This window comes from Arachis ipaensis, chromosome B9, assembly GCF_059453495.1.
Source record: "Arachis ipaensis isolate K30076 ecotype BB chromosome B9, ASM5945349v1, whole genome shotgun sequence".
NCBI lineage: Eukaryota > Viridiplantae > Streptophyta > Magnoliopsida > Fabales > Fabaceae > Arachis > Arachis ipaensis.
The window spans coordinates 52,185,505-52,257,593 of record NC_142444.1 but is presented as its reverse complement, the minus strand read 5'-3'; the positions used below and the strand labels follow the sequence as shown (position 1 = coordinate 52,257,593).

The 72,089-nt window shown below is 39.1% G+C and overlaps 3 protein-coding genes and 2 non-coding genes across 5 annotated transcripts; 1 reads left to right on the top strand and 4 right to left on the bottom strand.

Annotated features, from left to right (window-relative positions):
• Positions 1–8,090: 8,090 nt before the first annotated feature.
• On the bottom strand, positions 8,091–13,533 carry LOC107618529 (uncharacterized). The gene is made up of 6 exons (XM_021110309.2): positions 12,853–13,533; positions 10,444–10,529; positions 10,249–10,353; positions 10,015–10,153; positions 9,628–9,730; positions 8,091–9,445 (listed from the first exon to the last, which is right to left on the bottom strand). Exons 1-4 carry the CDS (start codon positions 13,251–13,253, stop codon positions 10,095–10,097), a joined length of 651 nt encoding a protein of 216 aa, XP_020965968.1. The 5' UTR covers positions 13,254–13,533; the 3' UTR covers positions 8,091–9,445; positions 9,628–9,730; positions 10,015–10,094.
• A 1,322-nt stretch (positions 13,534–14,855) lies between these two features.
• On the bottom strand, positions 14,856–15,927 carry LOC107615469 (fatty acyl-CoA reductase 3-like). The gene is made up of 4 exons (XM_088498972.1): positions 15,512–15,927; positions 15,366–15,431; positions 15,218–15,265; positions 14,856–15,119 (listed from the first exon to the last, which is right to left on the bottom strand). Exons 1-4 carry the CDS (start codon positions 15,925–15,927, stop codon positions 15,065–15,067), a joined length of 585 nt encoding a protein of 194 aa, XP_088355098.1. The 3' UTR covers positions 14,856–15,064.
• Positions 15,928–20,010: 4,083 nt separating this feature from the next.
• LOC148544649 (small nucleolar RNA R71) lies at positions 20,011–20,118 on the bottom strand. Its single transcript, XR_015901166.1, has one exon. It is a non-coding gene; the product is annotated as a small nucleolar RNA R71 (small nucleolar RNA).
• Positions 20,119–59,510: 39,392 nt separating this feature from the next.
• On the top strand, positions 59,511–61,091 carry LOC148544648 (uncharacterized). Its single transcript, XM_088498971.1, has 3 exons — positions 59,511–59,604; positions 59,674–60,261; positions 60,670–61,091. Exons 1-3 carry the CDS (start codon positions 59,511–59,513, stop codon positions 61,089–61,091), a joined length of 1,104 nt encoding a protein of 367 aa, XP_088355097.1.
• Positions 61,092–65,278: 4,187 nt separating this feature from the next.
• On the bottom strand, positions 65,279–65,386 carry LOC148544647 (small nucleolar RNA R71). Its single transcript, XR_015902040.1, has one exon. It is a non-coding gene; the product is annotated as a small nucleolar RNA R71 (small nucleolar RNA).
• Positions 65,387–72,089: the final 6,703 nt, after the last annotated feature.

Genomic DNA, 72,089 nt, shown 5'->3' with positions numbered 1-72,089 from the left:
GGCGTTGAGACAGGAAAGTAACTAACCCATGGAGATCGGTATCGACCTCCCCACACTTAAAGATTACACTGTCCTCGGTGCATGATAAGATGTGCAAGTGGACGAGTTGCTCCAACTGATGCTTTTCTCCAAAGACTGTGCAAATGGACTTGTCAGTTGCCCCATGTAAAAGTCTTCCGTTTCCCTTCTTGATGGCCATTCTGAAAGAAGAGAAAAAGGAAGGAAGTTAACCAGAAACAAAGATAGAAAACAAATAAAATATGGGTGGGTAAATGCCAAATAATGAGGGTCTCAACTACATGGTAGCTACAACATGCAAGTGAGAAAATAATAGAAGCAAATGGCATATCAATAGTGCAAAAATTGCAACAATGGGGGAGAGAGTCTGGGTAATGCAAGATAGTATAAGTGCATGTCAATGCAAAGGGAATACAAGTGTCATAAAATTAGCATTAATGTATAATTAATAATACCCAACAATTTAAAACAAGTTACGAAGCACCAAAATAATTCAAAAAAAGATGTAACAGTTGAATAAGAAAATTTAACACCAATAGAAAAATAATAAACTGAGAAAAGAAAATAAAAGTATGCACAAGATTAAAATGTAGTCAATGAAAGTATGCAAATAAATTAAGTAAAATAGAATGAAAGGGAATAAGGATGAGAAGGGAGGAGAAGAAAGTGAGAAAGGAAGAAGAAAGAAGGAGAAAGGAGAGAAGAAAGAAGTAAAAAATTAAAAGAAGAACGTGACGCGCGCGCGCAGGCCACGCATGCGCGTGAAAACAGAAATGGCCATGTGACGCGTAAGTGTCACCCACGCGTACATGTGGATGGCCAAAAATGCATTCTGACGCGTGAGCGTCGGTCACGCGTACGCGTGACTACTCACACGCTTCCAGCACAGTGGCTGCACAACTTTCTGTCCAACTCGCTCATTTACGCCGATTTTCATGTCCACGCGTATGCATGAGGCACGCGTATGCGTGGGGTGGCTTGTGTGCCACGCACCCCTCCCGCGCGTCTCCATCGTAACTCTCTGTTCAATTTATTCTGTGAACTTGCATGTGACGCGTGCGCGTCATCGACGCTTACGCGTCATCGACGCTTACGCGTCAATTGCAGATTTTTTTAGACAACTAAACCATGAATTAAACAAAATAAACATATCTAAAAACAAAAATAAAAATCTAACTTATTACTAATATGAAAAAAGGGAAATTAGAAAGAATTTACCATGGTGGGGTGTCTCCCACCTAGCACTTTTAGTTAAAGTCCTTAAGTTGGAAATTTGGTGAGCTTCTTGTCATGGTGGCTTGTGCATAAACTCATCCTGAAACCCCTACCAGTGCTTGGACATCCTGTAAGCTTTAACATCTCCAAATAAATTTACCAAGCCGTGATGAAGTTCTCCACAAGTTTTGAGCTCCCAAAGTTGATCCTCTTGTATGTCCGGATCCCAAATCTTGTTTCTACACCCGTCTGTAAGTTGATCATCATGATTCCATCCGGGTGGATTTGCCTTAGAATTCTCATGTAAGCACCCAAACATCCTCCTAGACCTAATCAATTGAGAATTATACCAACCCTTGCAATTAGGCCTTGAGCTTCCAACCATAACGAACCTAGGATGGTGTTGCCAATCGCTAACCATCTCCCTTTTACTCTTAAAACCGCAGATAGCTCTAAGTTGTCCATCCATTTCAAGCAGACCATATTCAAGTGGGAAGGTAGAGTTTAAGGATAAGATTTTTACCCACTGGAATGTTGTGTTGGATGGTAATGGCTTGGGGGCAGGTATCTCCAGTGGCGGCCTTGCCAATGTATGCTTCAATCTCTTGGGCTCCTCTTTGATGATCTCCACCTTTTGACAAGCTTTTGCAACTTTAACCTCTTCTTCTAGTTCAATGGGAGAGGATTCAATTGTAGGTAAAAACTCATTAATTATTGAACCCATCTCATGATCAACCTCCTCAAAATCTTCAACCATGATATGTCTTGGAGGTTGTACACCCTCCTCAACATCAAATTCAAACGTCTTGGAAGGAGGCTCTATGACTTGAGTTTCCCATAGAGGTTCCGCATCTACTAAGTCCTCAACCACTTTCTCTTCTTTGATAATTTTGGTTTTCTCTACTTGCTCTAGTACAAAATCTAACTCCTCCTTGATAACTTCCACTTCTTGACAACTTTCTTCAATTCTCCCTAATTCTTCAACTACTCCTTCATCTTCAAGGGTCTCTCCTACCTCCACTTTTTGGGCCTCCTCTTGCTTCTCTTGAAGTATGGATACGTGACCCCGATCCATTACGTCCCTAAGACGATCCCTTCTCTTTTGTTCCATGTTAATAGCATAATTGGGATCATGTTGCTCTTGGATTGATGGATATGGGTGAAAAGTAAGTGCACCAGAGCTTGAGGGTTGAGTTTTGGGGGTAAAGGATGGATCTACACGGGATATAAGAGCTTGGAGAGTAGAGGTGAGACCGGTGAGAGTAGAGGTGAGTATGGCTTGAAGCTCTCTTTGCCCTTGGCGAATAGCACTAAAGGTATCATCTATGGGGGCTTGGGGTGGATAGGAGGGTTCATTTGTTGGGAGAAAAGGTTCATAATACAGAGGTGGTTCTTCTTGATAAGGGTATGGAGATGGTGTATATTGAGGTGGTGGTTCTGGGTATGGTTCATATGGTTCGTATGGTGGTTGGTGTCGTGAATAAGGGTTAGGGTCATATAGAGGTGAATGGTGGAAAGGGGCTTGTGAGTATGGTGGTTCAAATGTATGTTGAGGAGGGGGTTCATAGGCATATGGTGGGGCTTGTTGGTAACTACAAGGGGGTCCACCATATCCATTGTCTTGGTATGCACCTTGGAATGACTCTTTCTCATAGTAAGTTGGAGGAGGTTGTTGCCAAGAGGGTTGATCAAATCCTCATGGCTCCTCCCATCTCTAATTATTCCAACCTTGATGCATGTTCTCATTATAGCTTCCATTCCCTACAACATAATTTGAACCAAACTCATAGCCAAAGGGGTGAGAATTCATAGTAGCAAATAAAAATAAAAGCTAATAGAAAATACGCAATAAAATCCTAAAACTAATAGAAAACTAACAAATAAGTAAAAGGCAAATATGTACAATAACCAATAATAAGGCACACGTTTGCAATTCCCTGGCAACGGCGCCAAAAATTGACAGGTGGAAAATTGCCGATTAAGAATTTATAATAAGAACAGCATTGCAAGTACAGTTCTTAACTGACGAAAATTCCGCTTATCAATTTAAAAAGAGTTGTCACAATTTAAGAACAAAATACTAGGAGTAGAATTCCCAGGTTATCTCCCAACGAGTTGACAAAAGAGTGCAATTTATTGGTCAGGAATTTGCTGAGAATTTTTAAAGTTGGAGAACGGAAAAATAAAATAATTATTAATAAAAGCAATAAAAACTAACAAGAGGTTTTATATATTTGAAATAGAAAGCCTTGACTGGGAGAAGATTAATCGGAATTTCTATCCTTGTTGAAATTCTTCAAGTATAATAGTAAGAGGTTGTTATTCTACTTAGTTATCCTTTACTTAATAAAGGAAAGTCAAGTAACTAACCAACTCTATTTCACAAGTCCTAATCCTCTCCTAGGGAAGGATTAGAGTAAGTGATGACAAGTCATCTTAGCCTAGTTTTACTAGTCTTTTTCTTTGTTTTTATTAGGTTTTATGCACTTTCTTGCATTGTAAGTAAGTAATTTGGAATGGAATTGTATGGTTTCTTTGAATCAATCAACCACCATTTAATTGATACTAAATCATGAGGTTTAAGCTAAATTTAATTGATATTTAAATGATTTATAAACCTTGTGAATTTGGTGATACTTTGATTGGTTGTTTTGATTATTTACAGGTGAAGAAAAGAAGAAAACAAGAAAGCGTAGCCTAAGAAGCGTGGCCCAAGGAAGAGAAAAGTGCAACAATGAACCAAGGAAGCAAGGTTTGGATGCTACGCTCCCCTTGAGAGCATAGCACAATTTTGAACCAAGGGAGAAAGGGGAGAAGAATGATGCTCCGCTCTTGTCAAGAGCATTATCGGGCTTCACTCAAAAATAAATTCAAGGAAATAGCTCACCAATTCTTGCCACAAGGTTTGAACTCATGAGCAAGGGGGAGTGGGGGAGCGCTACTCACAACGGAAATAAGCCAAAAATGGCTAAAATGCTATCCCCAAGGATCGAACGAAGCACCTTAAGGAAGCAAGGAGCAAGGTGCCACTTTGTGCACAAAAGAAATTGGCCAGTGCATGCCTTCCCAGGGTTTGGAACTTGGGACCTCACCCAAGCAAAAGGAGTGCTACGCTCTTGCCAAGAGTAGAGTGCTACTCTCCTCATTCCTTGCACAATTGTGACACGGCCAAGGGTGCTTGAGGCACAACTTGACACGGCCAAGAGGATGTGATGCGCACAAGACATGCCAACACAAGCCATGATGCTACACTCTCCACAAGAGCGGAGCGCTATCCTGAGGCACCCAACCTTGGCACGTAACAAAGAGGCCAAAGACAAGCATTGATGCTCCGCTCCCCACAAGAGCAGAGCACTCCACTGGGAGCAAGCAACATATGGGCTGAAAATTTAATTAAAAATCCAATTTAATTCAATTCTTCACCAAATTAAAAAGTCCATCCAAATTCTAAAATCCAAGAATAGAAAGTGTATAAATAGAAGCTAGTTTGATTTAGAGAGGACCTTTTTGCTTCTTTGAGAATTTTCATCTTTTAATTTTGAGAGTTTTACTTTGAATTTGGATCTTGGAGAATTTGGAAGGAGAATTGATCTCTCTTCTTCCTTGTTCTTGCTTGAGAACTCTTTATTTCTTGTCTTGGATCTTGGGTGAAGAATTGAAGAAATTCTGTTTCAATCTCACCTTGGGATCTCTTGTTTATCTTTCTACAAAATTTTAGAAACTGTGATTTGATTGCAAATTCTGTTTACTACTTTCATTATTCTCTTTTCTTCTGCAATTTACTTTTCCATTTCTTTTGCAATTGTTCTTGTTGGATCAAGGAAGGATTTGAGATCTAGACTTATTTTCTAGTCTCTTCCACTCCTGAGATCTTCAATTTCCCTTTTAACTTCTGCAATTAAGCTACATTTACTTTCTGTTTTAATTCTTCAAGCATTTTTACTTTTCTGTTTGAGATCTACTTTAATTCAATTCATCTTTTGCTCTTCTGCTTGTTGCAATTCACTTGTGATTGTTAAATTTCTGCAATCCCAGCTCCCTGAACCCTTTTACAATTCAAGCAATTTATATTTCTTGCACTTTAAGATTCAGTCATTTCCATTTCTTGCAATCTAAGCTTCTGAAATTTAATTTACTTGTTCTTTAAGATTCAACATTTTTACTTTCTGTTCTCTTTAATTTACTGCAATTCTTCCCTCTCCCTTTACATTCCATGTAATTTAGCTTCTGTCAATTACAAACCACTCAAACCAATACTTGATTCGCTTGACTAAATCAACCACTAAACTAAAATTGCTCAATTCTTCAATCCCTGTGGGATCGACCTCACTCATGTGAGTTATTATTACTTGATGCGACCCGGTATATTTGTCGGTTAGATTTGTGTGCTTGGAATTTGTTTTCCAAAAATACACATCAGTAAGTAACTAGAGAGTCAGCCAACAACTTCTAATTACAAATTAATACTTGAGTATTCCAACTCAAGGGTCTCCTATTAATCAACTCCCAAGTCAAGTTGGGAGTCTACTTCATTGACATGAATGCCATTTTCATAAACATATAAAGGGAACGCAAAGAAGACATGGTAATTCAAATAAAGTAATAACAGAAAATTAATTAAAGGTAAAAATAATTCTTTACATTAATAAATTCCAAAATCGAAGATATCCATATGTAACTCTGAACAAACTGAATGGAAAGAAAAAGAGTAAGGAAAGAAGAAAGCAAACTGTAATGGCAAAGACTTCAAACGGAGGTAGTAACTCTTCTCAATATCCAAATCAAAAGAATAAAACTAGAAATCTATGAATGTGAAGAACACTAAAGGAAGTAGTAATTTTCTCTCCAAGATTCAAAACTAAAACTAAAATTGTGTCAAAGTGAATGTGTCTTGAGTCTCTGCTTGTCCCCTGGCTCTAGTCTGTGTCTCTAGACCGAAAACTGGGTCCAAAACTAGCCCATAATTGCCTCCAGCGTCTTCTGCAATTTTTGCACGTGGCGCACGTCATGCGTACGCCTAAGTCACACGTACGCGTCGATTGTCTTCTGCGCGTGTCAAGCGTTCGCGTCAGTCACGCATGCGCGTCGATATTCGACTTCGCTAGTCACGCATACGCGTCAGTCACACGTACGCGTCGCTGTGAAAAGCTCCAAGTCACGCGTACGCGTGAGCCATGCATGTGCGTCGATCCTCGCTGGTCATCTCCTTCGTTTCTTGTGTTCCTTCCATTTTTGCAAGCTTCTTCTCCATCCTTTAAGCCATTCCTGCCCTACACAGCCTGAAAACACTTAACGCACGGATCACTGCATCAAATGGTATAAAGGGGAATTAAAAATACACACTTTAAAGGATTAGGAAGCAAGTTTTCAATCATAGAACAAAATTGGGAAGGATTTGTAAAACCATGTAAATTATATGAATAAGTGTGCAAAGAATTGATAAAAACCACTCAATTTAGCACAAGATAAACCATAAAATAGTGGTTTATCAATAATATAAAATTGTCGTTGATTTCAATTGAATTGGTTTTGGCTATCAATTTTTGTTTTCTGTAGTTAAGACTTGAGTATCATTACAAATACTTTTGGGTAATGCTAGAGAATCAATATTATATCAGTTATTTTTAGTTAACATTATAACAGGTTACCTAACAAGTCTAGTATGAAGGCCACTAAAATTTAGTTTTTACTGAGTTTAGATTTTGAATGCTTCTTTTAATTGAATTTTGGATTTTCCTGTTTAAGAATTTCTAAATATTTTGTTTTCTTACGTTAATATTTACTACAATATTGACTATACAATGTTGATTTCCAAAACTTTCTCTATTCTTTTACTTATTTTTATCACTTTTTATTGCATTTTGAAAATATTTTTCTGGTTATAAAAAAATGAAAGATATTTTTGTCAATATCTCTATAAATTTGGGACGATTTTTAGTAGTTTTTCCGCTGAACAAACTTATTTCTTCCAAAATCAAAACCTTCACTCCTTCTCTCTCCTTATAAGATGATGAATTTTTTATTTTTTATTTTCTTAATAGAGAAAAGAGTAACTCTGCTCTAAAATAAGTGGTTGTTTTAGGAAAAAACACATACAGCTCTATAATCTTTTAAATCGAGGACAAATTCATCCCTTGTGATTGAAAAATACAAAAACATCTGTCATCATTTCATACGCACTACAAGAAACATCGTTAAAATCGACGGCTAAGCCATTGATAATATTAAAAATAGATGGCAAAATGGACGGTGGAGGTGGTCGCTATTAAACTTGTCGATTTTTCAAAATTCGAATAAAATCGACGGCTTACCTAGCCGTCGATAATAATTTAATAAAAATCGATACCATTTTCGTCTATAATATGAGTTTGATAACTTTACCTTCTTACTAAAATCGAGCCGTCGATATTATTATGTAAAATCGACACTTTTTTTGTCGATATTTGATTCAATAAAATTGACAACGTTGCCGTCGATATTATTATATAAAATCGACGCTATTTCTGTCGATATTTGATTCAATAAAATCGACACAATTACCGTCGATTTAATTATTGAGATACCAACAAATTCTTTGTCTATATTTTATTTTTTTTGTCTATTTTAAATTTAAAAAGCGACAACGTTACCATCGATTTTATTAGCTATATTTTTTAATTATTTTTTTATTTGAAAAAATAGTAAACAATTAATGCAAATAAACTCTTAAATATAGAAATAAAATTTATATAGAATATTAAATAACAAGACAAATAAACTTTTAAATATAAAAATAAAATTTATACTAAATATTAGATAATGAGTTTACAAACTTATTAAAATAATAAATAATCCTCTAACATAAAGACTTAAGACAAGATAAATTTTCATAGTAATCCTGTTTTTAGTCAACTTAATTCTTAACAAAAGCACTAATATATTAAACTACAAAACTTTAAAAGAATCATTATTACAAAAATTAACTATTATAGTTGAAGGATCAAATTCCAACCATGAAAAACTACCATTCCATTGCAAGAAAATTGGTACAAACTAGAAACTGTTACCCTCCATAAAAATGATCTTATCAAACCATGTTGGGCCTCTGTGGTAGAAGGAGATTATAAAAGTTATCATGCAAGAAGAAATTCTTTCCCTTGCTATCAACAGCTTTCTTCCAGCCACACCATCCACCATTAACGATCTTTTTCAGATCATCTGTGCCTGTATAGTGTGGATCGAGTATTAGATTGAATCAAATGCAAAAGCCTCACCTTCCTCCATATATAAGGAACCCTAATGCAGCCATAAATGACACAGGTGCACAGAAGAAAAATAATCTCATAAGAGAAAAGGCCACACATTTAGCAAGATATTGTATTCTGGTGGCAAAAACACATTCTTAATGTGGGTATGAAATACAAATTGATATTTGCTTTAAAAACTAACCTACAATGAATATATTTCCAACGAGCTCAATAACACTATTGTGATCTATCCAGAGGTACAGCCAAATACAAACCTGAATCCAAATCACGCTTTAATCATTGCGATAATCGATATCATCTATCAAAGGAGAAATTTGTTTTCTTCTATTTAGCTCTGGGAGAAACTTATGCCATCTTGAAATGCTTCTTGTGGCAACTAAATACAAGTATAACTCAAATAGTAGAAATCTATAATTGGATTTTTGCAAAGCAATTAAAATTCTTAACTAGTCTAGTAGCTTGTGATTGAAGTAAAGGTAGCAGGAAAGCACACTACCTGGATGAAATAGACGGCAGCATTGATAGAGATATAAACAAGCCTGAAATTATAAGTGGACAAACTCCTTGCCTGCTCAGTGAGTCAGTTAGAATGGATTGTAAGAGTAATTGTAAAAGAGAGCGCAGTGAAGAAATGGGGGAGGCATACCTGACGATAAATTTCAGCCCAGAAAAGGACTAGAAGTGTACAAGTAGAGAAAAACAGGATGCCAGGAAGGTCCAAGAGCACCAAAATCAACACCTTGGGATGGAGGAGGAAGACTTGGGAGTGAAATCCAAAGACGAGGGCGCGTAGAGTGTTGACGAGGAAGTTCATGAGATAGAAGATCTTCTGGGTGGTCCAACCATATTGGGGGACTCTCAGCTCGATTCTAATCAATTGAATCTTAAGAAATCAAAGATGGTGAGGGAATTTATTTCGAAATAGTAATCCACTCCCAAGAGTGTATATGCAAGTACACCACCACCTGCATTTGGATGCTAGAGGGTTAAGAGCAACTCATTCTGAAAATATCACAGAGCAAAAGACAAAATCATTGAAGCAAATATGCAACTGAAAAAATATATACTTTTGAATTTAAGCCCATCATTTTGGAAAATGTTGTAGATGAATGACAGATGGAAGTATAAAAGTATATCATTGACTAACCAATCATAATAGGTGTTCCTTGGGTCTCAAAGTGCAATGCTAGCTCTCGACATTTTTCCGGAAGCTCAGCTCCGGATCTAACATTGATCACTTTGCATGTGACCTATTTCAGAAAGAAAACAACCGAGTCAAGTCAAATCATTTATCTAGAACCCAAATAGGTGATTTAGAAAGAGGAAACAAAAAAAAAGGTTTGCACTCTGTTTAGATCAGATCAAGTATCTAAATTCCAGCCTTCTTTGCCTAGGGCTCAGCATATGTTGTCCAGTTGGAACAAAAAAAACCAAAGGTTGATGTTTAATCAATTGGCATTTAATTAACCTAAAGGTTAATGTTATCAAATACTGTAATAAGGAGAATACTTACTGTAATAAGGAGAATACTTACGCCAAGAAGTTTGTCCAAAACAAAGCTCAACTCAATAGTAATAAGAGATGAGTGTTTGCTCTTCATCGATGAGCTTATACTCAATAAATGTTGTTATGCTCAAAGGCCATGCTCATCAGATTCTTATGAGTAGCAGCATCTGTGGAGTAAATTAACATAACACAAAGTAAATTCAATACAAGTATCACAAAATTGTGACAAAAAGACAATTTTTTTTAAAAGAATAAAACTTACAAACAAGAATTGTTCCCAATACAGTTGAGATTTTCCCTTGGATTGTCACCAAACCAGCTTTTTCGACATCTTGCAAGTCCTTGGATCCCATAGAATCAAATGTACCTATAGGATGGGAATATTTCACCACTTAACAAAATAATTTAATTTTATTTAACAACAAATTTAGTTTTAAAAGTCAGTGAATTGCTAAACCTAGTTTTACAGTTTGAAGGCCAGATGTTATGCATGCTACATTTGAGAAACCGGCCTGCTCTAGTTTATTTGCAGCTGCAGCAGACCTTGACAACAAAGTAGAATGAAAATTTCAAATGCTTATATTAGCATTAGCATAATAAAACTCAATGCAGGTACACCAAAAAATCAAACTATGCAAATTTATACATGTACAATGTTTCTTTTGCCAAGGCTTCTAAAAGTGTCAAGAAGTTGGCTACATAATTTATACAAGTAAACTCTTAATTCACATAGTTGGTTCAAGTGGGTGAACATTTGTTCTCTTTAAGAAAAGTCTTGGGTTTATAACAAAAATGGATTCGACTTGGTGAATGGTAAACCAAAGAACAACCCAGAGAAATTATTGTGCAGAGTCCTTTTTACAATGGTACCTACTACAACAAATAAGGGTTTTCGCAACAAATAAGGGTTTCTCACACACTATTTAAAAAAAGAAAGAAAAAAAAGGAATAGCGGGGAAGAAAAGGGGTATTTTCCTCCAGGAAGGACCAGAGAGATTGGTATACCCGAATAGAATCTAAAGGTTCTGAACCGGATATAGCAGCTTTCCTCGCCGCAGCAAGGCTTTCAACTTCATCTGCATGACCACACACTTAACCCAAAGCACATGACAAGCATATAGCATTAAGTTAAATTTTGTTCTGCCTCACCAATCAAAATAAATACTAGATTGCTTTCTTCTTTACCATTTCTTGAATCTTTTGGAAAAGTTTTGCAACCTAAACAACAAGGAAACACAATTGTGCATTCAGTGCAACAATACAACATAATAACATTTCATCTATCAATAACCTCTGAAGTGATAACAAATTATAAATTCATCAACTACAAAGCATTGGTACTTCTAATAACTATTGTACATGCATACCAACTTGCCATTTTCAGAAAACCATTTACTGAATAAAGAATGTGCATTCACTTTAATAACCTGGCACTGTGGGAATCTGAGAATGTGGAATTCACTTTAATTATATTTTTCTAGATAGAACTCATTATTGTTTGTTAAGAATCTATCCAATAATTTTACTTGCATTAGTAAAACTAGATTCAAATGAATAAAGGTAAACATGATTAGCGTAAAACACATTCAAAATGATATTATTTGTGCGAGTTCTATGCTATTAGCTTTTAGTTCAATTCTAATCCGTTGCTTCTAAATTTTGGTGAGATTACATTCAACATCCCTAAGTTTCAAAATCTACAAGTTTCAGGTTCATATCACTTCATTTGATTAATTAATTATCAATTGGAAGTGGAGCCCTGTTTTCATAAATCAGTTCAGAGTTTTCAGCAAACAACTGACCTTCCAAGTGACTTATCTAAGTCTAAAAAATAGATATGAACATAAAACTTGTACTCACTTAAAATAGACTGATAGATCTTTAAAATCCTTTTGAAATCAACTCAAAATTATGTTTAAATTAAAAGTTATAGCGTCTGCAAGTTGGTACTGCAGAACCAAAAAACCAGAAAAATCTACAGCAACCACTAAACTTCAAAAAATCATATCTTCCAAACCACTTGGCCAAATTCCCTGAAATTTTTATGGAATTTTCAAGACACACTAAAGTTTTACAAAAAATAATTTCATCTAAAAATTTGGTCTGGACTGCTCACAAAAAGTCATTTGTTCTGCTACAAATTATGCAGATTTCTGCAGAAATTCTGCACAAAGTATTTCTAACAACCTCACATACCAAATCCTATATTCAAGCCTAGGATTCATCTAAAACTACATTCTAACTTTCTTTTCACTAACCAAAGTTGTCCAAGAACTCTTAATTCAATATATCACAATTTCATATCATAGGTGCAACGTAACCATATTATCATAGCATCCATTCTTCAACATCTCATCTATAACAACATATCTCATGTTCTGATTCATCAAATGAATTTCCAGCAACCATAGCAATATTCCATACACAAAATCATCATCAACAAGTACTAGCAACAAGTATAACTTTAAAATACACAACATCGTCAATAATCACTACATTAAATCATTAAACCAATCACCAACTACAGCCATGATTCAACTCAATTCCAACAATTATTCACACAAAGCAACCATAAACCATTTGCAGTTACTCGTTTAATTTTATTGGCATTCATAACTTAAAACATTTATTTTTAAAACAAATCCCCTACCTCAATTAGTCGAGACCGCAGAATTTAAACGTGACAAACCCTCTTATTCTAAATTCACAATAGCAGCGGCTTAGACCCAGCAGTAGCAACAGCAGTAACATTATCAATAATCATAGCTATAAGGGCTAAAATAAAATAAAACGAGAATAGGGTAACCAATGAAATAGCAGCAGAGCAAGAATGGAAACAGAGCAAATTAGAGGAAGGGATCTAGACCATATTAGAGGTACTTCGACGGCATTCCCCTTTTTTTTGAAACCGCAACGGTGATCATGGCAGCAGCGGTGGCGGCTGAACAGCCCTCTGCCTCTCGGCACAAGCCTCACACGACTCCTTTCCTTGTTCTCAAGGCTCCTCTCTCCTTTCGCACATGCAACAGATGATGGCGGCCATAGAAGTAGCGGCAGCGCTAGAGCCTTCGGTGGTGACGACGGGGTCACGACGTGGTGGCGGTGACGGAACACAACAGCAGTGACGGTTTTAACGGCGACTGGTCCCTCAGCGGTGGTAGAACGCGAAGGCTCTTCTCCTCCGACGCGAGCTCCTCTCCTCCTCGCGACAACGCCAGCGATGACTCCCCATGGACGGCGACTGGGCGGTGCGATTCCTTCCTCCATCGCGGTCCCCTCTCTCGCCTCAGTTCTGATCCGTAATGAAGATGACTTCACGGACAGTAGCGGCGGCAAGGTGCGGCTTCCCCTCCTCTCCTCTTCTCCCTTCGGTTCTCACTCTCAGATCTCTTTGTCCCTCTATGTATGTTTATATGTCTGTGCATGTTTGTTTATTTGGTGTGTGGTGAGTTCTGTGAGTGAGTAGCGGTGAGAAAGGGTGAAGTGGCTCAGTGGAGAATGAACAGGTGGTAGGGGGGTACATGTGTGTGTGGGTTGGGTAGAAAGGGGTTAGGGTTAATGAATTAGAAATTAGGGTTTAGAATTGAGAATTTAGGATTTGAGTAGAGTTTTGAGTTAAAACTCAATTTAATCATTTTAATCAATATAATTAATTTTAAGAATACTATTTTATTCTTCAAATTACAAATTATTTGTAATTAAATATTTTAATTTAAAATTATAGATAAATAAATAAATTTTTTTTAGTTCATAATATTAATCAAAATTTTAAATTATTTCAATTTAATTTATATACAAAACTCTCTTTCATCTCCAATTACTAAAACTCTGAATTTTAATTAAGCAAAAATCATTAATTTTAGTAAATCAAAAATATCTAATTTATAATTAAAATTTATATAAAACCAAATTAATTTAAAACATGAAGTCTCATAACCTTTCTAAAAAAAATTATATATATAATTATAAATAATTCATTATTTATTTTCTAAAAATCTGGGACTTAGAAAAATTATCAACAAATATGATAAATTATAAATAAATTATTATTTAATTTTCCAAAAATTTGGGTTGTTACAAGTTTGGCATTGTTCGATGATGGCTCTAATGATGAGTGGTGTCGGTTATGGAGCGCTAGGGCTAATAGAGGAAGGAAAAATTAACAAGTCTCTATGTTTTATTTTGAAGAGAGGTTGTTGAAATTTTTTTGAAGTGTTAAAAAAATATTAACTTAAATTTTAGAGCGGGAATGAAACCAAAAATATATTATTGTTATAAATTTATTTTAAATTTATTTCTTCTATAAATAATATTTGTAATATATTTATAACAATAATTTTGAGTGTTCTAAAAATAATATTTATAGAGAAAATTATTTAAATTTGTATAATTATTTAAATAATATAAGAAAATTATTGTTTGATAAAAAATTGTTGTAATGGTTATAAAACCGTTCTTTAAAATAGTCAAAGAGAACGGTTTTATTTTGTTGCTATAACGTAATGAAAAATTGACCTTCAACAGTAACACTGCAAAAACCGTTGTCTAAGACCATCTAATAGAACGGTTTTAAAGTGTAGCATTTTGACAACGGTTTTTATGCGTTTCTTTTGTACAATTATTTAAACAACAACAAAAAACCGTTGCTTAAAACCAAATCATGGTAACGGTTATAAAACCGTTCTTTAAAATAGTCAAAGAGAACGGTTTTAATTTGTTGCTGTAAAATAATAAAAAATTGAATTCAATAGTAACACTATAAAAAACCGTTGTCTAAAACTATCTAAGAGAACAGTTTTAAGGCGTTGCAAAATTTGGCGTTGCTAAAACCCATATTTGTTGTAGTATACAGAAAGATGATATCATGAAGTAAGACGGCCAAAAGAAAAAAAATTCATGAATAAATTAATCTGAAAGGATGAACTCCTTAGTCCTTACTAGGATCATTGTCTTGATTTTCAACAAAGAGAGGCACATGATAGCAGGATTTTATGTGAGCTCTCTCAAACTGAATTTTGTCGCGTACATCTAAAACAGTATATCCAGCAACTGTTACAAGCTCCTTTGCTTGTTCAGCATTAACAAACTTCACTTCTGCTTTTATTGTAAGACTGCTCCTCCAGCGTAGTTTCCCTGGCACGGCCCTTGCATTGTGAGTTTTTAATACCAACCAAGATGTCCCCAAATTGAGAAAAAAATTACATTGAGACACAGAGCAAAATAGCACTTACCTCCACTGTTTGGAATCCCAATGTGTACATCCCTGAGTAAAGTTGAACCTAATATTACAAAAAGAATATTAAGTAACTGAAGGCATAAATAAAACAGAGGAAAGTATATGAGTTATTACTAAAAAATAAATAATGGTTGAAGTAATACAAATCCATATCTACTCCACCTTGCTTGGCTGCCATGTGCAATTTCTCTCTGTTGATGTCATCAAATCTGTGTGTCCAAATCAAATAAAAAATTATATTTATATATAAGAAGCAAGAAATAAATATAACAATATTGCGGGTACTTACATGCCAATGAAGAACAAGTAGGGCCTGTAAAGTTGAACCAAATGCTTAACAATAGAGATCTTCTTGTTGATATCTAAATAGGTTCCCTCAAAGTAGTGGCAAAATGCTACGTTCACTAGCTCTAACCCCTTTAATGGAACCAAGTAGCGAATGAACAAGTATCTCTGGAAGCTAGCCATGCTCTCCAATACCATAAACTTGCCAACTCTTATGGCATTTCCCTCCTTGTCTAAGCATGGTTTTGCGTTGAAATATCTGAATCCATAGTCACGCAGATCATGGTATTTCACTGGATTTGCCATCGACGACCCTACATGATATATCATCTCATCACATGCTTTATTATTGCTCACATGACCCACCATATCTGCAAGGATTGCATTCACTACCATATCTGCTGGTATCTGCTCCTCCATGCATTTTGATGAGCGGATAATTTATACCCTTTTTGGCATTGTTTTTACATAGTTTTTAGTATGTTTTAGTTGTTTTTTATTATATTTTTATTAGTTTTTACGCAAAAATCACATTTCTAAACTTTACTATGAGTTTGTGTATTTTTCTATAATTTCAGGTATTTTCTGGCTGAAATTGAGGGACCTGAGCAAAAATCTGATTCAGAGGCTGAGAAAGGACTGCAGATGCTGTTGGAGTCTGACCCTCCTGCACTCGAAGTGGATTTTCTGGAGCTACAGAAGCCCAATTGGTGCGCTCTTAATTGCGTTGGAAAGTAGACATCTTGGGATTTCCAGAAATATATAATAGTCTATTCTTTGCCCGAGATTTTATGGCCCAAACTGGCGTCTAAACACCCACCAGTGACCCTTTTCTAGAGTAAAACGCTAGAACTGGCACCAGAACTGGAGTTAAATGCCAAAACTGGCACCCAAGCTGGCATTTAACTCCAAGAATGGCCTATGCACGTGAAAGCTTCAATGCTCAGCCCAAGCACACACCAAGTGGGCCCCGGAAGTGGATGTCTGCACTATCTGCACTTAGTTACTTATTTTTGTAATCCCTAGTAACTAGTTTAGTATAAATAGCACTTTTTACTATTGTATTAGAGAGCTTATGCCATTATTCATGTTTGGAGGCTGGTCACACGGCCATGCCTAGACTATTTTCACTTATGTATTTTCTACGGTAGAGTTTCTACACCCCATATATTAAGGTGTGGAGCTCTGCTGTTCTTCATAAATTAATGCAATTACTACTGTTTTCTATTCAATCACGCTTGATTCTATTCTAAGATACTCACTCGTACTTCAATATGGAGAATATGATGATCCGTGACACTCATTATTATTCTCAAATCTATGAACGCGTGCCTGACAACCACTCCCGTTCTATCTGAGCTCAACGTAGTCATTGGGCGACAGCTTGAGTGCGTATCTCTTGGGTCTCTAATACACAGACCGAGTCCGTGAGATTAGTATCTTCGTGGTAGAGGCTAGAACCAATTGGCAGCCATTCCTGAGATCCGGAAAGTCTAAACCTTGTCTGTGGTATTTCGAGTAGGATCTGGGAAGGGATGACTATGACGAGCTTCAAACTTGCGAATGTTGGGCGCAGTGACAGTGTGCAAAAGGAAAAAGGGTCCTATTCCGACGCTAGCAGAAACTGACAGACGATTAGCCGTGCGGTAGCTGTACCTGGTATTTTTCATCCGAGACGAAAAATCTGACAGTTGATTAGTCGTGCAAAGATCATACCTGGTATTTTTTATCCGAGAGGATCATACAGCTTGCCATGGAAGGGAGCACGCATGATTGGAAGAAGACAATAGGAAAGCAGAGGTTCAGAAGCAACAAAGCATCTCCAATCGCTTATCTGAAATTCCCACCAATGAATCACATAAGTATCTCTATTTTATTTTATGTTTTATTTATCTTTTAATTATCAAAAACTCATAACCATTTGAATCCGCCTGACTGAGATTTACAAGATGACCATAGCTTGCTTCAAACCGACAATCTCCGTGGGATCAACCCTTACTTAGTAAGGTATTACTTGGACGACCCAATGCACTTGCTGGTTAGTTGTGCGGAGTTGTGAAAAGTGTGAATCACAATTTCGTGCACCAAGTTTTTGGCGCCGTTGCTGGGGATTGTTTGAGTTTGGACAACTGACGGTTCATCTTGTTGCTTATATTCGGTAATTTTATTTTATGTTTAAGATTTTTTATTTTTATTTTCAAAAAATTCAAAATAAAATAAAATAAAATAAAATTTGTTCTTCAGAGTTTTTAAGAACGAATTCTAGAGTTTCATGAGATATGTTGAATCCTGGCTGGCTGTTAAGCCATGTCTAATCTTTTGGACCGAGGTTTCCACTTATCTTTGCAAGAGCCTTTTGGTTCCCATCAATTTGGCTATTGTATATAATGCTCTGCTAAAGCTTGGCTGGCCATTTGGCCATGTCTAATTCTTTTGGACCGAAGCTTTAGACTAGCATTGCATGAATCTTGGAATTCTTATTAAAAATTTTGAATTTTTTTATTTTCTTTTACCAAAATATTTTCGAAAAAAAATACAAAAAAATTAATAAATCATAAAAACCAAAAATTTTGTGTTTCTTGTTTGAGTCTAGTGTCAAATTTTAAGTTTGGTGTCGATTGCATATTTTTCTTTTTCTTTAATTTTCAAAAATATATGCATTGTGTTCTTCATTGATCTTCAAGTTGTTCTTGATGATTTTCCTTGTTTGATCTTTGAATTTTCTTGTTTTGTGTCTTTTGTTGTTTTTCATATGCATTTTCGAAGTCATAGTGTCAAATCATTGAAAATTTCTAAGTTTAGTGTCTTGCATGTGTTTTTTTTCTTAAAAATTTTCAAAAATATGTTCTTGATGTTCATCTTGATTTTCAAAGTGTTCTTGGTATTCATCTTGACATTCAAAGTGTTCTTGCATGCATTATTTGTTTTGATCTTAAATTTTTATGCTTTGTTTCATTTTATTATTTTTCTCTCTCGTCATTAAAAATTCAAAAATAAAAAATAATATCTTTCCCTTATCTTACTCATAAATTTCGAAATTTTGGATTGATTTAGTCAAAACTTTTAAAATTTAGTTCTTTCTTGTGAGTCAAGTCAAAATTTTAATTTAAAAATTCTATCTTTTCAAATCCTTTTCAAAATCAAATCTTTTTCATTTTTCTGTCATGCTTTTCGAAAATTCTTCAAAATTGATTTTCAAAATCTTTTTCTTAATTTTATTTCATAGTTTTCGAAATCTTTGCTAACAATTAATGTTTTGATTCAAAAATTTCAAGTTTGTTACTTTCCTGTGAAGAAAGGTTCAATCTTTAAATTCTAAAATCATATCTTTTAGTTTCTTGTTAGTCAAGTAATCAACTTTAATTTCAAAAATTAAATCTTTTTAATTTCCTTTTCAAATCTTTTTCAAAATAGATTTCAATCATATCTTTTTCAAAATTTAATTTCAAAATCTTTTTCTAACCTCTTATCTTTTCAAAATTTGTTTTCAAATATTTTTCAATTAACTACTTGATTTTTTTGTTTGATTTAAAAAAGTTTACTATTTCTTATCTTTTTCAAAACCACCTAATTACTTTTCTCTCTAATTTTCGAAAACCACTAACTACTTTTTCAAAATTCTTTTTAATTAACTAATTATTTTAAATTCTAATTTTATTTTATTTTCCTTCTTAATTTTCAAATTTTAACTAATAATTAAAATAAAAACAAAAATATTTTTCTTTTCTTTTAATTAAAAATTCGAATACTCTCTCCCTTTCATCTCTTTCTATTTATTTATTTAATTACTAACACTTCTCTTCTTCTTAAAATTTGAACTCTCTCCCTCTCTCTGTGTTCGAATTCCCTTTATTTTCTCTCTACCTCATTCTTCTATTCTTCTCTTCGTCTACTCATATAAAGGAATCCCTATACTATGACATAGAGGATTCCTCTTCTTTTCCGTTCTCTTCTTTTTCATATGAGTAGGAACAAGGATAAGAACATTCTTGTTGAAGCTGATCCTGAACCTGAAAGGACTCTGAAGAGGAAGCTAAGAGAAGCTAAAGCACAAAACTCTGGAGAGGACCTAACATAAATTTTTGAAAAAGAAGAAGATATGGCAGCCGAAAATAACAACAATGGTGGAGATGCAAGGAAGATGCTTGGTGACTTTACTGCACCAACTTCTGACTTATATGAAAGAAGCATCTCAATCCCTGCAAATGGAGCAAACAACTTTGAGCTTAAGCCTCAATTAGTTTCTCTAATGCAGCAGAATTGCAAGTTTCATGGACTTCCATTGGAAGATCCTCATCAGTTCTTAGCTGAATTCTTGCAAATCTGTGACACTGTTAAGACCAATAGGGTTAATCTTGAGGTCTACAGACTTATGCTTTTCCCTTTGCTGTAAGAGACAAAGCTAGGATATGGTTGGACTCACAACCTAAAGAAAGCCTGAACTCTTGGGAAAAGTTAGTCAATGCTTTCTTGGCCAAATTCTTTCCACCTCAAAAGTTGAGGAAGCTTAAAGTAGAAGTCCAAACCTTCAAACAGAAAGAAGGTGAATCCCTCTATGAAGCTTGGGAAAGATACAAGCAATTGATCAGAAGGTGTCCTTCTGACATGCTTTCAGAATGGAGCATCTTATGTATATTCTATGATGGTCTGTCTGAATTATCCAAGATATCTTTGGATCACTCTGCTGGTGGATCTTTTCATCTGAAGAAGACGCCTGCAGAAGCCCAGGAACTCATTGAAATGGTTGCAAATAACCAGTTCATGTATACTTCTAAAAGAAATCCTGTGAATAATGGGATGACTCAGAAGAAAGAAGTTCTTGAGATTGATACTCTGAATGCAATATTGGCTCAAAGTAAAATATTAACTCAGCAAGTCAATATGATTTCTCAGAATCTGACTGGAATGCAAGCTGCATCCGGCAGTACTAAAGAAGCTTCTTCTGAAGAAGAAGCTTATGACCTTGAGAATCCTGCAATGGAAGAGGTGAATTACATGGGAGAATCCTATGGAAACACCTATAATCCTTCATGAAAAAATCATCCTAATTTTTCATGGAAGGATCAGCAGAAGCCTAATCAAGGCTTTAATAATAATAATGGTGGAAGAAATAGGTTTGGCAATAGCAAGCCTTTTCCATCATCTTTTGAGCAACAGACAGAGAATAGCCTCTCTGACTTAGCAACCATAGTCTCTGATCTATCTAAGACCACTTTCAGTTTCACAACTGAAACAAGGTCCTCCATCAAAAATTTGGAGGCACAAGTGGGTCAACTGAGTAAAAGAGTGACTAAAACTCCTCCTAGTACTCTCCCAAGCAATACAGAAGAGAATCCAAAAAGAGAGTGCAAGGCCATCAATATACCCAACAAGGCCGAACCTAGAGAGATTCAAAAGGCAGTGATTTCCAATGAGGAAGACCTCAATAGATGTCCACTAGCCAATAAGGAGCTCCCCATTGAGGAACCAAAGGAATCTGAGGCTCATATAGAGACCATAGAGATTCTACTGAACTTACTGTTGCCATTCATGAGCTCTGATGAGTATTCTTCCTCTGAAGAGGATGAAGATATTATTGAAGAGTAAGTTGCTCAGTATTTAGGAGCAATCATGAAGCTGAATTCCAAGTTATTTGGTAATGAGACTTGGGAGGATGAACCTCCATTGCTCATCAATGAACTGAATGCTTTGGTTCAACTGAAATTACCTCCGAAGAAATCGGATCCTGAAAAGTTCTTAATACCCTGTATCATAGGCACCATGACCTTTGAGAAGGCTTTGTGTGACCTGGGGTCAGGTATAAACCTTATGCCACTCTCTGTAATGGAGAAACTAGGGATCTTTGAGGTACAAGCTGCAAGAAGCTCACTAGAGATGGCAGACAAATCAATGAAACAGGCTTATAGACTTGTAGAGGATGTCTTAGTGAAGGTTGAAGGCATGTACATCCCTGCTGACTTCATAATCCTAGACACTGGGAAGGATGAAGATGAATCCATTATCCTTGGAAGACCCTTCCTAGCCACAGCAAGAGCTGTGATTGATGTGGACATAGGAGAGTTAGTCCTTCAATTGACTGAGGACTACCTTGTGTTTAAGGCTCAAGGATCTTCTTCTGTAACCATGGAGAGGAAGCATGAAAGGTTTCTCTCAATACAGAGTCAAACAGAGCCCCCACACTCAACTTCTAAGTTCGGTGTTGGGAGGCCATCATCAAGCTCTAAGTCTCTGTGAAGCTTGATGAGAGGACTTTTGTGTGGTTTAGAATTCACAAATGGATTCTCGTTGCAATATAGTTTCTAAACCAACAATAGTCCTTTCATACAAAAATTTGTTTGTCACTAAAATAAACCCCTAAATTTATAAACTGAAGTGTTGAACCTCGGGTCGTTCTCCCTAGGAATTACAATAAGGTGTTCTTGTTATTGGTTGAGGTATGTTTTGGGGTTTTGGGAATAAGGAACAAGAAATATAAATGGCAATGAAAATAAACTAACAACTAAAAAGGCCTTGGCAAGGGTTGGTGGTCAAGGATCTCTATCCTAATCACTAACCACAACATGAGAATTGGCAAGGATCAACCCCATTAAGTCATCCTTTAACTAATAAAGGAAAGTCAAATGAGCTATGTCAATCCAAGTCCATAAGTCCTAGTTCTCCACCAAATCAATTAGTGAGATCTAGAGTTAATGGCTCCCAATCATCAATCACTTGGACATTAGTAACTCAAGAGTTCCTAAGTTACGTTCCCAAGCCAACAGGAACAAAATCTACTCTAAAATCCAACCAAGCATTTCATCAAACACTTGGAAGGCAAAAAAGAAAAGCATAGTAAATTGCAAGAATTAAAGGAATCTACAACTACAAAAGTAAGAGATTAACAATAGAAAGGCAAAACAATAGAAAAATAAACTCATAACTAAAAGAAGCATTTTAACAAACACATAGAAGGCAACAAAAGCAAACAACATGAATTGTAAGAATTAAAGAGAGATCTAACTAGAATAGCAAGAGATCAATAATAGAAAAGGAAAACAATCATGAAACAACAAAGAACTTACCAATTACATTGAAGAAGAAATGTAGATCTACAAAAGAAAGTTCATAAACTACAACTAACAATACAAAGGACTTACAAGAGAAGAAGAATTCTACAACTACAAGAGAACAATTAGGGAAGAAAAAGGAAAATTAGAAGAGAGAAGAAGAGCTAGATCTAGATCTAAACCTAATCTTAATTCTAGAGAGAAGTGAGAGCTTCTCTCTCTAAAACTAACTAAAACTAATCCTAAAACTTAAACTAATGATCAAAAGTATGTAAAGTATGTAAATTATGTCAATTCCTCTTCAATCTTTGGCTTAAATAGTATCAGAAATGAGTTGGATTGGGCCTACAAGGCTTTAGAATTCGTTGGCCACGAATTTGCATTTAATGAATCACATGCAAATCGGCACGTACGTGTATCATGTGCGGGCGCACCTCTATCCGCGATGCAACTATGGGAAATCTTATATCATTTCGAAGCCCCGGATGTTAGCTTTTCAACGCAACTGGAACCGCATCATTTGGACCTCTGTAGCTCAAGTTATGGTCAATTGAGTACAAAGAGGTCGGCTTGACAGCGTTTGCGTTTCCTTCATTTCTTCATGAGTTCTCCATTGTTACATGCTTTTCCTTCATTCCCTTGATCCAATCTTTGCCTCCTAAATCTGAAATCACTTAACAAATATATCAAGGCACCTAATGGAATCAAGGTAAATTAAATTTAGCTATTGTAAGACCTAAAAAGCATGTTTTCACTCTTAAGCACAATTAAAGGAGAAGTTATAAAACCATGCTATTCCTTTAAATAAATGTGGAAAAAGGCGATAAAATCCTCTAAATTCAATACAAGATAAACCCTCCAAATGGGGTTTATCAACCTCCCCACACTTAAACCAAGCATGTCCTCATGCTTAAACCAAGAGAAAGCAAAGGATATCAACATTTATTCAATGAAGTCTAACTAAATGCACCCTACCTATATGCAATTATCTACATGAATGCAATTGCTTGGTCAAAATAAATCAATTTCCAAGAATCATATATGCACAAGGGCTAAAGGTATTAGCAACCATGCCAAACCACAATTGAATTGAGATATTAAATATTTTTACAAACTTGCATGAAGAATGATCATCATAGGTGAAAACATGTAATTGAGCATCAAACTCTCACCGGATGTGTTTGCACTCTATTCGCTCAAATGTTTAAGGTTGATTCACTCAATTCTCCCCTAATCATGCTTTCCAAGATTTATTTTTCTTCTAACAATCAACATTTATTTCATGCATTCATACAAGTATCATGAGTTCTTTTCATAGGTTGTAATGGGGCTAGGTCAAGGTAGGATGCATATATGGTTAAGTGAGCTTAAAATTTGAATCTTTGATAAGCTTAAACTTCCTACTAACCTATGACATCCTATACAATTCAAAACTAACCTAACTATCCATTTTTCACTTTTTAACATACTCATACATTTTCTTTTCATTTCACAACTCATATGCATTGATCTTTATTGAACTTTACTTTGCTTTGGGGCATTTTGTCCCCTTTTTATTTCTTTCTTTTCTTCTTTTTTTTTTCTATATATTTTTTTCTTTTATTTTCTCATTTTTTTATTTCTTTCTTTCAAACTATATTACAAGAACATTAATACATAAGGTCTATACATTTTATCAATACATGAGCATGTACCCAATTCCCAATAATTTCAATAAAAATACAAAACTATCCTTTTATTCAACCAATGTCCCAAGATTTTCCACACTTGAATGATACACACACTCTAGCCTAAGCTAATCAAAGATCCAAATAAGGACATTTATTATTTTCCGCTTTAAGGCTTGTAATGTGCTGAATTAAGAACAAGTGGGTTAATCGTAGGCTCAAATTGGCTAACAATGGAAGATAAAAGGTAAGGCTATTTAGGTAAGTGAGCTAAATGAAATGATGGCCTCAATCATATAAATTCATGAATACACAAAATAATGGACATAAAGAATCAAACAAATCAAAGATCACAATCATAGAAAGAGAATAATGCACACAAGAAGGAAAAATAAGTGGCTATATAATATAACCACACCATTAGGCTCAAGTCTCACTTGCTTGTGTTCTTAGCTCAAAACATGTTCAACAATATATATAATTCAAGCAATTTTAATGAAAAGTTTTCACTCAAATCAATTGAGGTTCCCTATAGATAATTTTCTTGAAAAATTTCATTATTTTGACTAAGCTTATTATGTATATATATGCAAAAATAAGAAAATGAAACAAAAATCCTAAAAGACCTAAAATGAAATGCAAAAGTGTTGAGATTAGAAACTTGTCACCCAAAATCGCCAACCGGTCGGACGACCTCCCCACACTTAAAAGTTTGCACCGTCCTCGGTGCACTCAAAGATGAGCAAGGGGGTATGGAGACTCTCTGGATTGCTACCTTCAGCTGGTAGGTCAACCGGTTGCTGCGTGTTCTTTCTTCCCCTTCCATTTTTCGCTTGTGATGCATCATTCATGAAAAACAAAAATATAACATCATAAGATGAGAAATCAAAAGCAAGGAAGCAAACATTGTTGGAATGAGGTAAATCACTAGGAATAAGTGAGTGAATTAGTTTGACATTTATGACAAAGAGATGTGTAAATTCTAAATTGTGTGCGGTTTAGAACACACATTAGCATAAAAAGTTATGTCACTAAAGAAGCATGCACTTTACTCATTCTAGTATGCTTGAGATGCTTTCAGTAAGCTTGTAAGATAAAACAAGCATTAAAGAAGCATGAAGGCATTCAAGCTATAAGCATATGGATGCATATGATCATGAAATACAATGCATTAAGGTAAATGCACACCATCCAATGTCAAGAGATTGCCTAATCAAAGAATAGGGTTCAAATCACATGGTGGCCAAATCATGCAATTCAAGAAGAGTTACAAGCTCGAAGGCAATTCTCATCACTTGGTATTCTTGAAAGGTAAGCATGAAAAATTCAAAACCAAGTAGCAAAATATAACCTCAACAATAGAATCCAACAAAGACTATAAACATAATAATGTTAAGATGACATCCCATTTGTACTTAGCAGCAATTAATGGTAAACAAGATTAACAATCCAACACTTACAATGAAAAAGAGAAAAAGAAATGAAAATTAAACTAACTAACTAATCAACTAACTAACTAACTAATTAACTAACTAACTAACTAACTAAAATAAATGGTTATCAATGGTGTTTGGAAGTGTTGGATGAGGGGTAGGAGAAGGGAAGAAGAAAGGAGAAGGAAAGAAATGGAAAGAGGGGAAGAAAAGAGATGTGTTGAAGGAAGGACATCCACGCGTACGCGTACATAGCGCGTCCGCGTCGATGACTTATTTCGAGAGTGGCGCGTACGCGTCATGTGCGCGTCTGCGCGAATTGGTTTGTGCGAAAGGCACAATGTTAGCGCAGCGTTTGCACAACTCTCGGGTTTTTGGCTTGGGGTGGAATTTCTCAATCCACGTGTACGCAGACATGGCGCGTACGCGCGGATAGGCGAAAATGCTTGATACACGCGTACGCGCGGATGGTGCTCTGTTTTTTTTTTTTTTGAAAATTTTTTCTATGTTTTTGCACCAATCCAAGCATTCCAAACCTCCAAACAGCTACCAAAACACCATAAAACCTTATTTAACATACTAAACTACCAATTATACTCAACAAAATCAACAAAACATGAAATTAAACTAATTACCAATATGTACAAAAGGGAAAAATGAAAAAAATTTACCATGGTGGGGTGTCTCCCACTAGCACTTTTGTTTATTGTCCTTAAGTTGGACTTATGGGGAGCTCCATCTAGGTGGCTTGTGCTTGAAGCCATCCTTGAACATCCACCAACGCTTGCATTTCCAATGAGCTCCATTCTTCAAGTTCAATTCTCTCAAGCTTTAATGGAGTTCTTCATAGACTATGGGCTTCCAAAGTTGATCCTCGTGTATGCCGGGATTCCATATCTTGTTTCTACACCCATCTTTGAGTTGATTATCATTATTCCATTTGGGTGGCATAATCTTGGAATTCTCATTTAAGAAACCAAACAACATCCTAGACCCAAGCAATCTAGTTCTACACCAACCGTTGCAATTAAGCTTTGAACGTGTAACCATCATGAACCTAGAATGATATTTCCAACCACTAGCCATCTCTTTTTTACTCTTAAAGCCACAAATATGTCTAAGTTGACCATCCTTCTTAATCAAACCATATTCAAGGGGAATAATAAAGCTCAAGTATAAGGAATTTACCCACTTGAATGAAAGAATGGATGGTGGTGGCTTGGGGAGAGGTATTTCCAATGTCCTTGCAAGCTCTACTCCCTTATATTCTTCCTTGATTGCCTCCACCTCTTCACAAACTTCTTCACTTTCAATCCTTTGTTCATCATTTTCATCCCACTCTTCTCTATCACTCAAATCATAAATGGGAGGAAGAGAAAAATCTACCTCCACATTGCTTTCCATCTCATTGGGAGAAGGTTCTTCAAATTCAAAGGATTCACCACCAAGAAGGTTGGATGCATGATCTTTATCTCCAAGGGAACTCAATTCTTTCTTCATTTCCTCCAAGTCTTTATTCAAAATTTTTTGTGGAGGTTGTGCACTTTCCTCCTCAACATCAAATTTAATCTTCTTGGAGAGGTTCTCTTCAACTCTAGGTTCCCAAGGAGGTTCTGCATCTCCTAAGTCTTCAACCACTTCTTTCTCTTCTTCAATGATCATAGGCTCCTCCAATTGTTCTAACATAAAGTGGTCTTCCTCCTTCTCCTCCGGAGTTTCCAATCTCTCCTTCATGCTTTGCTCTTTAATTGATTCTCCACATGTGACCATGGGAGTGTTTTGAGTGCTAAAATATTGGGAGGCTAAGGTGCTTACTACCTTGGTCAAGGTAGCCACAAATTCTAGTGTCTTCCTTTGCATTTCTCCGTGCCCTTGAAGTATAAGGCTAAGGATTCCATCCATTGAGGATTGGGGTGGATAGGAGGGTTCATTGTCTTGGAGAATGGGTTCATAATAGGAAGGTGGTTCGTCTTGGTAGGGATGTGGTGGTGTGTATTGAGATGGTTCTTGGGAGTAGTAATCTTGGAATGGTGGTTCCATGTATGGCTCATATGGTTCAAAAGGTGGTTGGTATGATGAATATGGATCAAGGTTATATGGAGGTGTTTGGTGAAAATAGGCTTGTGAGTGTGGTTGAGGTTCATGTTGAGGATATGACTCATAGGCATATGGTGGTGTTTCTTGAAAGTCACAAGGATGCTCACCATAGCCATTTGATTGGTATGCATCATAGAATGGCTCTTCTTCATAGTGCATTGGTGGAGGTTGTTGCCATGAAGATTGATCTTGTGCATATGGCTCCTCCCACCTTTGATTGTCCCATCCTTGATACACATCCTCATTGTAGCTCCCATTTCCTACAACATAGTTGTAATCACACTCATAGCTAAAATGAGAATTCATAATGAAAAGAGAGAATGAAAAATAAAATCAAATAAGAAGCAAGAAAATTAAATCCTAAAACTAGCAAGAACTAACAAAAGCAAACATATTCACACTATTCACATATATACAATAACTAATAACACAACACCATTACAATTCCCCGGCAACGGTGCCATTTTGATGAGAGGACTTTTGTGTGGTTTAGAATTCACAAATGGATTCTCATTGCAATATAGTTTCTAAACCAACAATAGTCCTTTCATACAAAAATTTGTTTGTCACTAAAACAAACCCCTAAATTTATAAACCGAAGTGTTGAACCTCGGGTCATTCTCCCTAGGAATTACAATAAAGTGTTCTTGTTATTGGTTGAGGTATGTTTTGGGGTTTTGGGAATAAGGAACAAGAAATATAAATGGCAATGAAAATAAACTAACAACTAAAAAGGCCTTGGCAAGGGTTGGTGGTCAAGGATCTCTATCCTAATCACTAACCACAACATGAGAATTGGCAAGGATCAACCACATTAAGTCATCCTCTAACTAATAAAGGAAAGTCAAATGAGCTATGTCAATCCAAGTCCATAAGTCCTAGTTCTCCACCAAATCAATTAGTGAGATCTAGAGTTAATGGCTCCCAATCATCAATCACTTGGACATTAGTAACTCAAGAGTTCCTAAGTTACCTTCCCAAGCCAAGAGGAACAAAATCTACTCTAAAATCCAACCAAACATTTCATCAAACACTTGGAAGGCACAAAAGAAAAGCATAGTAAATTGCAAGAATTAAAGGAATCTACAACTACAAAAGTAAGAGATTAACAATAGAAAGGCAAAACAATAGAAAAGTAAACTCATAACTAAAAGAAGCATTTTAACAAACACATAGAAGGCAACAAAAGCAAACAACATGAATTGTAAGAATTAAAGAGAGATCTAACTAGAATAGCAAGAGATCAAGAATAGAAAAGGAAAACAATCATGAAACAACAAAGAACTTACCAATTGCATTGAAGAAGAAATGTAGATCTACAAAAAAAAGTTCATAAACTACAACTAACAATACAAAGGACTTACAAGAGAAGAAGAATTCTACAACTACAAGAGAATAATTAGGGAAGAAAAAGGAAAATTAGAAGAGAGAAGAAGAGCTAGATCTAGATCTAAACCTAATCCTAATTCTAGAGAGAAGTTAGAGCTTCTCTCTCTGAAACTAACTAAAACTAATCCTAAAACTTAAACTAATGATCAAAAGTATGTAAAGTATGTCAATTCCCCTTCAATCCTTGGCTTAAATAGTATCATAAATGAGTTGGATTGAGCCTACAAGGCTTTAGAATTCGTTGGCCACGAATTTGCATTTAATGAATCACATGCAAATCGGTGCATACGTGTATCGTGCGCGTGCGCGCCTATATCCGCGATGCAACTATGGCAAATCTTATATTATTACGAAGCTCCGGATGTTAGATTTCCAACGCAACTAGAACTGCATCATTTGGACTTTCGTAGCTCAAGTTATGGTCGATTGAGTGCGAAGAGGTCGGCTTGACATCTTTTATGCTTCCTTCATTTCTTCATGAGTTCTCCATTGTTACATGCTTTTCCTTCATTCCCTTGATCCAATCTTTGCCTCCTAAATCTGAAATCACTTAACAAACATATCAAGGCACCTAATGGAATCAAGGTAAATTAAATTTAGCTATTGTAAGACCTAAAAAGCATGTTTTCACTCTTAAGCATAATTAAAGGAGAAGTTATAAAACCATGCTATTCTATTGAATAAATGTGGAAAAAGGCGATAAAATCCTCTAAATTCAACACAAGATAAACCCTCCGAATGGGGTTTATTAAAGCTCTTTAAGAGCTCACTGTCAAGCTATTAACGTTAAAGAAGCGCTTATTGGGAGGCAACCCAATGTTATTTAATTATATTTATTTATATTCCATTGTCATTTTATGATTTCTTTAGGTTGATGATCATGTGAAGTCATAAAAATAGCTGCAGAATTAAAGCAAAATAAAAAAATAGCATAAAAATAGCACACCCTGGAGGACAGGCTTACTGGCGTTTAAACGCCAGTAAGGATAGCAAAATGGGTGTTTAACGCCCAGTCTGGCAGCATTCTGGGCATTTAACGCCAGAATAGGGTGTCTGGGTGTCTGGCTGGCGTTAAACGCCAAAATTGGCAGACAGACTGGTGTTTAACGCCAGAAAAGGGTGTCTGGCTGGCGTTAAACACCAGAAAGGGGCAGCAGACTGGCATTTAACGCTAGAAAAAGTAGCAGAGCTGGCGTTTAACGCCAGAATTGGCACACTGAGGGTGTTTGAATGCCAGAATGGTGCAGGGAGCAGAATTCCTTGACACCTCAGGATCTGTGGACCCCACAGGATCCCCACCTACCTCAACTCACTCTCTCTCCTTTTCACACCTCTCCATAACACTCTTCCCCAAATACCTTTGACCAATCCCATCAATATCTCTTTCCCAAATACCATTCACCTATCAAATCCTACCCTCTTCCCCACAACCTCTTCACCACTCACATTCATCCATCATAAAATCCCACCTACCTTACCATTCAAATTCAAACTTATTCCCTCTCTCCCCTACCCTATAAATACCCCTCCTTACAACCTTCAATTTCACAACTCATACACACTTAACCCCCCTTAGCCGAAACCACTACTTCCCTCCATCTCCTCCATTTCTTCTTCTTCTACTCCTTTCTTTCTTCTTTTGCTCGAGGACGAGCAAAACTTCTATGTTTGGTGTGGGATAAGCTCTGATTTTTTTGTTTTTCCATAACCATTAATGGCACCTAAGGCTGGAGAAACCTTTAGAAATAGGAAAGGGAAGGCAATTGCTTCCACCTCCGAGTCATGGGAGATGGAGAGATTTATCTCAAAGGTCCATCAAGACTACTTCTATGAAGTTGTGGCCAAGAAAAAGGTGATCCCCGAGGTCCCCTTCATGCTCAAAAAGGGTGAATATCCGGAGATCTGACGTGAGATTCGAAGAAGAGGTTGGGAAGCTCTCACCAACCCAATCCAACAAGTTAGAATCTTAATGGTTCAAGAGTTCTATGCTAATGCATGGATCACTAAGAACCATGATCAAAGTATGAACCCGAACCCAAAGAATTGGCTCACAATGGTTCGGAGGAATTACTTGGATTTCATTTTGGAAAATGTGAGGTTGGCATTTAACTTGCCAATGATGAGAGGAGATCCTTATCCTTTCACTAGAAGGGTCAACTTTGATCAAAGGTTGGACCAAATCCTCATGGACATCTGTATGGAAGGAGCCCAATGGAAGAGAGACTCAAGAGGCAAGCCGGTTCAATTAAGAAGGCTTAACCTCAAACCTGTGGCTAGGGGATGGTTGGAGTTTATCCAACGCTCTATCATTCCTACTAGCAACCGGTCTGAAGTTACAATAGACCGGGCTATCATGATCCATAGCATCATGAACGGAGAGGAAGTAGAAGTTCATTAAATCATACCTCTAGAACTCTACAAGGTGGCGGACAAGCCCTCCACTTTGGCAAGGTTAGTGTTCATACCCTGGGTCGAGCTGTCTGACCCAGGATGTTTTAACGACAAGTCGACCGACCTTTTCAGGTCAGACTATCCAACCTCTTCAAGAGCTCGGCCAAATCACTACAGAGGCCCAAGAAGCCCCAAACGAAGAAACACAGCCCAAATTTAAAGGTAGCCAAAGCCTAGAAAGATAAAGGCGGTTTCCTTGAAGATAAGATGACCTCACCCAAAGATAAGATAGGATAAGATAACTATCTTATCCCCAGAAGGGTCACTCCTCACGATTATAAATACACTGGAGCACCCAGGTATAACTCATACTCTGATTCTACTAAAAACCTGCTTAATACCCTTGCTAACTTAAGCATCGGAGTCCCTTGCAGGTACTACCACCCTCCGGTGACGAAGGATTAGCACCGCCACCAAGTCCAACAAGTCGGACACGGTAACTCCGGCCACCATCCACCAGCTGGATACGTCATATCCGACCAGTACTGAAGATCTCATCCGAGATCGACCTACAGTTTTAGGTAACCCTCGGAACATTGGCGCCGTTGCCGGGGAACCTGGATGTCATTCCATCCACATAGCAGATGACCAGGACAACGACCACAACTCTGGTTTGGTAGACAGAACACCAAACAAAAATGCAGACACTACACCGAAAGATACTCCTCAACCTAACAAAGACAAAGATTCACCAAACGCGAAGCCATGGAGGCACTCCAAAACCGCCTAAAATAACTCGAAAAAGAGGTGGAGCATCAACGAGAAGCTGAGAGAGACCTACGAAGGGAAGTTAGGCGGCGTCGCGAGTTAAAGGACAAGCTCCTAAAACTCAAAGCAGATCTTAAAGCCAAAACAAACCGATCTGGTCACGAAGACAGCCCCCGTAAAGACCAAGACCCATTCACCAAAGAAATCATGAGGACCAAAATCCCAAAAGACTTCAAACTTCCCGACATAACTCTATACGATGGCACAGTAGATCCCAGTCATCACCTCAGTAATTTCAGAAGTCGAATGTACCCCACCGATGCCTCAGATGTAGTCCACTGCAAAGCCTTCCCGACTACTTTAACAAAGACAGTGATTAAATGGTTCGACAATCTACCCCTAGGTCCATCTCAAGCTTCGACGACTTAGCCAAGAAGTTTCTGGCCAGGTTCTCCATCCAAAAAGAGAAAGCTAAGCACGCCCCAAGTCTATTAGGAATCCAGCAAAGAGATCAGGAAAATCTCTGCAGTTACATGGAAAGATTCAACAAAACATGTCTAGACATACAAAGTCTACCAACAGAGGCCGCCATTATGGGTCTCATCAATGGCTTACGAGAGGGACCTTTTAGCCACTCTATATCGAAAAAATATCCCACATCTCTGAATGAAGTGTAAGAACGAGTAGAGAAGTACATCAACATAGAGGAAAACTCTCGACTAGCAGAGGCCTCAAAGCCCGGATTCTCCTACTCCTCCCGAGATAAGGATAAAGAGTCCAAAAAGAAAGAAGATCAACATGGGAAAAAGATCAAAAAATACCACAATTACACCCCTCTTCAGGTATCCCTTGTGGACGTCTACAGAGAAGTTTGCCATACTGAAAAAATTCCCCCAGCTCGACCACTCAAAAACAAAAAAAGGAGGAGGAAATCGGGGTGAATATTGTGAATACCATCGAATCTACGGAGACTTCACCAATGAATGTTTCGACTTAAAAAATGTCATAGAGAAATTAGTAAGAGAGGGAAAATTAGATTGGTACTTAGCTAGTCGAGCTGAGGAACCAAGAAAAAGAAGAAGGGACGAAGATGTCAGACGAACTGAACGACCACCTCGTACCCCAGACAGACATGTCCATATGATACATGGAGGATTTGCGGGGGAAGGAATCTCCAAATCATCTCGCAAAAGACATCTTAAAGATGTATATCATGTCGAGGGAAGAGAGGAAGCACCCGACATCCCCACAATCACTTTTACTAAAGAACACGCAGCAGGCATCATCTCGGGACATGACGATCCCATGGTCATCACTATCATATTGGCCAATGCAAATCTCCACCGCACACTGGTGGACCAAGGAAGCTCAGCTGATATCTTGTTCAAAACTGCCTTCGACAAACTCGGCCTGGAAGAAAAAGAACTCAGAGCATATCCGAACAGCCTGTTCGGGCTGGGAGACACTCCAATCCAACCACTTGGGTACATCTCACTACACACGACCTTTGGAAAAGGAAACCGGTCAAGGACACTCAATATAGACTATCTCGTGGTCGACGCGAGTTCAGCCTACAATGCCCTAATAGGTCGGACAACATTAAACCAGCTCGGCAGTAGTCTCGACTCCACACCTGTGCATGAAGTTTCCAACCACAGAAGGAATAGCTACAATAAGAGCAGACCAGAAGACGGCACGCCGCTTTTATAACGAAAGTCTAAACCTCAGAGGCAGAGGAGAAGAAATCCACACCATCGAACTTGGTGGAGTTCGAGGACAGGAAGAAGTCCGTCCACAACCCAAAGGCAAAGTAGAAAAAGTCCAGATCAGAGATGTCCCTGACAAAGCAACCAATATTGGCACAATCCTAAAAAGAGACATAAAATAATAACTAATACAGTTTTTAAGAGACAATGTCAACCTCTTTGCATGGAAAGCCGCAGACATGCCCGGTATAGACCCAAAGTTAATGTGCCACAAGCTGGCAGTTTCTCCAAGATCTCGGCCAGTACAGTAGAGACGCAGAAAGCTCGGACCAGAACGATCCCAAGCTGTGGAAGAAAAAATACAAGCTTTACTGGAGGCAGGATTCATAAGAGAAGTTAAGTACCCACTATGGCTAGCTAATGTCGTCTTGGTGAAAAAATCAAACGGGAAGTGGCGGATGTGCACCGACTACACTGATCTCAACAAAGCCTGCCCAAAGGATCCATATCCACTCCCAAGTATCGACGCTTTGGTGGATGCCTCCTCCGGATATAAATACCTCTCGTTTATGGACGCTTATTCGGGGTACAATCAAATCCCGATGTACCCACCCGATCAAGAAAAAACTTCATTCTTAACCCCAAAAGCAAAATACTGCTACATCGTCATGCCTTTCGGACTCAAAAACGCGGGAGCTACTTATCAGAGATTAATGAATAAGGTCTTTTCAGACCATATCAGGAAAATCATGGAAGTCTATGTGGACAACATGTTAATAAAAATGCAAAGTGAAGAGACGTTACTGTCCGACCTCACCCAAGTATTCAACATTATAAGAAGGCATGGCATGCGACTCAACCCTGCAAAATGCACCTTCGCAGTAGAAGCCGGAAAATTCTTGGGTTTTATGCTCACACAAAGGGAAATTGAAGCAAATCCGGATGAATCCAAGGCTATACTCAATATGAAAAGTTTGACCTGTGTCAAAGAGGTACAACAACTCAACGGAAGACTGGCAGCCTTGTCCAGATTCCTAGCCGGATCGGCAATAAGATCCCTACCCTTCTACGCCACTCTAAGGAAGGGAAAGAGATTCGAATGGACAACGGAGTGCGAGCAGGTCTTCCAAGATTTCAAAAGATTCCTGGGACAACCACCTATCCTAACTCGGCCACGGGAAGGAGAACCACTTGTATTGTACCTCGCAGTAGGCAATCGGGCAGTAGCCTCAGCACTAGTCTGAGAAGATGACAATGGGCAACAGCCTGTATACTTCATCAGCAAAGCATTACAAGGATCCGAACTGAACTACCGAAAAATAGAAAAATTCGCCTATTCTCTCATATTAACATTTCGACGACTTTGTCCATACTTCCAAGCCCACATTATCAGGGTTCGGACCAACCAGCCCATAAAAGGTATTCTACAGAAGACAGATTTAGCAGGAAGAATCTTATAATGGGCAGTCGAGCTGTCTAAATTCGACCTTCAATGTGAAGCTCGGACAGCCATCAAATCGCAATATTTGGCCGACTTCATTACAGAATTTACAGACACCCCGAAAATCCCTATAGAATGGAATCTCTATGTAGACGGTTCCGCAAACAAAACTGAAAGTGGCGCGGGTGTGATAATTGAAAGTGACCAGGGAACCCAAATCGAAGTTTCCCTCAAATTCGGGTTTCCTGCCTCAAACAACCAAGCCGAGTATGAGGCATTACTAGCTGGTTTGAAGCTGGCTAAGGAGGTTGGAGCTCAAAAGCTTATCATCTTCAGCGACTCACAAGTAGTCACTTCACAAATAGCAGGGAGCTACCAAGCCAAGGATCCCACCATGAAAAAGTACTTAGACAAAGCCAAGGAACAGCTCGGACAACTCGGGGAATATAAGATCCGCCATATACCCCAAGAACAAAATGCTCGAGCTGATGCACTCTCAAAATTAGCTAGCACCAAACCAGGGAGCAACAATAGAAGCCTCATCCAAGAGATGCTGCAGAACCTGTCAATCTCAGAAGAAGAAAAAATCCTAACCATAATAGGTCTGGATCAAGGATGGATGACTCCTATAATCAATTACCTCAAAACAGAAGCACTACTTACAGATAAGAAGGAAGCAAAGAGGTTAAAATGGGAGGCACAATACTACACCATCATAAATGATACTTTATACAAGAAAGGGATATCGACACCACTATTAAAATGCGTACCGACTTCTAATACGAAAGAAGTTTTAGAAGAAGTACACAGTGGCATTTATGGCAACCACTTCGGAGCACAGGCACTCGTCAAGAAAGTACTCCGAGCTGGATTCTATTGGCCGACCTTACAAAAAGAAGCAACAGAATTTGTGAAGACATGTCCACCATGTCAGAAGCATGCCAACTTTCACATCGCCCCGCCAGAGGAGCTCATCAGCGTAACCTCACCCTGGCCATTCGCAAAATGGGGACTCGATCTACTCGGATCCTTCCCTCAAGGATCAGGACAAGTCAAATTTCTCATAGTGGGGTAGACTATTTCACAAAATGGACCGAGGCAGAACCCCTAGCTAACGCCACTGCTCAAAGAAGTCGAAAATTCCTATATAGAAACATTGTCACAAGGTTTGGGGTCCCATACTCTATAACCACAGACAATGGTACTCAATTTACAGATGCAGGCTTTAGAAAGTTGGTGGCCGATCTAAACATAAAACATCAATTCACATCCGTAGAACACACCCAGGCCAATGGACAAGTAGAAGCTGCCAACAAAGTCATATTAGCCGGGCTAAAATGGAGATTACAGGATGCAAAGGGAGCCTGAGCCGAAGAGCTCCCACAAGTCCTATGGGCATATCGGACTACGCCACACTCCACCACAAAGGAATCACCCTTCCGATTAGCTTACGGAATAGAGGCAATGATCCTAGTGGAGGTCGAAGAAGGGTCGCCTAGAGTGATTCACTACAATGAAGAGGCCAACTCCCAACTTCAAAAAGAAGAATTCGATCTACTTCCAGAAATCCGAGAAAGAGCTCGGATCAGGGAAGAGGCATTAAAACGTTGAATGGCTTCAAGATACAATCAAAAGGTAGGGCCGCGAAGTTTTGTTGAGAACGACCTCATCCTAATCCGAAATAATATCGGAACAACTCGACCTTGAGAAGGAAAGCTGGCAGTAAACTGGAAAGGACCTGGTGCACGAATTGTGAATCACACTTTTCACACTCGTACCACTAACCAGCAAGTGCACTGGGTCGTCCAAGTAATACCTTACGTGAGTAAGGGTCGAATCCCACGGAGATTGTTGGTTTGAAGCAATCTATGGTTATCTTGCAATTCTTAGTCAGGAAGTCAATTATATTTATCAGTTGAGTTGCGAATAAACAAGAGAGCATGGATTAAAGGTTACTTGTTATGCAGTAATGGATAATATGTTGGAGTTTTAGAGATGCTTTGTCTTCAGAATCTCTGCTTTCCTCTGTCCTCTGATTCATGCACGAACGTCCTCCTATGGCAAGCTGTGTGTAGGTGGATCACCGTTGTTAATGGCTACCATCCATCCTTCCAGTGAAAAGGGTCCAGGTGCACTGTCACCGCACGACTAATCATCTGCAGGTTCTCAGTCGTACCGGAATAGGATTTACTATCCTTTTGTGTCTGTCACTACGCCCAGCACTCGCGAGTTTGAAGTTCGTCACAGCCATCCAATCCCAGAATCCTACTCAGAATACCACAGACAAGGTTTAGACTTTCCGGATTCTCATGAATGCCGCCATCAATCTAGCTTATACCACGGAGATTCTGATTAGGGAATCTAAGAGATATTCATTCAATCTGATGTAGAACGGAAGTGATTGTCAGACACACGTTCATGGATTGAGGAAGGTGATGAGTGTCACTGATCATCACCTTCTCCATAGTTAGGCGCGAATGGATATCTTAGATAGGAACACGCATGTTTGAATGGAAAATAAAAATACTTGCATTAATTCATCGAGACACAGCAGAGCTCCTCACCCCCAACAATGGAGTTTAGAGACTCATGCCGTCAAAGAGTATAAAGTTTTGATCTAAAAAATGTCATGAGATGCAAAATAAATCTCTAAAAGTTGTTTAAATACTAAACTAGTAACCTAGGTTTACAGAAAATGAGTAAACTATAACAGATAGTGCAGAAATCCACTTTTGGGGCTCACTTGGTGTGTGCTGGGGCTGAGACTAAAGCTTCTCACGTGCCTGGGGCTGTTTTGGGCGTTCAACGCCAGCTTTGGATCATTTTCTGGCGTTGAACTCCAACTTGCAACTTGTTTCTGGCGCTGGACGCCAGAATTGGACAGAGAGCTGACGTTGAACGCTAGTTTACGTCATCTATCCTTGAGAAAAGTATGGACTATTATATATTACTGGAAAGCCCTGGATGTCTACTTTCCAACTCAATTTGAATCACGCCATTTGGAGTCTTGTAGCTCCAGAAAATCCATTTTGAGTGCAGGGAGGTCAGAATCCAACAGCATCAGCAGTCCTTTTTCAGCCTGAATCAGATTTTTGCTCAGCTCCCTTAATTTCAGCCAGAAAATACCTGAAATTACAAAAAAAATACACAAACTCATAGTAAAGTCCAGAAATGTGGATTTTTCCTAGAAACTAATGAAAATAACCTGAAAACCAACTAAAACATACTAAAATCTATTTGAAATTAACCCCAAAAAGCGTATAAAATATCTGCTCATCACAACACCAAACTTGAACTGTTGCTTGTCCTCAAGCAACTAGACAAATAAAATAGAAGACTAATAAGTCAAGAAGCAATAATATTTCAGAGTTTTTGAGTGAAGCTCAGATTCTAATTAGATGAGCGGGACTAGTAGCTTTTTGCTTCCGAACAGTTTTGGCATCTCACTTTATCCATTGAAGCTCAGAGTGATTGGCATCTATAGGAACTTAGAATTCAGATAGTGTTATTGATTCTCCTATTTCAGTATGATGATTCTTGAACACAGCTACTTTATGAGTCTTGGCCGTGGCCCTAAGCTCTTTGTTTTCCAGTATTACCACCGGATACATAAATGCCACAGACACATAATTGGGTGAACCCTTTTAGATTGTGACTCAGCTTTGCTAAAGTCCCCATTTAGAGGTGTCCAGGGTTCTTAAGCACACTCTTCTTTTTTTGCTTTGGACCTTGACTTTAACCGCTCAGTCTCAAGTTTTCACTTGACACCTTCACGCCACAAGCACATAGCTAGGGACAGCTTGGTTTAGCTGCTTAGGCCAGGATTTTATTCCTTTAGGCCCTCCTATCTACTGATGCTCAAAGCCTTGGGATCCTTTCTATTACCCTTGCCTTTTGGTTTTAAGAGCTTTAGCTTTTTCTGCTTGCTTTCTCTTTCTCTCTCTTTTTTTTTTCTGCAAGCTTTGTTCTTTGCTGCTTTTTCTTGCTTCAAGAATCATTTTTATGATTTTTCAGATTATCAATAACATGTCTCATGTTCATCATTCTTTCAAGAGCCAACATATTTAACAGTCTTAAACAACAAATTCAAAAGACATATGCACTGTTCAAGCATTCATTTAGAAGACAGAAAGCATTGCCACCACATGTTACTAATTAGAATTTTTCTTATTAAAAACTCGAATTTTATTGCCTCTTATTTAAAAGATCTACTATTTTATTCATGTTTGCTGATGATGAGAAAAATAGACTATAACTTAATTAGAGGTAAAATAAAAATAGACACTAATTACTACTATATGACTCCTAAGGTAAACTCTTATAACGACAACTATCACAGAGTTAAAGCAGAAATTGGAATTTAACAACCTTTGTTCTGGGAAGTGGATGTTCCTCGGATCTATGGGGTACTTGGTCCTTCAAGAGATAACTTCTGGCACTTCAATTCCCTCAAGTCACGCCCTTGCTCTTCCTGTTCTTTAATCAAATAGCAAAGAATTTGACTTTGTTCCTTCTGTTCCTTTATTATTTGTTCCATAGCTTCTTGCATCTTGGTAACTGATATTTCAAGATACTCCCAATATTCAGATTGAGGGATTTTTGGGAGAAATTCCTGTGTTTTCTTCTTGATGGGGTCAACCTGTGCTTGTTATTTTTCCATTGATGCTTTGGTGATTGGTTTCTCAATTGAGATATACTCAGTTATTCCCATCCTTACTCCAGCGTCCTTGCAGAGCAGAGAAATCAAGCTTGGGTAAGCCAACCTGGCCTCTTTAGAATTTTTATTAGCAATTTTGTAGAATTCAGTTCAAATCAGTTGATGAACTTCCACTTCTTTTCCCATCATGATGCAATGGATCATCACTGCTCTTTTAACAGTGACTTCAGAACGGTTGCTGGTGGGCAGCAGAGAATGCCCAATGAAGTTCAGCCATCCTCTGGCGACTGGTTTGAGATCTTCTCTTTTGAGTTGATTTGGGACACCCTTCGTGCTGGTGGTCCACCTGGCTCCAGGGATACATATATCCTCTAGAATCTTATCCAGGCCCTTGTCTGTTCTCATCATTCTCCTGTTGAAAGAGTCTGGATCATCTTTCAGCTGAGGTAGCTTTAAGATCTCCCTGATCTTGTCAGGGTTGGTATGAACAATCTTTCCTCTGACCATGGTCCGATATTCATAGAAAGCAGTTCCAGATAGTTTTTGCTTGTCTGTCTGCCACATGTTAGCATAGAACTCCTGGACCATATTCCTTCCCACTTTCGTCTCAGGATTAGCTAGGACCTCCCAGTTCCTGATTCGAATTTGCTCCTGGATCTCCGGATATTCGTCTTCTTTCAGATCGAATCTAACTTCTGGGATCACTGATCTTAGACCCATTATTTTGTAATAATGGTCTGAATGTTCTTTAGATAAGAACTTCCCTTGATTCCAAAGTGGTTTTGGAATGCTCTCTTTCTTGCCTCTTGAAGTGGGTTGTTTTCCCTTAGGAGCCATGATCTTAGTGATCACGGATAAACACACCAAACTTAGAAGTTTGCTTGTCCTCAAGCAAAAGAAAAGAAAGGAGAGGGATAGAAGGAGAGCTAGGTGCAATTGTGGATGGAGGGGGGGGAGGCCGAACCCATATTTAAAGGGAGGGGGTGGGTTCGAAAATTTAGAAAAGATATGATAAAAAAGATTGATTTGGAAAAGATAAGATAGAAAATATGATAAGAGAAGATATAGTTTAAAATTGAAAAGATATGAAAAATTTTTGAAAAAGATAAATCTAGATTTTGAAAAAGATAATGTGGAGATTTGAAAAAGATATTGATGAGTTGAAAATTTTTTTGGAAAAGAGTTGAATTGGATTGAAAAAGAGGATTTGTGCTTATGGATTAAGATACATTTGATATTTTTAAAGTAGGATGTTTAGAAATTAAGGATTTTAGAAATCAGGGTTCTTAACATGTGTATGCAAGAAATCATGATTTGAAACATGGAAATTAAAATTAGAATGAAAAATATGAAGAAGAAACGAATTTACCTCCTTCCCATCATCCTGCCGTTTGAACGCCCAAACGCTGCCTGTTTTGGGCGTTCAACGCCCAAATGCTGCTCTCCTGGGCGTTCAACGCCCAATTGTTGCCCTTTTCTGGCGTTGAACACCAGATAGCTATCCTTACTGGCATTTAGCGCCCACTGGATGCCTCTTTTGGGCGCTGAACGCCCAAAACAGGCTCTTACTGGCGTTTTCTTGCCATTGAGCTCTTTTTCTCTGTTTTGTGTGCAGATTCCTTCTGTAACCTTGTGAACTTATACAATTGATTTTTTTACCTTGTTATTAATGAACTTTATATAAACAAATAAAAATAAAAATAGGGCAAAATGCTTAGAGGATTGATGCCCCATGGCTGGGTTGCCTCCCAGCAAGCGCTTCTTTATTGTCTTTAGCTGGACCTTGCTGAGCTTTTAATCTAGCTTCAGCCTTGAGCACTCTTGCTCAACGTTGTCTTCAAGATAGTGCTTGATTCTCTGTCCATTGACAATGAACTTCTTATCAGAATCAATATCTTGAAGCTCCACATAACCATATGGTGATACACTTGTAATCATATATGGTCCCCTCCACCGGAATTTCAGTTTCCCGGGGAATAGCCTGAGTCTAGAGTTAAACAGCAGAACCTTCTGTCCTGGTTCAAAGATTCTAGATGACAGCTTTCTATCATGCCACTTTTTTTATTTTTCTTTATAAAGCTTGGCATTTTCGAAAGCAGTGAATCTGAATTCCTCTAGCTCATTTAGCTGGAGCAATCTTTTTTCTCCTGCTAATTTGGCATCAAAGTTTAGGAATCTGGTTGCCCAGTAGGCTTTATGTTCCAGTTCCACGGGCAGGTGACATGCCTTACCATACACAAGTTGGTATGGAGAGGTCCCTATAGGGGTCTTGAATGCTGTTCTGTAACCCCACAGAGCATCATCTAAGCTCCGTGCCCAATCCTTTCTACGGGTACTTACCGTCCGTTCTAAGATTCTCTTTAATTCTCTGTTAGAGACTTCAGCTTGCCCATTAGTTTGTGGATGATATGGAGTAGCTACCTTGTGGCGAATCCCATACCGAACCATGGCAGGGTAAAGCTGTTTGTTGCAGAAGTGAGTGCCCCCATCACTGATCAGTACTCTAGGGACACCAAACCTGCTAAAGATATATTTCTGGAGGAACTTCAGCACTGTTTTAGTATCATCGGTGGGTGTGGCAATGGCCTCAACCCATTTTGATACATAGTCAACTGCCACCAGAATATAAGTGTTTGAGAATGATGGTGGGAAAGGTCCCATGAAGTCAATTTCCCATACGTCAAACAACTCAATCTCCAAGATTCCTTGTTGAGGCATGGCGTAACCATGGGGCAGATTACCAGCTCTTTGGCAACTGTCACAGTTACGTACAAACTCTCGGGAATCTCTATAGAGTGTGGGCCAATAGAAGCCACATTGGAGGACCTTGGTGGCTGTTCGCTCACCCCCGAAATGGCCTCCATATTGAGATCCATGGCAATGCCATAGGATCCTCTGTGCTTCTTCTCTAGGAACACACCTACGGATTATTCCATCTTCACATCTCTTAAAGAGATAGGGTTCATCCCACAAGTAGTACTTTGCATCAGTGATTAATTTTTTCTTTTGTTGCCTGTTATACTCCTTGGGTATGAACCTTGCAGCTTTATAGTTTGCAATATCGGCAAACCATGGTGTTTCCTGGATGGCAAATAAATGCTCATCCGGAAAAGTCTCAGAGATCTCAAGAGAGGGGAGGGACGTCCCTTCTACTGGCTCTATCCAGGACAGATGATCAGCCACTTGGTTCTCCGTCCCTTTTTTGTCTCTTATTTCTATATCAAACTCTTGCAGAAGCAACACCCATCTGATGAGCCTGGGTTTTGAATCCTGCTTTGTGAGTAGATATTTAAGAGCAGCATGGTCAGTATACACAATCACTTTTGATCCTACTAAGTATGATCTGAACTTGTCAATGGCATAAACCACTGCAAGTAATTATTTTTCTGTGGTTGTGTAATTTTTCTGGGCATCATTTAAAACGCGACTAGCATAATAAATGACATGCAGAAGCTTGTCATGCCTCTGTCCCAATACTGCACCAATGGCGTGATCACTGGCATCACACATTAGCTCAAATGGTGATGTCCAGTCTGGTGCAGAAATAACTGGTGCTGTGACCAGCTTAGCTTTCAGCGTTTCAAACGCCTGTAGACACTCTGTGTCAAACATAAATGGCGTGTCAGCAGCTAGCAGATTGCTTAGAGGTTTTGCGATTTTTGAAAAATCCTTTATAAACCTCCTATAGAATCCTGCATGCCCCAGAAAGCTTCTGATTGCCTTAATATTGGCAGGTGGTGGTAATTTTTCAATTACCTCTATTTTTGCTTGATCCACCTCTATTCCCTTGTTTGAGATTTTATGCCCAAGGACAATCCCTTCAGTCACCATGAATTGACATTTTTCCCAGTTTAAGACTAGGTTGGTCTCTTGGCATCTCTTCAGGACAAGTTTCAGGTGATCAAGACAGGAGCTGAATGAGTCTCCATATACTGAGAAGTCATCCATGAAGACTTCCAAAAATTTTTCCACCATATCAGAGAAAATAGAGAGCATGCATCTCTGGAAGGTTGCAGGCGCATTACACAGCCCAAATGGCATCCTTCTATAAGCAAACACTCCAGATGGACATGTAAATGCTGTTTTCTCTTGATCTTGGGGATCTACTGCAATCTGGTTATAGCCTGAGTAGCCATCCAAAAAGCAGTAATAATCATGACCTGCCAGTCTTTCTAGCATCTGGTCTATGAATGGTAAAGGAAAATGATCCTTTCTGGTGGCTGTATTGAGCCTTCTGTAGTCAATACACATGCGCCACCCTGTAACTGTTCTTGTAGGAACAAGTTCATTTTTTTCATTATGAATCACTGTCATGCCTCCCTTTTTTGGGACGACTTGGATAGGGCTCACCCAGGGGCTATCAGAAATAGGATAAATAATCCCAGCCTCTAGTAATTTGGTGACCTCTTTCTGCACCACTTCCTTCATGGCTGGATTTAGCCGCCTCTGTGGTTGAACCGCTGGTTTAGCATTATCTTCCAATAAGATTTTGTGCATGCATCTAGCTGGGCTTATGCCCTTAAGGTCACCTATGGACCACCCAAGAGCTGTTTTGTGTGTCCTTAGCACTTGAATAAATGCTTCCTCTTCCTGTGGATTTAAAGCAGAGCTTATGATCACTAGAAAAGTGTCACCTTCTCCAAGAAATACATATTTCAGGGATGGTGGTAATGGTTTGAGCTTGGATTTAGGAGGTTTTTCCTCTTCCAGAGGAAATTTCAGAGGCTCTTTCATCTCCTCTGAATCCTCCAAATCAGGCTGAACATCTTTAAAGATGTCTTCCAACTCTGATTCGAGACTCTCAGCCATGTTGATCTCTTCTACCAAAGAGTCAACAAGATCAACTTTCATGCAGTCTTTTGATGTGTCTGGATGCTGCATGGCTTTGACAGCATTCAACTTAAACTCATCATCATTGACTCTCAGGGTTATTTCCCCTTGTTGGACATCAATGAGAGTTCGTCCAGTTGCTAGGAAGGGTCTTCCTAGAATGAGAGTAGCACTCTTGTGCTCCTCCATTTCCAGCACTACAAAGTCAGTGGGAAAGGCGAATAGCCCAACTCTGACAATCATGTCTTCAATCACGCCTGATGGGTATTTGATGGAGCCATCAGCAAGTTGGAGACATATCCGGGTTGGTTTAACTTCTTCAGTTAAGCCAAGCTTTCTGATAGTGGATGCAGGTATTAGGTTGATGCTTGCCCCAAGATTGCATAAAGCTGTTTTGGTGCAATTACCTTCTAATATGCATGGTATCAGAAAACTCCCAGGGTCTTTAAGCTTTTCAGGAAAGCTTTTTAGAATGACTACACTGCATTCTTCAGTGAGGAGAACTCTTTCTGTTTCTCTCCAATCCTTTTTATGACTCAGGATCTCTTTCATGAACTTGGCATAAGAAGGTATTTGCTCAAGTGCCTCTGTAAATGGAATCTTTATTTCAAGAGTCCTGAGATAATCAGCAAAGCGAGCAAATTGCTTATCCTGCTCCTCTTTCCGGAGTTTTTGAGGATAAGGTATCTTGGCTTTATATTCCTCAACCTTAGTTGCTGTAGGTTTATTGCCTACAGAAGTGGTTGAAGAAGCCTTTTTAGAGGGGTTGTCATCAGCACTTGGGTGTGTCTGATCCCTCACTGGCAATTGAGTGCCAGAGTTAGAAGCTGGAGTGACGTTAGACGCCAACTCCTTGTCTGTTCCTGGCGTCTGAACGCCAGAACGGTGCCCATTTTGGGCGTTCAACGCCAGATCCTGCCCATTTTGGGCGTTCAACGCCAGATCCTTGCTTGTTTCTGGCGTTGAACGCCAGTCCTTGTTTGTTACTGGCGTTGAACGCCAGTCTTGGGCATGGTCTGGGCGTTCAGTACCAGCCTTCCACCAGATTGCTGGCGTTTTAACGCCAGAATTACTTTTCCCTGGGCTCTTACTGTCCTTAGGTGAATTTTGGGTGGTTTGCTCATTCCTTGGCTCTTTGCTGCCTTGAGGTAGGGTATTTAATGTTTTTCCACTTCTTAATTGAACTGCTTGGCATTCTTCTGTTATTTGTCTTGACAGCTGCTGCTTTGTTTGCTTCAATTGTTCTTCCATATTTATATTAGCCATCCTTGTCTCTTGTAGTTTATCCTTGAATTCGGCTAACTGCTTTGTTAGAAAGTCCAATTGCTAATTGAATTCAACAGCTTGTTTTACACGGCTGAGTTCAGCAGTTACTGTTTTAACCTCTTCTTTCATGGAAGGGTCACTGCTTAGGTACAGATGCTGATTCCTGGCAACTGTATCAAGGAGCTCTTGAGCCTCTTCAATTGTCTTTCTCATGTGGATAGATCCACCAGCTGAGTAATCTAGAGACATCTGAGCTCCTTCTGCAAGCCCATAATAGAAGATGTCTAACTGAACCCACTCTAAAAACATTTCAGAGGGGCATTTTCGTAGCATCTCTCTGTATCTCTCCCAGGCATCATAAAGAGATTCCTTATCTCCTTGTTTAAAGCCTTGGATGTCCAGCCTTAGCTGTGTCATCGGTTTTGGGGGAAAGTATTGATTCAGGAATTTTTCTATCAGCTGTTTCCATGTCCTTATGCTGGCCTTAGGTTGGTTATTTAACCACCTCTTAGCTTGATCTTTTACAGCAAATGGAAACAGTAATAGTCTGTAGACATCCTGATCTATTTCCTTATCATGTACTGTGTCAGCAATTTGTAAAAATTGTGCCAGAAACTCTTTAGGTTCTTCCTGTGGAAGACCGGAATACTGGCAACTTTGCTGCACCATGATAATGAGCTGAGGATTCAACTCAAAGCTACTGACTCCAATGGAGGGTATGCAGATACTACTCCCATATGAAGCAGTAGAGGGGTTAGCATATGACCCCAAAGTCCTCCTGGACTGTTCATTTCCACTTAGATCCATAATGGAGAAAGGGAGATGATGTCAAATAAAAAATTTATTTTTATTTATTTATTTATTTATTTAATTCGAAAATGAAATAAATTAAAATAAAATAAACAAAAATGGTTGAAAATTTTCGAAAAAATGAGGAGAGAGAAAGTGGTTAGGAAGTTTTAAAAAGGATATGATGATTTTTGAAAAAGGTTTTAAAATTTAAAAAAAAAATCTGAATTTTTAAAGGTAAATTTCGAAAATTTGCTTTAAAATAGAGAGAAAAGATATTTTTGAATTTAAAGAGGAGAGAAAAAAACAATAAGATGGCACAAGATTTAGGATTTTTAGATCTGATGCTCCTTGTTTTTGAAAATTTTGGAGGGAAAACACCAATGAACACCAAACTTAAAATTTTTTAGAAAACTAAACTAAAATTTTCGAAAACCAAAAGGGAAATCAACAAAAAAACACCAAACTTAAAGTTTGGCACAAAATTTAATATAGAAATTATTATTTTTGAAAAAGATTTTTAAAGAGAGTATACCAAACTGCCACGGACTTAGACCAACGCTCTAGCCAATTGGGCAGTAAATGTAACACTTGTTTTGAAGAAGTATAAAATTTTAACCAAGAACAATAATAAGAGACTCTAAACCAAAAAGAAAAATTTTCCTAATCTAAGCAACAAAATAAACCGTCAGTTGTTCAAACACGAACAATCCCCGGCAACGGCGCCAAAAACTTGGTGCACGAATTGTGAATCACACTTTTCACACTCGTACCACTAACCAGCAAGTGCACTGGGTCGTCCAAGTAATACCTTACGTGAGTAAGGGTCGAATCCCACGGAGATTGTTGGTTTGAAGCAATCTACGGTTATCTTGCAATTCTTAGTCAGGAAGTCAATTATATTTATCAGTTGAATTGCGAATGAACAAGAGAGCATGGGTTAAAAGTTACTTGTTATGCAGTAATGGATAATATGTTGGAGTTTTGGAGATGCTTTGTCTTCAGAATCTCTGCTTTTCTCTGTCCTCTGATTCATTAACGCACGTCCTCCTATGGCAAGCTGTGTGTAGGTGGATCACCGTTGTCAATGGCTACCATCCATCCTTCCAGTGAAAAGGGTCCAGGTGCGCTGTCACCGCACGGCTAATCATCTGCAGGTTCTCAATCGTACCGGAATAGGATTTACTATCCTTTTGCGTCTGTCACTACACCCAGCACTCGCGAGTTTGAAGTTCGTAACAGCCATCCAATCCCAGAATCCTACTCGGAATACCACAGACAAGGTTTAGACTTTCCGGATTCTCATGAATGCCGCCATCAATCTAGCTTATACCACGGAGATTCTGATTAGGGAATCTAAGAGATATTCATTCAATCTGATGTAGAATGGAAGTGATTGTCAGACACACGTTCATGGATTGAGGAAGGTGATAAGTTTCACTAATCATCACCTTCTCCATAGTTAGGCGCGAATGGATATCTTAGATAGGAACACGCATGTTTGAATGAAAAATAGAAATACTTGCATTAATTCATCGAGACACAGCAGAGCTCCTCACCCCCAACAATAGAGTTTAGAGACTCATGCCATCAAAGAGTATAAAGTTTTGATCTAAAAAATGTCATGAGATGCAAAATAAATCTCTAAAAGTTGTTTAAATACTAAACTAGTAACCTAGGTTTACAGAAAATGAGTAAACTATAACAGATAGTGCAGAAATCCACTTTTGGGGCTCACTTGGTGTGTGCTGGGGCTGAGACTAAAGCTTCTCACGTGCCTGGGGCTGTTTTGGGCGTTCAACGCCAGCTTTGGATCCTTTTCTGGCGTTGAACTCCAACTTGCAACTTGTTTCTGGCGCTGGACACCAGAATTGGGCAGAGAGCTGGCATTGAATGCCAGTTTACGTCGTCTATCCTTAAGCAAAGTATGGACTATTATATATTGCTGGAAATCCCTGGATGTCTACTTTCCAACGCAATTGGAAGCACGCCATTTGGAGTCTTGTAGCTCCAGAAAATCTATTTTGAGTGCAGGGAGGTCAGAATCCAACAACATCAGCAGTCCTTTTTCATCCTGAATCAGATTTTTGCTCAGCTCCCTCAATTTCAGCCAGAAAATACCTGAAATTACAGAAAAACACACAAACTCATAGTAGAGTCCATAAATGTGGATTTTGCCTAGAAACTAATGAAAATAAACTAAACCAACTAAAACATACTAAAATCTATATGAAATTAACCCCAAAAAGCGTATAAAATATCCGCTCATCAGGACCCTACCGAGTCATAGAAATACTTGGAAAAGGCTACTACAGGCTGTTCGAACTCGAAGGGCGAGAGCTCCCCAGGTCATGGCACACTTGCAACCTACGAAGGTATTATAGTTAAAAGTAACAAGGATCTTAGGATAAGGTGCACTCTTTTTCCAGAAAATATTTTTTAATGAGGTGCCAAGCCAAGATTCATAAAATACCTAACTTAGAGGAGTAAAACTCCCACATGTATATATTTGTATTTTTGTATTTTGAATAAATTTTTTCAGATTTTCCACAAATCCTTTATCAAGGCGAATTAATCTGAAACGCAAAAAATTCATCGCCCGATTATAAAGCTACAGATCGGCAGAAAGTGAAAATCAAATTCACTGCATGATCACGGTAAAGACCAACAAAGATGAAAACCAAATTCATCAAAAGGTCGACCAACGGGGATCAAACCCAATATCTACAAAATCGGCAAAGATGAAAGGGCGACAAAAACATAATAATGCAAGAAGTTATCAAAAGTGATCCATAGAAAGGACCTGACGAGGTCTTAATAAAAATGGATTGCTAAAAATAACTTAAAAGACTGGTCGACGTAAAGAAGTCGGACCAGTCGACCACAATAACCAAAGTTATAAAAAGTAAATTCCTAGAAAGAGGTCTGACCAGCCCTAAAAAAGGATTACTAAATAACTTAGAAGGGCCCGACAAGATGAAGTCGGCCCAGAATAAGAAGTTATAAAAGTAATCCCTGAAAGAGACCTGAACAAGGTCCAAAAAAGAGGATTACTAAACTAACTTAGAAGGGTCCGACATGATAAAGTCGGCCCAAGACAAAAGTTATAAAAGTAATCCCTGAAAGAGACCTGAACAAGGTCCAAAAAAGAGGATTACAACAATAACTTAGAAACGCCCGACATGATGAAGTCAGCCCAACACAAAAGTTATAAAAGTAATCCCTGAAAGAGACCTGAACAAGGTCCAAAAAAGAGGATTACTAAAATAACTTAGAAGGGCCTGACATGATGAAGTCGGCCCAGAATAAAAGTTATAAAAGTAATCCATACAAGAGATCTGACAAAAGATCCAAAAAATGGATTACTAGAGTAACTCAGAGGAGGTCGACACAACTAAATCAACTCGGCAAAGCTACCAAAAACTATAATCCATAAGAAAAGATCACCCAAGATCCAATCAGGAGAGATTACTAGAAATAGCCGCAAAACACGACCAAGTTGAAGAAATCGACCAACAGAAGACACAAAAGTTGGATCCAGAAATTCATAACCTCAAAAGAATCAAGCTACAACTATGAGAATACGAAGACAGCTAAAAGAGGTCGGACAACAAGGTTCCAACACTCCCAAAAAACCTAGAACGTGTCAGATAAGCGCGGACAAGCATGTTATGAAAGAAACGATTTATAATAATAAAGACTCAAGAGGCCACCTAAAGTCGACCACAAGAATCTGAAGAAATACTTTGTTTTTCCAAAAAACAAAGTTGCTAACAGAAAAGCAACTAAAAAAGTATCCATAGTCAGAACGACCAATTACAAAATTTAAACTAACAACTAAAAAGGCCTTGGCAAGGGTTGGTGGTCAATGATCTCTATCCTAATCACTAACCACAACATGAGAATTGGCAAGGATCAACCCCATTAAGTCATCCTCTAACTAATAAAGGAAAGTCAAATGAGCTATGTCAATCCAAGTCCATAAGTCCTAGTTCTCCACCAAATCAATTAGTGAGATCTAGAGTTAATGACTCCCAATCATCAATCACTTGGACATTAGTAACTCAAGAGTTCCTAAGTTACCTTCCCAAGCCAAGAGAAACAAAATCTACTCTAAAATCCAACCAAGCATTTCATCAAACACTTGGAAGGCACAAAAGAAAAGCATAGTAAATTGCAAGAATTAAAGGAATCTACAACTACAAAAGTAAGAGATTAACAATAGAAAGGCAAAACAATAGAAAAGTAAACTCATAACTAAAAGAAGCATTTTAACAAACACATAGAAGGCAACAAAAGCAAACAACATGAATTGAAAGAATTAAAGAGAGATCTAACTAGAATAGCAAGAGATCAACAAAAGAAAAGGAAAACAATCATGAAACAACAAAGAACTTACCAATTGCATTGAAGAAGAAATGTAGATCTACAAAAGAAAGTTCATAAACTACAACTAACAATACAAAGGACTTACAGGAGAAGAAGAATTCTACAACTACAAGAGAACAATTAGGGAAGAAAAAGGAAAATTAAAAGAGAGAAGAAGAGCTAGATCTAGATCTAATCCTAATCCTAATTCTAGACAGAAGTGAGAGCTTCTCTCTCTGAAACTAACTAAAACTAATCCTAAAACTTAAACTAATGATCAAAAGTATGTAAAGTATGTCAATTCCCTTTCAATCCTTGGCTTAAATAGTATCATAAATGAGTTGGATTGAGCCCACAAGGCTTTAGAATTTGTTGGCCACGAATTTGCATTTAATGAATCACATGCAAATCGGCGCATACGCGTATCGTGCGCGTGCGCACCCATATCCACGATGCAACTATGGCAAATCTCATATTATTTCGAAGCTTCGGATGTTAGCTTTCCAACGCAACTAGAACCGCATCATTTGGACTTTCGTAGCTCAAGTTATGGTCGATTGAGTGCGAAGAGGTCGGCTTGACAGCTTTTGTACTTCCTTCATTTCTTCATGAGTTCTCCATTGTTACATGCTTTTCCTTCATTCTCTTGATCCAATCTTTGCCTCCTAAATCTGAAATCACCTAACAAACATATCAAGGCACCTAATAGAATCAAGGTAAATTAAATTTAGCTATTGTAAGACCTAAAAAGCATGTTTTCACTCTTAAGCACAATTAAAGGAGAAGTTATAAAACCATGCTATTCCATTGAATAAATGTGGAAAAAGGTGATAAAATCCTCTAAATGCAACACAAGATAAACCTTCTGAATGGGGTTTATCAAAGCTCTCTAAGAGCTCACTGTCAAGCTATTGACATTAAAGAAGCGCTTATTGGGAGGCAACTCAATGTTATTTAATTATATTTATTTATATTCCATTGTCATTTTATGTTTTCTTTAGGTTGATGATCATGTGAAGTCATAAAAATAACTGCAGAATTAAAGCAAAATAAAAAAATAGCATAAAAAATAGCACACCCTGGAGGACAGGCTTACTGGCATTTAAACGCCAGTAAGGATAGCAGAATGGGCGTTTAACGCCTAGTCTGGCAGCATTCTGGGCGTTTAACGTCAGAAAAGGGTGTCTGGCTGGTGTTAAACGCCAGAAAAGGGCAGCAGACTGGCATTTAACGCCAGAAAAGGTAGCAGAGCTGGCGTTTAACGCCAGTATTGGCACACTGAGGGCGTTTGAATGCCAGAATGGTACAGGGAGCAGAATTTCTTGACACCTCAGGATCTGTGGACCCCACAGGATCCCCACCTACCCCAACTCACTCTCTCTCCTTTTCACACCTCTCCATAACACTCTTCCCCAAATACCTTTGACCAATCCCATCAATATCTCTTCCCCAAATCCCATTCACCTATCAAATCCTACCCTCTTCCCCACAACCTCTTCACCACTCACATCCATCCATCATAAAACCCCACTACCTTACCATTCAAATTCAAACTTATTCCCTCTCTCCCCTACCCTATAAATACCCCTCCTTACAACCTTCAATTTCACAACTCATACACACTTAACCCCCCTTGGCCGAAACCACTACTCCCCTCCATCTCCTCCATTTCTTCTTCTTCTAGTCCTTTCTTTCTTCTTTTGCTCAAGGACGAGCAAAACTTCTAAGTTTGGTGTGGGATAAGCTCTGATTTTTTGTTTTTCCATAACCATCAATTGCACCTAAGGCCGGAGAAACCTTTAAAAAGAGGAAAGGGAAGGCAATTGCTTCCACCTCCGAGTCATGGGAGATGGAGAGATTCATCTCAAAGGTCCATCAAGACTACTTCTATAAAGTTGTGGCCAAGAAATAGGTGATCCCCGAGGTCCCCTTCATGCTCAAAGAGGATGAATATCCGGAGATCTGATGTGAGATTCGAAGAAGAGGTTGGGAAGCTCTCACCAACCCAATCCAACAAGTCGGAATCTTAATGGTTCAAGAGTTCTATGCTAATGCATGGATCACTAAGAACCATGATCAAAGTATGAACCCGAACCCAAAGAATTGGCTCACAATGGTTCGGAGGAATTACTAGGATTTCATTCTGGAAAATGTGAGGTTGACATTTAACTTGCCAATGATGAGAGGAGATCCTCATCCTTTCACTAGAAGGGTCAACTTTGATCAAAGGTTGGACCAAGTCCTCATGGACATCTGTATGGAAGGAGCCCAATGGAAGAGAGACTCAAGAGGCAAGCCGGTTCAATTAAGAAGGCTTGACCTCAAACCCGTGGCTAGGGGATGGTTGGAGTTCATCCAACGCTCTATCATTCCTACTAGCAACCGGTCTGAAGTTACAATAGACCGGGCTATCATGATCCATAGCATCATGAACGGAGAGAAACTAGAAGTTCATTAAATCATACCTCTAGAACTCTACAAGGTGGCGGACAAGCCCTCCACTTTGGCAAGGTTAGTGTTCATACCCTGGGTCGAGCTGTCTGACCCGGGATGTTTTAACGACAAGTCGACCGACCTTTTCAGGTCAGACTATCCGACCTCTTCAAGAGCTCGGCCAAATCACTACAGAGGCCCAAGAAGGCCCAAACGAAGAAACACAACCCAAATCTAAAGGTAGCCAAAGCCTAGAAAGATAAAGGCAGTTCCCTTGAAGATAAGATGACCTCACCTAAAGATAAGATAGGATAAGATAACTATCTTATCCCCAGAAGGGTCACTCCTCACCATTATAAATACACTGGAGCACCCAGGTATAACTCATACTCTGATTCTACTAAAAACCTGCATAATACCCTTGCTAACTTAAGCACCGGAGTCCCTTGCAGGTACCACCACCCTCCGGTGATGAAGGATCAGCACCGCCACCAAGTCCAACAAGTCGGACACGGCAGCTCCGGCCACCATCCATCAGCCGGATACGTCATCTCCGACTAGTACAGAAGATCTCGTCCGAGATCGACCTACAGTTTTAGGTAACCCTCGGAACATTGGCGCCGTTACCGGGGAACCTGGAAGTCATTCCATCCACATAGCGGATGACCAGGACAATGACCACAACTCTGGTTTGGTGGACAGAACGCCAAACAAAAATGCAGACCCTACACCAAAAGATACTCCTCAACCTAACAAAGACAAAGATTCACCAAACGCGGAAGCCATGGAGGCACTCCAAAACCGCCTAAAACAACTCGAAAAAGAGGTGAAGCATCAACGAAAAGCTGAGAGAGACCTACGAAGGGAAGTTAGGCGGCGCCGCGAGTTAAAGGACAAGCTCCTAAAACTCGAAGCAGATCTCAAAGCCAAAACAAACCGATCCAGTCACGAAGACAGCCCCTGTAAAGACCAAGACCTATTCACCAAAGAAATCATGAGGACCAAAATCCCAAAAGACTTCAAACTTCCTGACATAACTCTATACGATGGCACAGCAGATCCCAGTCATCACCTCAGTAATTTCAGAAGTCGAATGTACCTCACCGATGCCTCAGATGCAGTCCGCTGCAAAGCCTTTCCGACTACTTTAACAAAGACAACGATTAAATGGTTTGACAATCTACCCCCTAGGTCCATCTCAAGCTTCGACGACTTAGCCAAGAAGTTTCTGGCCAGGTTCTCCATCCAAAAAGAGAAAGCTAAGCACGCCCCAAGTCTATTAGGAATCAAGCAAGGAGATCAGGAAAATCTCCGTAGTTACATGGAAAGATTCAACAAAACATGTCTAGACATACAAAGTCTACCAACAGAGGCCGCCATTAAGGGTCTCATCAATGGCTTGCGAGAGGGATCCTTTAGCCACTCTATATTAAAAAATATCCCACATCTCTAAACGAAGTGCAAGAACGAGCAGAGAAGTACATCAACATGGAGGAAAACTATCGACTAGCAGAAGCCTCAAAGCCCGGATTCTCCTACTCCTCCCGAGATAAGGATAAAGAGTCCAAAAAGAAAGAAGATCAACATGGGGAAAAGATAAAAAAAATACCACAATTACACCCCTCTTCGGGTATCCCTTGTGGACGTCTACAGAGAAGTTTGCCATACTGAAAAAATTCCCCTAGCTCGACCACTCAAAAATAAAAAAGGAGGAGGAAATCGGGGTGAATATTGTGAATACCATCGAATCTAAGGACACTCTACCAACGAATGTTTCGACTTAAAAAATGTCATAGAGAAATTAGTAAGAGAGGAAAAATTAGATCGGTACTTAGCCAGTCGAGCTGAGGAACCAAGAAAAAGAAGTAGGGACGAAGATGTCGGACGAACTGAACGACCACCTTCGTACCCCGGACAGACATGTCCACATGATACATGGAGGATTCGCAGGGGAAGGAATCTCCAAATCATCTCGCAAAAGACATCTTAAAGATGTATATCATGTCGAGGGAAGAGAGGAAGCACCCGACATCCCCACAATTACTTTTACTAAAGAAGACGCAGCCGGCATCATCTCGGGACATGATGATCCCATGGTCATCACTATCATATTGGCTAATGCAAATCTCCACCACACACTAGTGGACCAAGGAAGCTCAGCTGACATTTTGTTCAAAACTGCCTTCGACAAACTCGGCCTGGGTACATCTCACTACACACGACCTTTGGAAAAGGAAACCGGTCAAGGACACTCAATATAGACTATATCGTGGTCGACGTGAGTTCAGCCTACAATGCCCTAATAGGTCGGACAACATTAAACCAGCTCGGCAGTAGTCTCGACTCCACACCTGTGTATGAAGTTTCCAACCATAGAAGGAATAGCTACAATAAGAGCAGACCAGAAAACGGCACGCCGTTGTTATAACGAAAGTCTAAACCTCAGAGGCAGAGGAGAAGAAATCCACACCATCGAACTTGGTGGAGTTCGAGGACGGGAAGAACTCCGTCCATAACCCGAAGGCGAAGTAGAAAAAGTCCAGATCAGAGATGTCCCAGACAAAGCAACCAATATTGGCATAATCCTAAAAAGAGACATAAAAGAATAACTAATATAGTTTTTAAGAGACAATGTCGACTTCTTTGCATGGAAAGCCGCAGACATGCCCGGCATAGACCCAAAGTTAATGTGCCACAAGCTGGCAGTTTATCTAGGATCTCGGCCAGTACAGCAGAGACGCAGAAAGCTCGGACCAGAACGATCCCAAGCTGTGGAAGAACAAATACAAGCTTTACTGGAGGCAGGATTCATAAGAGAAGTTAAGTACCCACTATGGCTAGCTAACGTCGTCTTGGTGAAAAAATCAAACGGGAAGTGGCAGATGTGAACCGACTACACTGATCTCAACAAAGCCTGCACAAAGGATCCATATCCACTCCCAAGTATCGACGCTCTGGTGGATGTCTCCTCCGGATATACATACCTCTCGTTTATGGACCCTTATTCGGGGTACAATCGAATCCTGATGTACCCACCCGATCAAGAAAAAACTTCATTCTTAACCCCAAAAGCAAACTACTGCTACATCGTCATGCCTTTCGGACTCAAAAACGCGGAAGCTACTTATCAGAGATTAATGAATAAGGTCTTTGCAGACCACATCGGGAAAATCATGGAAGTCTATGTGGACGACATGTTAATAAAAACGCAAAGTGAAGAGACGTTACTATCCGACCTCACCCAAGTATTCAACACTATAAGAAGGCATGGCATGCGATTCAACCCTGCAAAATGCACCTTCGCAGTAGAAGCCAGAAAATTCTTGGGTTTTATGCTCACACAAAGGGGAATTGAAGCAAATCCGGATAAATGCAAGGCTATACTCAATATGAAAAGTCTGACCTGTGTCAAAGAGGTACAACAACTCAACGGAAGACTGGCAGCCTTGTCTAGATTCCTAGCCGGATCGGTAATAAGATCCCTACCCTTCTACGCCACTCTAAGGAAGGGAAAGAGATTCGAATGGACAACAGAGTGCGAGCAGGCCTTCCAAGATTTCAAAAGATTCCTGGGACAACCACCTATCCTAACTCGGCCACGAGAAGGAGAACCACTTGTATTGTACCTCGCAGTAGGCAATCGGGCAGTAGTCTTAGCACTAGTCCGAGAAGATGACAATGGGCAACAGCCTGTATACTTCATCAGCAAAGCATTACAAGGATCCAAACTGAACTACCAAAAAATAGAAAAATTCGCCTATGCTCTCATATTAACATTTCGACGACTTCGTCCATACTTCCAAGCCCACATTATCAGGGTTCGGACCAACCAGCCCATAAAAGGCATTCTACAGAAGACAGATTTAGCAGGAAGAATCTTACAATGGGCAATCGAGTTGTCTGAATTCGACCCTCAATATGAAGCTCGGACAGCCATCAAATTGCAATATTTGGCCGACTTCATTGCAGAATTTATAGACACCCCGGAAATCCCTACAGAATGGAATCTCTATGTAGATGGTTCCGCAAACAAAACTGGAAGTGGCACGGGTGTGATAATTGAAAGTGACCAGGGAACCCAAATCGAACTTTCCCTCAAATTCGGGTTTCAAGCCGAGTATGAGGCATTACTAGCTGGTTTGAAGTTGGCTAAGGAGGTTGGAGCTCAAAAACTTATCATCTTCAGCGACTCACAGGTAGTCACTTCACAAGTAGCAGGGAGCTACCAAACCAAGGATCCCACCATGAAAAAGTACTTAGACAAAGCCAAGGAACAGCTCGGACAACTCGGGGAATATGAGATCCGCCATATACCCCGAGAACAAAATGCTCGAGCTGATGCACTCTCAAAATTAGCCAGCACCAAACCAGGGAGCAACAATAGAAGCCTCATCCAAGAGATGCTGCAGAACCCGTCAATCTCGGAAGAAGAAAAAATCCTAACCATAATAGGTCTGAATCAAGGATGGATGACTCCTATAATTAATTATCTCAAAATAGAAGCACTACCTACAGATAACAAGGAAGCAAAGAGGTTAAAACGGGAGGCACAATACTACACCATCATAAATGATACTTCATCTGGGAACTCCCCTACACGACCTGGCTAGCCAACGTCGTGCTAGTGAAAAAATCTAACGGGAAATAGCGAATGTGCGTCGACTACACGGACTTCAACAAAGCCTGCCCGAAGGACGCCTTTCCCCTACCAAACATCGACGGATTAGTAGATGCCGCATCCGGCCACCGATATCTCAACTTCATGGACGCATATTCCGGCTACAACCAGATTCCAATGCACCGACCTGACGAAGAAAAAACAGCGTTCATCACGCCAGACGGGACATACTGCTACACAGTGATGCCCTTCGGCTTGAAAAACACGGGAGCCACCTATCAAAGACTTGTCAACAAGATATTTCAAAACCTGTCCAGAAGAAAACTAGAAGTCTACATAGACGACATGCTCGCTAAGACTGAATCCGACGAACAACTCACCGACGACCTCAAGGTCATAATGAACACCCTACGAAAGCACCGAATGCGACTCAACCCGGCAAAATGTGCCTTCGGGATGGAGGCAGGGAAGTTCCTCGGCTTTATGATCACGCAACGCGGAATTGAAGCAAACCCGAAGAAATGTCGCACCATCCTCGAGATGACGAGCCCAAAAAACCTCAAAGACATCCAAAAGCTCATCGGCCGATTGACGTCATTATCATGCTTTCTCGGGGCATCGGCTCAAAAAGCGATCCTTTTCTTCAAACTGATGAAAAAAGGAGCCCCTTTCAAGTGGGAGACAGAATGTGAAGAAGCATTCCAACATTTCAAGAGAGTCCTAGTGGAACCACCAATCCTCGCCAAATCCCAGACAGGGGAAACACTCTACCTGTACCTCTCCATAACGGAAGAGGCACTCGCAGCAGCACTCATCCGCGAAAGCAAGAAAAAGGAACAAGAACCTATCTACTTCATAAGCAAAGTCTTGCAAGAAGCGGAAACTCGCTACTCACGTCTAGAAAAATTAGCTTTCGCACTCCTCACGGCTTCCCGGTGCCTACGATAATACTTCCAGGCCCACCCCGTGACGGTCCGAACCGACCAGGCAGTCAAACAAGTACTACAAAAACCCGACCTAGCGGGAAGAATGCTAGCGTGGTCTATCGAACTATCTCAATTCCAAATCAAGTTCAAACCCCGGTACGCAATCAAAGCACAGGCCATGGCTGACTTTATTGCCGAGATGACCCCAGGAAACTCCACCCCCGAATCGTGGAAACTACATGTTGACGGCTCATCGAACGTCACCTCTGGAGGTGCCGGAGTCATTCTCGAAAGTCAAAATGGAGTCGTAATCGAATAATCAGTACGATACAAATTTCCAGTATCGAACAACCAAGCAGAATACGAGGCCCTCTTGGCAGGCCTAGCCCTAGCCCGGGAAGTCAGAGCAAAGGTCCTAGAGGTAAACACCGATTCACAGGTAGTCAGTTCCCAAATTAACGGAGACTACCAGACACGAGATCCCTTACTCCAACAATACCTCGCCAAGGTAAATAAACTGAAAAACGGATTCGAGCACGTTACCATACAACACGTTCCTAGGGAACGAAACGCCAGGGCCGACCTACTCTCCAAACTAGCCAGTACCAAACCAGGACACGGTAACAAATCGCTAATCCAGGAAGTTGTTGAGTCGCCCTCCGTGTCAACGACAACCAACGCTCATCTGACATTCTCGAACCAGGGATCTTGGACCTACCCTATCCTACGGTACCTCCTCGACGGAACACTGCCGTCGGACCCCAAAGAGGGAAAACAGATAAAAAGGGAAGCCGCCAACTATACCGTTGTCGCAGGACAACTATACAAACGTGGATTCTCGCAACCCCTGCTCAAATGCATTGAACCCGGGGACACGGAGTACATACTCCGTGAAATCCACGAGGGTTGCTGCAGGCACCACGTCGGAGGTAAAACATTAGCCCAAAAAATCATCAAGGCAGGTTACTTCTGGCCCACGGTTATCCGGGATTCCATACAAATAGTCAAAAATAGCGACAAATGCCAAAGGCACGCCAATATCCACCAAACCGCCCCTCACCAGCTCAGCATCATATCGGCAGAACGGCCATTCGGCACTTGGGGGATCGACCTCGTCGGGCCCTTCCCTACAGCGCCCGGTCAACTCAGGTATCTCATCGTCGCCATAGACTACTACACCAAATGGATCGAAGCCGAACCCCTGGCCTCCATAACGGCAACCCAATGCCGAAAATTCCTCTGGCGACAGATCATCACCCGATTCGGGATCCCCGAGATCGTTATCTCGGACAACGGAACCCAATTTGCTGACAAAAAGTTCAGAGAATTTTTAGCAGGGCTACGCATATCTCACCATTTTAGCTCGGTAGAACACCACCAAACAAACGAACATGTGGAATCCGCGAACAAAATAATCTTCAAAGGACTCAAGAAGCGACTCGACGAAGCCAAAGGACTATGGGCCGACGAACTCGAATCGATCCTATGGTCATACCGAACCACACCTCAAACGACCACGGGAGAAACACCTTTCCGATTAACATACGGTGTAGAGGCGGTCATCCCGGTAGAGATCGGAGACCCAAGCCCCAGAAAAACGGTCGTGGGTAACGATGAGGAAGCAGAACGAGACCTCATTGACGAAGAAAGAAGCATAGCTCATATCAAAGAGCTAGCCCTGAAGCAAAGAATCAGCTTAAGGTACAACTACGGCGTCGTCCGACGAGAATTTGCAACCGACGGCCTCGTCCTACGATGAAACGACATCGGTCCCCCAACCCCAGGAGAAGGGAAACTCACTCCCAACTGGGAAGGACCATACAGAATCAAGGCGGTAATCGGAAAGGGAGCATATAAACTCGAACGACTTAACGGCAATGAAGTCCCAAGAACATGGAACGCCGCCAACTTACGGCGATACTACACTTAGGCCGACCTAACTAGGTCACCCCTTCTCTCTTTATTGCTTGATGAGCGGATAATTTATACGCTTTTTGGCATTGTTTTTAGTATGTTTTTAGTAGAATCTAGTTACTTTTAGGGATGTTTTCATTAGTTCTTATGTTAACTTCATATTTCAGGACTTCACTATGAGTTTTTGTATTTTTCTATGATTTCAGGTATTTTCTGGCTGAAATTGAGGGACTTGAGCAAAAATCAGATTCAGAGGTTGAAGAAGGACTGCTGATGCTGTTGGATTCTGACCTCCCTGCACTCAAAGTAGATTTTCTGGAGCTACAGAATTCAAAATGGCGCGCTTCCAATTGCGTTGGAAAGTAGACATCCAGGGCTTTCCAGCAATATATAATAGTCCATACTTTAGCCGAGTTTAGACGATGTAAAAGGGCGTTGAACGCCAGTTCTACGCTGCTGTCTGGAGTTAAATGCCAGAAACACGTCACAAACCAGAGTTGAACGCCAGAAATACGTTACAACATGGCGTTCAACTCCAGAAAGAGCCTCTGCACGTGTAACATTCAAGCTCAGCCCAAGCACACACCAAGTGGGCCCCGGAAGTGGATTTATGCATCAATTACTTACTTCTGTAAACCCTAGTAGCTAGTTTATTATAAATAGGACTTTTTACTATTGTATTAGACATCCTAGGACGTTTTGTTCTTAGATCATGGGGGGCTGGCCATTCGGCCATGCCTGAACCTTTCACTTATGTATTTTTCAACGGTAGAGTTTCTGCACTCCATAGATTAAGGTGTGGAGCTCTGCTGTTCCTCATGAATTAATGCAAAGTACTACTGTTTTCTATTCAATTCAACTTATTCCGCTTCTAAGATATTTATTCGCACTTCAACATGAATGTGATGAACGTGACAATCATCATCATTCCCTATGAATGCGTGCCTGACAACCACTTCCGTTCTACCTTAGATTGAATGAGTATCTCTTAGATCTCTTAATCAGAATCTTCGTGGTGTAAGCTAGATTGATGGCGGCATTCATGAGAATCCGGAAAGTCTAAACCTTGTCTGTGGTATTCCGAGTAGGATTCAGGGATTGAATGACTGTGACGAGCTTCAAACTCGCGAGTGCTGGGCGTAGTGACAGACGCAAAAGGAGGGTGAATCCTATTCCAGTATGATCGAGAACCTCAGATGATTAGCCGTGCTGTGACAGAGCATTTGGACCATTTTTACAAGAGGATGGGATGTAGCCATTGACAACGGTGATGCCCTTACATAAAGCCAGCCATGGAAAGGAGTAAGATTGATTGGATGAAGACAGCAGGAAAGCAGAAGTTCAGAGGAACGAACGCATCTCCATACACTTATCTGAAATTCTCACCAATGATATACATAAGTATTTCTATCTTTATTTTCTGTCTATTTATTATTAATATTCGAAAACTCCATAACTATTTGATATCCGCCTGACTGAGATTTACACGGTGACCATAGCTTGCTTCAAGCCGACAATCTCCGTGGGATCGACCCTTACTCACGTAAGGTTTATTACTTGGACGACTCAGTGCACTTGCTGGTTAGTTGTATCGAAGTTGTGAATGAAAAACGATTTATTAAGACGTGCGTACCGAGTTTCTGGCGTCGTTGCCTGAGATCACAATTTCGTGCACCAAGTTTTTGGCGCCGTTGCCGGGGATTGTTCGAGTTTGGACAACTGACGGTTCATCTTGTTGCTCAGATTAGGTAATTTTCTTTTTGTTTTATTTTCAAAAATTTTTCAAATATCTTTCAAAAATATATTTTTCTTCAGAATTTTTAAGAATGAATTCTAGTGTTTCATGAAGCATGTTGAAGCCTGGCTGGCTGTAAAGCCATGTCTAATTCTTCTGGGTAGGGAATGTCAGGCGTGTCATGTCTGAGTTACATACTAAAGCTTGGCTGGCTATTAAGCCATGCCTGACCCTTTGATTGGAGCTTTAGACTAAAGAGCATAAGATTCCTGGAATTCATATTAAAAATTTTGGAATCCTTATTTTTCTTTTTCAAAATGATTTTCGAAAAAATTAAAAGAAAATACAAAAAAATCATAAAATCAAAAAAATCAAAAATATTTTGTGTTTCTTATTTGAGTCTTGAGTCAAATTTCAAGTTTGGTGTCAATTGCATCTTTTCTAAAAATTCTTTGCATTTTTCGAAAAATTAATACATTCATAGTGTTCTTCATGATCTTCAAGTTGTTCTTGGTAAGTCTTCTTGTTTGATCTTGATGTTTTCATGTTTTGTGTCTTTTCTTGTTTTTCATATGCATTCTTGCATTCATAGTATCTATACATGTACAATTTTTAAGTTTGGTGTCTTGCATGTTTTCTTTGCATTAAAAATTTTTCAAAAATAAGTTCTTGATGTTCATCTTGACATTCATAGTGTTCTTGATGTTCATCTTGACATTCATAGCATTCTTGCATGCATTCATTGTTTTGATCCAAAATTTTCATGCATTGAGTCTTTTTCATGTTTTTCCCTCTCATCATTAAAAATTCAAAAATCAAAAAAATATCTTTCCTTTTTTTTTCTCTCTTAAATTTTCGAAAATTAGATTTGACTCTTTCAAAAATTTTTAAAATCTAGTTGTTTCTTATGAGTCAAATCAAATTTTCAATTTAAAAATCTTATCTTTTTCAAAATCTTTTTCAAAAATCAAATCTTTTTCATTTTTCTTAGTTATTTTCGAAAATTTTAAAAATATTTTTCAAAAATCTTTTTCTTATCTTTATCTCCTAATTTTTGAAAATAACATCATCAATTAATGTTTTGATTCAAAAATTTCAAGTTTGTTACTTGCTTGTTAAGAAAGATTCAAACTTTGAGTTCTAGAATCATATCTTGTGATTTCTTGTGAATCAAGTCATTAATTGTAATTTTAAAAATCAAATCTTTTTCAAAACTAATTTCAATCATATCTTTTCAAAAATATCTCTTTATCTTATCTTTTTCAAAATTTGATTTTAAAATATCCTTTTTAACTTCTTATCCTCTTATCTCTTCAAAATTGATTTTCAAATTTGTTTCAACTAACTAACTAACTTTTTGTTTGTTTCTTATCTTTTTCAAAACTACCTAACTAACTCCCTCTCTCTCTCATTTTCAAAAATATCTTCCCTCTTTTTCAAAATTTCTTTTTAATTAACTAATTATTTTAACTTTTGATTTTAAAATTTCAAAAAAATTACTAACCTTTTTCAAAAACTATTTTCGAAAACCACTAACTCTTTTTCAAAAATTATTTTCGAGAATTCACTTCCCCCTCTCATCTTCTTCTATTTGTTTATTTATTTACTAACATCTCTTCCTCACTCACCAAAAATCCGAACCCCCTCTCTCTCTCTGAGTTCAGATTTTCTCTTCTTCTTTTCTTCTATTCACACAGGGACCTCTATACTGTGGTAAAAAGGATCCCTATTATTATTATTATTTTTCTGTCCCTCTTTTTCATATGAGAAGGAGCAAAGACAAGAATATTCTTGTTGAAGCAGATCCAGAACCTGAAAGGACTCTGAAAAGGAAACTAAGAGAAGCTAAAATACAACAGTCCAGAGACAATCTTTCAGAAATTTTCGAACAAGAAGAGGAGATGGCAGCCGAAAATAATAATAATGCAAGGAGAATGCTTGGTGACTTTACTGCACCTAATTCCAATTTACATGGAAGAAGCATCTCCATTCCTGCCATTGGAGCAAACAATTTTGAGCTGAAACCTCAATTAGTTTCTCTGATGCAGCAGAACTGCAAGTTTCATGGACTTTCATCTGAAGATCCCTTTCAGTTCTTAACTGAATTCTTGCAGATCTGTGATACTGTTAAGACTAATGGAGTAGATCCTGAAGTCTACAGGCTCATGCTTTTCCCTTTTGCTGTAAGAGATAGAGCTAGAGTATGGTTAGACTCTCAACCTAAGGATAGCCTGAACTCTTGGGATAAGCTAGTCAAAGCTTTCTTAGCCAAGTTCTTTCCTCCTCAAAAGCTGAGTAAGCTTAGAGTGGATGTTCAAACCTTCAGACAGAAAGAAGGTGAATCCCTCTATGAAGCTTGGGAGAGATACAAAGAACTAACCAAAAAGTGTCCTTCTGACATGCTTTCAGAATGGAGCATCCTGGATATATTCTATGATGGTCTGTCTGAATTAGCTAAGATGTCATTGGATACTTCTGCAGGTGGATCCATTCACCTAAAGAAAACACCTGCAGAAGCTCAAGAACTCATTGACATGGTTGCTAATAACCAGTCCATGTACACTTCTGAAAGGAATCCTATGAATAATGGGACGCCTATGAAGAAGGGAGTTCTTGAAATTGATACTCTGAATGCCATACTGGCTCAGAATAAAATATTGACTCAGCAAGTCAATATGATTTCTCAGAGTCTGAATGGAATGCAAGCTGCATCCAACAGTACTCAAGAGGCATCTTCTGAAGAAGAAGCTTATGATCCTGAAAACCCTGCAATAGCAGAGGTAAATTATATGGGTGAACCTTATGGAAACACATATAATCCATCATGGAGAAATCACCCAAATCTCTCATGGAAGGATCAACAAAAGCCTCAACAAGGCTTTAATAATGGTGGAAGAAATAGGTTTAACAATAGTAAACCTTTTCCATCATCCACTCAGCAACAGACATGGAACTCTGAACAAAATACCTCTAATTTAGCAAACTTAGTCTCTGATCTGTCCAAGGCCACTGTAAGTTTCATGAATGAAACAAGGTCTTCCATTAGAAATTTGGAAGCACAAGTGGGCCAGCTGAGTAAAAGGATCATTGAAATCCCTCCTAGTACTCTCCCAAGCAATACAGAAGAGAATCCAAAAGGAGAGTGCAAGGCCATTGAATTAATTACCATGGCCAAACCTATAAGGGAGGGAGAGAACGTGAATCCCAAGGAGGAAGACCTCCTGGGACGTCCAGTGATCAATAAGGAATTTCCATCTGAGGAACCAAAGGAATCTGAGACTCATCTAGAGACCATAGAGATTCCATTGAACCTCATTATGCCATTCATGAGCTCTGATGAGTATTCCTCTTCTGAAGAGAATGAGGATGTTACTAAAGAGCAACCTGCCAAGTTTCTTGGTGCAATCATGAAGCTGAATGCCAAATTATTTGGTATTGAGACTTGGGAAGATGAACCTCCCTTGTTCACCAATGAACTAAGTGATCTGGATCAACTGAGATTGCCTCAGAAGAAATAGGATCCTGGAAAGTTCGTAATACCTTGTACCATAGGCAACATGATCTTTGAAAAGGCTCTGTGTGACCTTGGTTCAGGGATAAACCTCATGCCCCTCTCTATAATAGAGAAACTGGGAATCTATGGGATGCAAGCTGCTAAAATCTCATTAGAGATGGCAGACAATTCAAGAAAACAGGCTTATGGATAAGTAGAGGACGTGTTAGTAAAGGTTGAAGGCCTTTACATCCCTGCTGATTTCATAGTCCTGGATACTGAGAAGAATGATGATGAATCCATCATCCTTGGAAGACCTTTCCTAGCCACAGCAAGAGTTGTGATTGATGTTGACAGAGGTGAATTAGTCCTTCAATTGAATGAGGACTCCCTTGTGTTTAAAACTCGAGGTCATCCTTCTGTAAACATGGAGAGGAAGCATAAAAAGCTTCTCTCACTGCAGAGTCAACCAGAGCCCCCACAATCAAACTTTAAGTTTGGTGTTGGGAGGCCACAACCAAACTCTAAGTTTAGTGTTGAACTCCCATATCCAAACTCTAAGTTTGGTGTTGGAGAGTCTCAACAATGCTCTGAACATCTGTGAGGCTCCATGAGAGCCCACTGTCAAGCTATTGACATTAAAGAAGCGCTTGTTGGGAGGCAACCCAATTTTTATTTATCTAATTCTATTTGTCTTGTTCTTTCATGTTTTATTAGGTTCATGATCATGTGGAGTCACAAAATAAATATAAAAATTGAAAACGGAATCAAAAACAGCAGAAGAAAAATCACACCATGGAGGAAGACCTTACTGGAGTTTAAACGCCAGTAAGAAGCATCTGGCTGGCGTTCAACGCCAGAACAGAGCATGGTTCTGGCGCTGAACGCACAGAACAAGCATGGTTCTGGCGTTCAATGCCAGAAATGGGCAACAAATGGGCGTTTAACGCCCAGAACAAGCACCAATCTGGCGTTGAACGCCCAGAGTTGTGTGCAAGGGCATTTTGCATGCCCAATTTGGTGCAAGATTGTAAATCCTTGAACACCTCAGGATCTGTGGACCCCACAAGATCACCTCAGGATCTGTGGACCCCACAGGATCCCCACCTACCTTCACTCACCTCTTCTCACCCCTCTTTCACATAATCCCATAAACACTTTTCCCCAAAACTCTTCACCAATCACCTTAATCTCTCTTCCCTATCACCAATTCACCATTCACATCCATCCACTCTTCCCCATAAACCTACCTCATAAACTCCACCTACCTTCAAAATTCAAAATCAATTTCCCACCCAAACCCACCCTATATGGCCGAACCTTACCCCCCCCCTCTGATGACAAGTCATCCTAGCCCATTTTAGATAGTCTTTTTCTTGTGTTTTCATTAGAATTATGCACTTTCTTGAGCCACAAGCAAGCTAATTGAGTAGATTTTCATGTTTCCCTTGATTGAACCAACCATATATGAATTCATGCCATTTCATGAGGTTTTATGCTATATTTGTTGCATATTATGAAAGATTGAATATCTCATGATTTTGAGCATAGCTTTGATGAGTTTGGTTGATTAATGATAGGTGAAGAAAGCTTGGAGAAAGGTTGAAGCAAAGAGGAATGGCTAGAAGTGAAGAGAGGACAATGGAATAAGTGAAATTGAACCAGGAAGCATGAAGTTAGTCCCAATGTTAGCCCCCTAACTTGGAGGCTAACGTTGGAACTTGAATTTTCCTCCCTGGCCATCCCACGTTTGCGCCAACGTTAGCCCCCTAACTTGGAGGCTAACGTTGGCACATGAATTACAAAGGGAGAAGGGCCAACGTTAGCCCCAACGTTAGCCCCCTAACTTGGAGGCTAACGTTGGCACATGAATTACATAAGGGAGAGAGGCCAACGTTTGCGCCAACGTTAGCCCCCTAACTTGGAGGCTAACGTTGGCGCTACTAGCACTAAGCAAGGCCAACGTTAGGGTCAAAGTTAGACCCCTAACGTTGGCACCAACGTCCATACCAGAAGAATTTTGCTTGCTGCTATGAAAAGTTGGAGCCAAAGTTAGACCTCTAACTTTGGCTCAAACTTTTGGTCCAACTTTGGCTAACCTCAAAACCGGTTCAATTGATTCACTTTGGTTCTTCTTCAAACTTCAAGAGCAATCAACCAAGGCCTCTTTCAACCCAATTCCACCAAGAGCAAAGGCCCAACTCAAGGCTTGAAGATCATTTTTGAAAGTGTATAAATAGGATAGAATTCAAGTTATTCGGGGAGCTTTCCTTTTAGAATTTTCATAATAGTTTTCGGAGAGCTTTTGAACTTGAGTGAACTTTAATTTCTTTGTTTCCATTGCTTTTAATTTCATTTGTCTTGGATCTTGGATTGGAGAATTGAAGGAATTCTGTTTCAATCTCAATCTTGGATCTCTCTGTTTCTTTACTGTTAATTGAATTTAATTTCCGGTTCATTGCTCTTCATCTATTCTCTTTGCAATTTACAATTCTCTTGCAATTGTTCTTGTTGGATCTAGGAAGGCATTGAGATCTAGACTTGGCTTTCTAGTCTCTGGGTCCTGAGATCTGAATTTCCCATTTCAATTCCCTGTTTACTGCTTTTAATGTTCATTTACTTTACTGCTTCATATCCGGTTCAATCCCAATTCCCTTTCCCTCTTCTGTTTGATGCAATTTAATTTTTCCTTGTTTAATTTCTGCAAATCCACATCCCAATCCCCTTTACATTTCAAGCAATTTACATTCCTTGCACTTTAAGATTCCGCAATTTATATTTCTTGCACTTTAAGTTTCTGCCATTTAATTTCTTGTTCTTTAAGTTTCAGCAATTTATTTCTTGTTCTCTTTACTTCAATGCAATTTAATTCTGCAAGTCACAAAACCATCAACCAAATCTTGATTCGCTTGACTAAATCAACCACTAAACTAAAATTGCTCAATCCTTCAATCCCTGTGGGATCGACCTCACTCCCGTGAGTTTTTATTACTTGATACGACCCGATACACTTGCCGGTTAGTTTTGGGTGTTTTGGGAGAGATTTATATTTCCTCCAAAAATATCTCATCAAGTTTTTGGCGCCGTTGCCGGGGATTGATTAGATTGACAATGATTAAGTGAGGTGGTGATCTAGATCAAGCACTTTTTCTTTAATTTTTGACTAACCCACTAACTGTTTGAAGTTTTGCCTGAGCTAATAGAAACCTCATTCTAGTAATAGAGTGAAATTTCCTTGGCTCATCCTGCTGAATATGATTTTCATAGTTTGAAAAACAAGCGAGAGGAGTGGTTTTCGTTTATTTCTCTCTCAAGTTTGCCAACTGTTTGATACTTTGTATCAACTGATCCTTCAATCATATCCTGGCCTGAATATGCTTTATCTTCACTTGAATCGGTTGTAACTGTGCAGATCATGGAAGGGAACTCAACAAATTCGAGCAAGCATGAGAGTAATACCCCCACCATGGACGATAATGTAACCCATGGTTCGAAGCAACTATCCACAGCCATGAATGATGTTGCCCAATGGTTTGAAGCTTTTCCACAAGGAAGCATTATCGGATGGGAAGAACTGATGAATGGACTCCTAGTCAAATTTAACCCATCACAAAGAATTGTTAAGCAAGAGGCAGAAGTGCATCCATTAGAGAAAGAAATTGAAGGTGCTCGTGCAGTAATAAGCCAAAACAAGCAGATGCATCAGCAGACTCTACAACAATTAGATATGATGGCTAAAAAAATCATTGAGTTGAGACATGCTGTAGTACATACATACAACCTGACTCAAAGCTCATATGGGTGTAATCAAGCTGAACAAAGCTTTGGGGCCATTAACCATGAGCAACAAAGCTATGAGCAACTGCAAGCTCCAAGCAATCAATCTAGCATGCTCCAGAACAGACCTTAGAATGATGTGTACAATCCACCTTGGAGGACTCATTCTAATGGGAGGGGGGTTGAGAACCAAAATCAAAGACCAAGGGACTTCAACTGCAATAACCCCAACTTCAAAAATCAACTTAAAACACACCCCCACAACAACAATCATACACAACTTCAACCCCGTCCTACCTCACCATTCGCTCAAAATGACATTCATCAACCACCACAACTGCCACAACCACTTCCAACCTTTCAAAGGATCTATATTCTAGAAATGCTGATGGAGAGGTCCATAAGAATTCAAGAAATGATGGCAATAGAGTGGGAAGAAATAAAGAAGCATCAAGAGATGATAAGCAAGAACCAGGAGGCTTCACTCAGAAGACTTGAAAGGCAGGTGGAACAATTAGTGCAAAACCTTGCTGAATTGGGTGAAAAAAAGGGGACTCTGAACCCAAAGAGCCATGAAAAGGATGCTGTGTTAAAAGAGAAGGGAGTCATGGAGGAAAATAAGAAGGCTATGGAAAGAGAAACAGAGGGAAGGAAGCCCATAACAAGAGGAGGAAACCTAAGGCAACAGAAGCCTCAACTTCCATGAGCATAGAGTGAAGGATGTCAAGCTAGTGACAATAAAAGAGCGCTTGTTGGGAGGCAACCCAACCTGAGGTAGTTATCTTTTCATATCTATTTCAATAAAAAGGTTAATTAGTTTTATCTATATTGCAAGAAGCTAAGTTTGGTGTTGCACACCAAAACAATCTAAGGGAGAATGAAGGATTCTAAGTTTGGTGTTCCACCAAAATCCCATCATAAAACACATTCTCACTTTCTGCATAATGCTGGCTTCAAGCATGTTGGATGAACTAGTTAACTATTCTGCTGTTTCCTAGCTTTTAGTTTTATTGCTTTTGAAAAAGAAGAAAAAAAAAATTATCACACATGGTTAACCATTGGCAAGGTACTAAGTTTGGTGTTCCCACACCAAAGTAAGTCCAAAAAGCCCGCAAATAAATCATGAAAAATTAACCATTGTATCCAAGTGCTTGGGGAACAAGCAACTTTCAATATCATTGCAGAATGTCATACAAGCTGTTGGAGATTTGAACATCATCAAAAAGGAGAAAGATGAACATGAAGGTCAGCAACAATGATGATGAGAAGAAGGAAAGCAAGTAAACTTCAACAGGTTGTATTGTTAAGTCATTGTTTTGCATCAAATATTGCTGTAATTGAAAGTTGGATTGTATCCTTATCTGCCCTGCTTGTCTGCATAGCATAGTCTTTCTTTATAATTCAATAAGCAAGAGGGTTGATCATTCACAACATTCTCATCTTCAAAACTTGTTTGCACTCAATTTTCAAGAAATGCATCACATGAAAGTTCTTTGAAAAGAAGGATTGAGGAATTAAACAATTTTGAGGCAAGCAAAAGATTAGGAGAAGTGGTGGTTCTAGTTGTATGATCATGTATTGAGGTTGCATGCTTGTGAAAACTTGCATGGGAGCTCATAGGCGGGACATGAAGTTCAAAGAAGTATTGTGAAGATTCTCAAAAATCTATTGATCCAAGAAGCAGCAAACAAAACAAAAAGAAAGAAAAGAAAATGCAAAAACAAAAAGAACATGGCCCAAGGCTCTGAGCATCAATTACTAGGCAGAAAAGAAAGAAGAAACAATGACTCAAAGAGTTGGTAGCCTAGTAAAATGCTTGTGGTTGAGTTGTGTCAAAG

Coding starts and splice junctions, on each gene's coding strand:
- LOC107618529 (XM_021110309.2), bottom strand. CDS start 13,253: ATGGAGGAAGGAATCGCACCGCCCAGTCGCCGTCCATGGGGAGTCATC. Junction 10,354..10,443: donor CCTTCAAACTGTAAAACTAG/GTTTAGCAATTC, acceptor CCCATCCTATAG/GTACATTTGATTCTATGGGA. Junction 10,154..10,248: donor ATTGGGAACAATTCTTGTTT/GTAAGTTTTATT, acceptor TTTACTCCACAG/ATGCTGCTACTCATAAGAAT.
- LOC107615469 (XM_088498972.1), bottom strand. CDS start 15,927: ATGGAGGAGCAGATACCAGCAGATATGGTAGTGAATGCAATCCTTGCA. Junction 15,432..15,511: donor TACTTGTTCTTCATTGGCAT/GTAAGTACCCGC, acceptor TTGGACACACAG/ATTTGATGACATCAACAGAG. Junction 15,266..15,365: donor GGTGGAGTAGATATGGATTT/GTATTACTTCAA, acceptor TTGTAATATTAG/GTTCAACTTTACTCAGGGAT.
- LOC148544648 (XM_088498971.1), top strand. CDS start 59,511: ATGGCTGACTTTATTGCCGAGATGACCCCAGGAAACTCCACCCCCGAA. Junction 59,605..59,673: donor ATCGAACGTCACCTCTGGAG/GTGCCGGAGTCA, acceptor ACAAATTTCCAG/TATCGAACAACCAAGCAGAA. Junction 60,262..60,669: donor CTGCAGGCACCACGTCGGAG/GTAAAACATTAG, acceptor AATTTTTAGCAG/GGCTACGCATATCTCACCAT.